Here is a 60,948-nt window from a genome sequence, read left to right as displayed (position 1 = left end):
CCAGATAAAAACTTTATTTTAACACGCTGTTTTTAATATCCCGTTTACTATATCTAATTGAAGCTTATGCATTAGGAACTTCTCTGTCGTCCACCAAAAATTTCACATGTTGCACAAACCACAAATTCATGGAAACTATCTACCTTAGTTTTTTTTAAAGGTAGTTTAGCTGAATTGTCTTTGGGAGACGGTAAAAAAATGCAGACTGTCGATAATACATAAAATCAGCTGTTACCTTAAAAAACCATACTGAAAACAGTTTTTGATTTTAAAAAAGCAATTTTACCAAAAAAAAACATTAACTTTTTTTCAAGCGGGAGATCCACATATTTTGGAGATTATTTTAGCTTTCAATAAGTAGTTTGACACACAAGATGATACAAAAGAAAGTAATGTTTTGGGCATTTTTCTTTGGAAATAGATGCTAATTTAAAAATAGAAAAAAGTGAAACAAATAAGAAGAACCTTAGTTTGCCTTTAAAAAAACGTCCCCTAGATATATTCAGCAAAGTAATGACGGAAATTCTGCCCAATTCAGCACATCAATTATCTTAAAGGCATTCCACACCCGGGGCTAAACGAAAACCAGAAGTCCTCCAATAAATAAGGGAGAAGTAATAGGGGAAAAATTGACGAAGGAGCTTTATGAAAGGGTGTAGAGTAAAGCTCTGAGCTGTGCGAGAAGTAGCAACTGTAGCTGCACTTGCCTCAGACGGTGCTTTGATAGTATAGTCTGTAGTAGCTGCTTATCAAACATCATAGAATTCACTTACCACCCTGCAAATGATTTTATATGGTAAGACAGTAAGTAAGAAAGTTCTGAATAATATATCAGAAAAAAACATTATGACCCTCTGTTAAAAACATGCTAAATGGATGTATCCACGTGAATTGGATGCCTCCACATGAATTTGTGTTTTCGCGCTGGATCTGTTCAAAGAAAGTATGTTTTTGCTGCCATCCTCCTCTAATCCATCTCCTGTTGAACTTGATAAAGAGCCTTAGTTCAATTTTGCCTTTCAATCAGAGAAGAACTTGATGGACAAGTCCACTTTTTGATGAACAAATAGTTTTTTTTTACATAGATAGGAAGTAAATATGAGTTCAACTCTCATCCTATGAAAACAGGCCCTAAGATGGCTAGGCAGCACAGTATAAATGTAAATATAACATTAAAAATTCCTATGCTATTCGCTGAAGATTTTGGGATTCATCAGTCTTATACGAAGACTGATCAGTCTTAAAAATCACCTCAATGGGGAAAATTTCAGAAGAACAGTAAAACTTTTAACAAGCACATGATAAATTGGGAGAAAAGTTCAAAAATCTGGAATAAACACGGGAAATTTCCCAAAGTTCTACAACGAAAATTGCCGAGTTTTGACCCGATTTAGACCAGTGGCTGATCCAGGAGGGGGGTGTGCCCCTCTAACACACTCTAAAGTAGAGTAATTGACTTAATCAACGCATATTTGCGTTAATTTAACTTGCTCCTAACGCAAATTTATCAGATCAACCTATTTTGTCCTCCCCCCTGAAAAAATTCTGGATCCGCCACAGATTTGGACCTTCATAGTCTCACACCTTTCTTCATGATTCCACCTTTTTTATTATTCTTATTACAGGCATTGTAATATGAATAATGAAACAATTGACCATTGCCTATTTGAATGTAATATGCTGACGTCTGCACAACATACCTTGCTTTGTAAACTGTTAAAATACTTCAAACACCCCAAAATCCCACTATCAGCCAAGAGCCTAGCCAACTATACCTGCACACAGAGCATAGAAATCGACATCTATCATCTTATATTTGAACTCCTAGAGTCGAAAAATCTGCTGAAAGATATTCACCCCTTACTTCCCTTTTCACCCCAGTGACAATTCACCCCTTACTTCCCTTTTCAACTTTCTAAAGTGATATTTTGAGAAACCATTGAATGAGGACCTAAGTGACATTTACTGTCAAGAAAGGTCCGAAATCCTGCTGCTGCTGAAAGATATCTGAATATATGTAATAAATATGAGGCAATCAAGCCAGTAGCTCTGTAGCCCACAGAGTGAAGCAAAAGGAAAAGGGCTAAATAGTTTTACTGAAAAGCCCACTTGCTGTTAAATAGAAGAAGAAGAAGAACCTTTTTTATTATTTACGCTATGGTACGAAAGCTCATAATCAACAACAACAGCAACCTTATAAGAAAATCGAAATATATTTTCTTGTGATTATTATCTCTTCTAATCAGCAGTTGTACCAAGCCAATTCTGCTCAAGTCATCCTCAGGGCTATACTGTGGTGTCTATCCTCCCCATAGTATAGTGCAGACGGTTTGATATCATCTATTTTCCCTTCTTGTTTTTAGTTTTATTTTTGTGTTTTAAAGCTTTTTCCAATAGGCAATGATTATAAGTCCTCCAAAAAAAAAAATCCCCCCAGATCCCAAATCAAATTCCAGTGACAGAGTCATAGTGAAAGATACCCATTCTAGCTGGTCAAGCACCCTTCCTCAAAGTTCTAATGATAGCTCCAATTCGGCAAATAGGACAATGATAAGTGTAGGGGCTAATGTAACCATAAACGATGATAATGGGTTTCAAGAGGTCCTCTCTAGAAGTTCTAAAAAAAGGAAAAAAATCTCCCCAATTAAAAGCATTTCCCCTCTCCCTGCCCAAGATTCTCCCTCCAAAAACTTAGTAATTTACCTTAAAATCACTCCCACTACCCCCTTTGAAATGAAAATGATCACTGCAATAAGAGTTGCAACTTTTAAATTGCTAAAATCAAAGTTCTCTCTTAACATTAACCGTGATGGATCTCTGCTAATAGCTGTAGAAGAGCAGAAATCAGCAGATACAATAATTAACCTTAAATCCCTTCTGAATACCCCAATTATTGCATCTAATTGGAACCCAAAACAATCACCAACAAAAATAGTAATTCATCATGGTCCCCCCAGAGATATCTACTCAGGAGTTAAAAAAAGGCCTCTCAGATAGGGCTGGAAACACAATCCAAGTTGAGGATGTTAACCAACTTGGTAAACCTAACTAATGGCATAGAAATAGCAGCTTCTTCTTAGTCACCCTAATGGATAAAACTGACATCCCAGAAAAATTAATCCTATTTGGGCAAATCAAACCACACAAGGAATACAAACCTAAGCCTATTCAGTGTCAGAAGTGTTTCAAACTGGGACACATGACAAACAAATGCAATGAAATTCTCCAAGAGTGTAGTAATTGTAAATCTTTCCATCCTATAGAGCTGACAACTTGCAACAACACTCAGCCTACATGCATCAATTGCAAAGGCCCACATGAATCTACAAATAAATCATTATGCCCTGCATACAAGAAAAGAGCTCTAACACTCCAAATATCAATAGAAAAGGCCATCCCATACCCCTTTGCAGCAATGGAAGCAAATGCTGCCCAACGATAGCAAATAAAGCCTGCAATGAAACCAACTAAAACCTCCAAGTCAAACGCCCCCAATGCATCAAGCACCCCATATAAAACGCCATCTTCTAAGCCCCCTAGCTCAAATCCCTATCAGAAGGAATCACCAAGCCAACAAGCCTCCTTGTCCGGTGAGATGAGGCCAGCCTGGCCCTCCCTCCCAAGAAGAAACAAACCAGAAACACTACCAGGAATCAGTCCCTTAACCAACAAACAGGATGCACTACCAAAAATGCAATCCCCAAATATATGCTTATTCATTCTAAACTGTAATGCAGTTCAGCCCATTAACATACATCAACTACAGAAAACAAAAATTATTGCAGAATTGGCAAAAATCTACATCCCAGATGATATGCTCATTCAAGCAAAAAAAGATCTTGCTTTACTTTTAACAAAGCTGAACATTGATACACAGTCATATGAAGAATAAATCAACAACACAACATTTATCAATACTCCAATGGAATGTAAGATCACTCACAGAAAATAAGCTAAATGAACTAATATCATTTATGAATAATAATTCCATTAATATTGCTTGCCTCCAGGAAACTCATTTAACCCAAAATCAACAAATTAAGTCTCTGGGATATACTATCCTGAGAAAGGATAGATCTTCAGAGAGAAAAGGAGGAGGTGTAGCTTTATTAGTTAATAATAATATAAAATTTTGTGGCATCAATTTTCCAGATTTTGAAAATGATGTTGATGTAATTGGTATAAGTGTTTGGCTGAATAATTTAAAAACATACATAATAAGCTTTTATAACCCTAATGGCCAAACTACAGATGCCAAGGATTTCTTTAATTATATAAATAATTCTAATATGTTAAAAAATATTATTATTTGTGGTGATTTCAATGCCCACAGCCTTTTGTGGGGGAATAAACCAGCAAATAAAGCTGGTAAATTTATTGAGCATATGACTTCAAATAAAAATGAATTAGCAGTTGCTACCCCTCCAAACCTGAATACATATTTCAACCCCAAAAGTGGCAAATTCTCCACAATTGACCTACAAATTGTGTCATTAAATTTTTTGAACAAAATCTACATAAATAAAATTGATAGTCTATGTACAGACAACTTTGCTATAGTTTGCTCCCTAAATGAACCTGCTGAAACTTCATCTCATACCTCCAAATATATTAACGCTAAAGAAAGTTGGTCTATGTTCCAAAATAAGCTAAATGATGAAATTACGAGTTTCACCCAAAGTTCATGCATTTCTAACACAACAGTTGACACACATGCTGAAGCATTGACATCTTTACTAATAAATACAGCTAATCATGCTATCCCCAGGACAACACCTAAGAAAACATTCCCTAAACAAATTCCTAAAGTATGGTGGACAAATGAGTGCCTAAATAAATGGAGGATAAAAAAGGCAGCTAGGACAGAATTCATAAAAAAACCAACACCTACTACATATTTAAAAAAATTACAAGAAGAATCTAATCTAAAAAGGACTATAATAGATGCTAAATATAAATACTGGAATAATTTTGCAAATAATCTCTCCAGAGAAACGCATGAGCCAATTATACAAAAAGTCATAAGCCACATATGTGGGAAAAGACTTCTCCCAACCCACTCCTGTAAGAGCTTATACATAATAATACCCATTATGTCAATGATATTGAAAAGGCTAACCTATTTGCAACTCTTTTTGTTAATAAGCTAACATCAAATTATCAAAGCAAACTGTCCACAATTTCTATGAACCCAAGCTACCAACCACGTCCAGGATCCAAGTACATAACTAATCCATTTTCAATCCAGGGATTGAATAATGCAATACATCATATTAGGTCCAAAACTAGCAGCAGCTATGACAATATACACCCTGCATGGATAAAGAATCTCACACCTTCATACAAACAAGAATTTCTAAATTGTTATAATCACGCTTGGGCATCTTCTAGGCTCCCCAATATATGGAAATGTTCGTCCCTCCTACCAATCCTAAAGAAAAATAAACCAAAAGATAACCCTGAATCTTATAGGCCCATAATGATTACACCTGTGATGGGGAAAATAATGGAGAAAATGATTTATCACAGACTCCTCTGGTTTGTTGAGAAAAATAATATGATCCCACACACTCAAACTGGATTCAGGAAATACCACTCCTCAACAGATGCTTTTATTTTGCTAACAAATGCAATAAATGAATATTTCTCAAAAAATAATATCCTAGTGGCAGCTTTACTAGATTTTGAAGGAGCATATGACAATGTGAACCACCAAATCTTTTTAAATAAACTTGCAAACCTTGGAGTACCTCCTAAGCTAATATCCTTTATTAAATCCTTCATAGAAGTGCGAAGTTTCATTGTTCGTGTTGGTACAGCCTCTTCACCCCAAAAGACAATATCCAAAGGCCTACCTCAGGGAGCAGTCCTCAGTTGCCTCCTATTTGCCCTATATCTCTGGGACATGAACCTACCCCACACGAATCTACAATATGCTGATGATCTGGTTCTATGGTCATCTGACAAAACCTTCCAGATAGCACAGTCAAATCTGCAAAAGTCACTTTTCCAGTTTGAAAAATATTCTCAACATTCAGATTTACCCATTGCACCCACCAAGTCAAAAATAATCCAATTCCACTGGAAGCGAAACCTTGTTAATGCAAAACTAACTCTAAATAAAACAACTATTCCAGAAGATAATTATGATAATTACCTAGGTCTCATGCTTGACCAAAAACTTAATTTCCACCTCCACATTTCAAACACAATAAAAAAATGCTATAGAAAAGCAAATATACTAAAAAGACTTCTTTCCACACCCTGGGGTTGTAAGGAGAAAACCTTACTCCAGTTTTATAAATCACATATAAGACCCCATATTGACTATGGACTCATTGTCTATGGTGCATGTGCAAAGACCCAGATGCAAAAAATTGAAACAACACAAAATGATATAATACGTCTGATATTTGGTCTTAGGAAACCCACAAGCACCAAGTTTCTGCTTATGGAGAGTGGGTTAACAACAATAAGGGAGAGACGTAGCTTTCCCTTGATAAAACATTTTACAAAAATGGAATCAAATTGCTCACACACATTACATAATTGGTTAAGAAATCCAGCCATGTATAGAGGCATTGCAGATGAGTATGCCAATATTCAAAAGAAGTTCCCTGTACCAGCAAAGTCTATTGCACCTACTTTCCCCCAATCCCCTCCATGGAATTGGTCATTTCCCATAATAAATACTTAATTTTCAAAATGGAATAAAGATTTAACCCCCATTGCTTTTGTCCAGAAAAAATTTGCAGAACTTAATACAATTACCTATAATAATCCATTCCAAATATTTGTTGATGGGTCAAAAATGAATGAGAAGGTTGCAAGTGGTGTTTTCCTTCCTCACCTGAAAATTGCAATGGGTAAGAGATTATTTAATAGTTTATCTATAATGTCTGCTGAGTTAAATGCCATAATCATGGCATTAGAACACCTTAAGCAAAACCAATCTTTGATTGAAAATTCGAATAATATTATCATCTAGTCCGACTCTTTATCAAGCCTTGAGCTGCTGGCCTCAGCTCCTCAATATAAGTTGGACATTGATACTTATCATTGTCTCAGTATAATTGATAATCTTGCTTCAAATGGCATAAAAATTTACGTTCAGGACATTCCTAGCCACTGTGGCATAAGTGGTAATCATCAGCCTGATGAAATAGCAAAAAATGCTATAAATATTGACCAGCCAAGTGGGAGACCACTCCCAATTAGAGATATTTACAGATGGAGGCTATCAGATATTAATTTTAATAAGATTAATCCTATCCTTTCCCCCTTTCCCAATAAGTATCTTTCTAAAATTTATCATAGAATTCGTTCTGGAACAAATGGACTAAATTTCCTTGCATTCTCATATAAGCTTTCTAATTCAAGTGGCTCAATTCCCCTGTCCCCTCTTTGCAGGCATTGTAATATGAATAATGAAACAATTGACCATTGCCTATTTGAATGTAATATGCTGACGTCTGCACAACATACCTTGCTTCCTAAACTGTTAAAATACTTCAAACACCACAAAATCCCATTATCAGCCAAGAGCCTAGCCAACTATACCTGCACACAGAGCATAGAAATCGACATCTATCATCTTATATTTGAACTCCTAGAGTCAAAAGATCTGCTGAAAGATATCTGAATATATCTAATAAATATGAGGCAATCAAGCCAGTAGCTCTGTAGCCCACAGAGTGAAGCAAAAGGAAAAGGGCTAAATAGTTTTACTGAAAAGCCCACCTGCTGTTAAATAGAAGAAGTATGGTAGCAACTGAAGCTATTGCTTCATGTAAAGGGAAACTTCCCTTTCTTCGCGTTTTTCATGTGGTCCATTTCTGAACCAAATTTTCGTTACTACCAAATTATACTGTGATTAGGGAGCATCGAAGTTAAGCAATATTTTTAAAAGCCCAAACACATGAAAAATGTCCACCTCACACTTGTTTTTAAAATCCGGTTTTCTTCATTCAACTCTTGGTAATGGAATTGGAAGATATGTTTGTCAACTCCAGAGGTTAACTTTCAAGTTTTGTAAAAGCACTGGACCAAGTAAAGGAGTAAGGTGGGTAAAAAGTCTAGCAATAGGCTAGCCTATTAGTTTACTCTTCATGTAAAGACCAAAAATGGGTCTATGTTAGGCATGTGCAGAATATAGACAAATAATATTGGATAAGAAAAGCAGAGATAAAAAAAAACAATGGTAAAGTAAAATTAAAACAAAACCATAAGTTAGTTGGTGACTAACAAACATAAATATAAAACATACAAATTTGCAAAATGGGCATTAAAATTAATAACTATGAGGTAAAGAGTGAGTGAGGGGGGCGGGGCAGCAGAGATTCAGTGGTTGAACATGTCAACTATGTAAGGGATAAAAGTTCTTCTATATCTTTCAGTGCAAACTCTTATTGGGGCAAGAAGGGGTATTTTTGTTGATGGGCTAATAATGGGATATATTAGCTAGACTGTATCAGTCAAAGGTTCTACCTTTGATTACCTTTCCAACAGTGATTTTGAAAACTTTTCCATCTTCTACTTCATCTCAAATTAAAGTTGTGTATTTTAGATATCTTAAATTTCTACTAGTTTTTATGCTAAGTGCTCATAATACTTCTTTAAAATATATGTATGGAATAAAGGACCCGCTTGATGTAATAAAGATTAAGTGTGAGTTTTTAGTTCAAAAGGCTTGAAATTATCTTGAATATTGAAGTTTGTTCCCATTTTTTGAAAAAATCTAATTGATGTTTGCCAATTTACATAGATAGTTGTATCAATTGGTAGTTCTGGTCTTGTTAATTGCAAGTTGTGTCTTTATATTTTATATTTATTGAATGTACTCCTCATAGTCTTGAGGGAAAATAAAAATATTATTATTATTATTTGTTTCAGGTACTCTTCATATGTCATTTCTTTTAGTCCAGGGAGTTGTTTGGTGGCATGTCTCTGCACCTTTTCAATTTTGATAGTGTTGCTAATGTGTGAGGGGCCCCAGGCTATGTTTCCATACTCAATGGTTGGTTGCACAAGGGCTTTGTAGAGTCTGGTGAAGGTTTTAGTGTCTAAATGCCTGAAAGACCACCTGATTAGACCAACCAGCCTGCTTGCCTTATTTGCAATGAGATCTGTGTGCTGGTGGAATTTTAGCCCTGAGTCTATAAAAATCCCCATGTCTCTTTTACAATCAGTGTGTGATATGACTGAGACAGTGTTTGTTCTTGCTGATGTGAGGGTGTCATCAATTTTTTTTTGACTTGGGTCCAATCCATAATGTCTTGCATTTTTTAGCATTGAAGCTTAATCCTAGGCTCTCAAGATTCCAATTCAACATATTAATGTTGCTCTGCAGGATGGTTATGTCTTCTTGTTTTGCCACTTGCCTGAAAAGCTTTGTGTCATCTGCAAAGAGCTTGACATGGCTGGTGATACCCTCAGTTCTGATGTTTATGTGGAGGATGAAGAGTAGTGGCACTATTACGCTCCCCTGGACAATACCACTTGGTACACTAGCTTTTGATGACAATGTGTCTTCCACATTAACAATCTGGCTATGGTCAAGTAGAAAGGAAGATATCCACAAAATCATATACTGAAGCTACAAAGTCATGAGAGTAGGGTGCTATGTGGGACTTTGTCAAAAGCCTTTTCAACATCAAACAGAACTACCAGAATACTCAGGCCACTTTCCAGGGCTGTTGTCCACTCGTTTAAAACTTCAGGGAGCTGATTTGTGCAGTTATTTCTTGGCATGAAGCCATACTGTTCTGCACTAATCAGTTGGATTTCAGGTACAAAATTTATAATCTTGTCATGGACTAATTTTCCATAATCTTGGAGAACTGGGAAGTTAGGCTTATTGGCTCTCAGTTGGAGGCAACTCATTTGTCCCCCTTCTTTTGTATGGGCACAACAGTAGCTTGTTTCCATTTAGCTAGAACTATACCATGCTGTAGGGATGTATCAAACAGGTGAGTAAGTGGCTCTGCAAGTGCCTTAGCAGCAATCTTCAGCCACCTGGCTGAGTATTTTGAGTACATCACCTTGCCAAACCTTGGTTTCCTTCATCTGGGGTTGATTTGATGGACTTCTAGGGCTGTCAGTAGTATTGCTGGCTTCTGGGGATTTGGTAGGTATACTGAGCTGATGAACTGGCTCAGTACTTCTGCTTTTTCAGCTGGGGTGGTGGCTTTATTGACATTTTCTTGCTTCAGGTCAGGGATTCTAGTTCTACTAGTGAGCTTTTTGTTGATGTGTTTCCAAAACATTTTTGGGTTGGTTTTTGCCTTGCCAGCAACATACTGTTCCTGCTCCTTTTCAACTTTTCTGGATTCACTGTAGACTTTATTGCTAGCTTGCTGGTATTCTTTTTTGTTCTCCTTGGTCCTGAATTTTCTTAATTTCTTAAACTTCCTTTGTTTAATGTTAATCAGTTGCTTCATATTGGGGTCTAACTTTGGTAGAGTTTTGGGGACTGTTTTCTCACTAGTGACTGAGCAGCAAGCAACTGCTGTTTTGATGATGTCAGTGACTAGTTGTAGCTGATTGTTTACATCATCTTTGAGCCTTATGCATTCCCAGTCTACACTTTGGATCATGCTCTTGTACTTAGCTGCATCTAACCTGGTCTTTGTATATTTGTTTGGCTTTGCGGAGTTTAGTCTAATCTCTGCTGATATGCTGCAGTGGTCACTTCTCCCCAGGGGTGCTGTGACTACTATTTCAATAATTGTCTTAGGCTGGCTGATTAGGAACAAATCAAGAATATTTTCTTTTTGGCCATCTCTGAAATTCGTGTTGGCTCTTGGATTATTTGGGACAGGTGGCACTCATTTAGCACATCTTTAAAAAGATGGGTGTCTACATCTCCAGCAGTCCATGTTAATTCTGGCACATTAAAGTCACCCACAATGTACACTGCTTGTTCCGGGATTTCCGCTTGCCTGGTCAATTCTGCTCTTATTTCCTCAATGGCAAGTTTCTTTCTGTCAGCCCTTCTAGATGGTGAGCAGTAGACACAACACACTGTGAAACTGTCACTTCCTGTTGGTATATTTACAGTAACTAATTCAGCACTGGATATAGTTTGATGGTGTACTGCGCATGATTCCACTAAGAGATATTTGGCTGTGTATATGACAACACCGGTTGCTTTGGGATTACTTATCAGGTTGTAGCTGTCTATCTGGATCTCACATTGCTCAATTTATGGGCTATTTTTGGGGTTCAAAATTCTGGAAACTAAGAAAGTTCCGGAAACTAATTTAAAACATTCTAAAATGCTTACTTTGGGTAAAATACCCAGTACATAGAAATCTAATCTGCACATCAATAGTTAAATTGCAACAAAATGTCTAGCATAACACCTAAAACATATATTGTTTCATCATTGGACTTGCTAACACTTTCCAAATAAGTATATGATTAGCTTGACTATTTCAACTGTGAACAACATTCAAAATTTCAAATGTACTGATAGCCAACAGTGGAGTCTAGTCTTAGACATATTTTAAGCTTAAGCCTGAAAAATACTGTCTAACCTTGGGCACATGATCTAAAGTTAATCTTAAAGAAGAAAGTACCATATCTAAATCACAGACAAACTCAATCTCAGACTGATTTAATTTTTGACAAACGTTTTGAATCAGACTAATTATATTTAAATAGGCTAGACTATGAAGATAACTTTTGTCTAAATTTAAATGTAAAAAAATATTTTCCTAGATTGCACTCAGCCAATTCCAACTAGTCTAGTGTTAACAATTAACCAATCACAACTACCTGAACCCATATACATCATGTCCATGTTTGGGAGCCTGTTGTCTGTGTTTAGGAAAGACGCATTTTTTTTATCAAGATGTTTGAAGATTAGGTGCTGTCTTAGTACTGGGGCCTTCCCCTGAATAATTTCTAAATGTGCTTTGTTTTATCCCTCCCCTACTCTATGAATATATAGCCCAAATTATATATAGTCTACTCAGTTAATGGTCAATAGGACAACTTGTTTCTTCTTATTAATTTACAAGTATGGAAGTGGGAGGAAGAAAAGAGTCATTCTATTGAAAATTTATTGCGTATAGACTATACGGTTGTCCATTAGGGGGGAGGGGATAAGTTTCATTGTCTTCATTTAGGGATTACATAAGTAAGTATTTTAGGATATTTTATAGTTTCCAGAATGTTGTAGTATTTCCAAGTGGAAAGTAAAACCACTAAATATTTGCCAAAAGGCTATTTGAAAACATTTAAAAAAGTGGATGACAATGTAAAGAAACGTAATAATTCAATTAATAGAAACAACCTGCATAATATAGGCTTAAGTAGAAATTTTATTGTCTTGAAGTTTTTTATGTATTCCTAGGACTATATCTGGGACTGTCAGGGGGTGGGGTGCTTTTTCAGAACAGTGACTATGATATTTGGTTATAGCATAAAAACTGTGAACCTTGATCCTGTTCAGTATGTTTCCCTTGCAAATGGCCAACCACTAAATATTTGGCCTAGGGCTATATTCAGTCCCATTAGGAAATTTTTTAGAATAAGAATTCAAATTTTGTCTTAGAATCCAACTCACATTCTAGTAATGAACTTCTCAAGGCTTACATTTCAAAAGAAGTAGGCTATAAAGCTATTCAGTTTTACTATTATTTGTAACTTAGTTTACTTACATACCTCTCACTCTACCAACTTTTTTACCAATAGAAAGCAGGTGGTAAGGGTATTTGGAGACAACCAATCAATCTTCTTCTTGGAATCAGCATATTCAAAAAGGTGGAGTACATCAAGGAATGGTTTTGAGCCCAACTTTATTTAATATTTTCATCAACAGTGCACCTTCAATCATAGAGAATAAAATTTTCTTGTATACACATGATTCCAAAATAATTGGTCCAGTCCATAACCCTCAAAGTGCCTAAGCCATCCAGGCTGATCTTGATACATTGTCAAAGTGCCCAAAATCCTGGCAGCTTGAATTTAATATCCAGAAATGCAGAATGCTTAATTTTGGAGCAAATAACTGTCTGTACCAGTATTCTATGGAATCCAGCAATGGTTCTAAACAGCCACTCATATGTAGTCATGGTGAAAACAATCTTGGAGTCTTGGTTGATGATAACCTCAAGTTTAATTTTCATGCACAGCCTGTAGTTGCCAGTGCCAATCAAACTCTTGGTTTCGTAAAAAGAACATTCTGCAGCAGATCTCCAGGTGTGATCACCAAGCTCTTAAAGTGCCTAGTCAGACCAAAATCAGAATTTGGGATGTGTGTTGTTACTCCAGTTAATAAGGGTGATATATCAACTCTAGAATTGGTGCAGTAACATGCAACTAAATGCATAAAGGGATTTCAACATCATCTTACATTTCCTACCCAATTACATAAATTCAAACTACCATCACTAACATATAGACATAGGTAAGGACATGTAATAATGACATACAAGTTAGTATATGACCAGAGTGTGATACCCACTCTGTTCCAGATAGTCAGTTCACCAAGTACTAGAGGCCACCCCTTGAAGCTTTATCAAAAATGTGCTAACACCAGGCTGCAAAACAAATTCTATTCTAACTGTGTAGTCAGTCTATGGAACTCCCTTAGACAGAATGCTATTATTTTGCCCAATGTTGAAGCCTTCACGTCTGCAGTTAACAAAAACTGGTGCAAGAAACCTTGGCTCACAATATGGGATGCACCTAACGAGTTGAGTTATCATCACCAGTCACTGGCATTCACAGGGCTTGTCCTTATTGGTGGCAAGTGTAATTTAAGTTAAGTTAGTAATGTAAGCTAGTTGGTATCTAAATGATTAGATTGCACAAAACAGTAAAAATTAAATAACATTACCTGCCTGGCAGCAAGGGAAGTCAAAAGATGCATTGGGTGTGATAAAAATTACTAGAAAAAAAAATGGGAAGAAGACATGATGCAATTTAACATATCAGGTCAAAAAATCAAAATGTCACAATAAAACATCAATGGTAAACTCGGATAAACTAGGCAAAGTAAAACAGTTGATAACCATAATAAGAAAGTTTGGGGCAATATGAAACTAAGATATTTTGGAACCAGTATTTAATGCAAATTATAAAATTTAAAGAGACAATCATATAAACTAAGCCTAGGTTGTTAACACAACCCATGATATGGTAAGATAAATTTCAGACTAGAGAGCATACCAGCATTACATACTACCTTATGCTCCATATTACCTATGTAAGTTTTAAATGGCAGATATCTGTCTTGGTACCTAGACAACATTTTTAGGCATACCAAGTACTATCAACTTAATTAATAGCCTACTATGACAGTAAATAAAATTAAACCAAAACCTGGTGCATTTCTATTTATGAAATAAAACTAGAAATAAGTTGCATATCATTGGTTACATGCATGCTCGTGTTAGGTGACATGGGTTAATAAAGACAGAAAATATATCCATGCCAATCTGTGAAGCAGAACAGAAAAAAAGAAGGTTTTGTAATTTACTGATTTTCAGTCTGTAGTTAAGTTTAATGTCTTTGTCGACTTTTGTTGATAGAAGAGCACCACCAAGAGCAGAAAACCATGTTATGACCAAGATGGGCCCAGGATTGCACAAAGCCTCCATTCATGGAGGTCCCAGGGACTTCTTGCTGTCCGGTTCTAAGCCGACTTAAGCACTTCGGTGTAGACTTGAGAAGATATGTGATCCCCGTCCTGCACTGGTATCCGGGATCATTGCTTTTCCCGAGGCGAAAATAATTTCAATGATCTAAAGAACATGAAAATTGGAACTTGGAATTTTACGACATTAAAAAATGACTATTGTATCGACATTTTGACTGACGAATTCAGACAATTCAAATTGGACTTATTGGGAGTTTCAGAAACTCATTTGTCAGGGATAGGAAGCATGAAATTATGTGATATAGAATTTGTTTACTCAGGCAGGAAGGATGCAGTACATACACAGGGAGTAGGGCTCATGATAAATGAGGAAGCTGCTAAGTCTTGTTTAGGCTGGGAAGGTATTAATAATAGGATACTAATTGCTCATTTTATGACTAAAAAGTTCAGGGTATCAGTTAAAGTAGTATATGCCCCCTGTAGAACCGACTGACAGAGATACTAGTGACTCATATGAATTTTGACTTACAGTTACAGGAGCAAATAGACAGGATCCGAGGTAGAAATATGATGCTATTACTAGGAGATTTTAACGCCCAAGTCGGTAGAAATAGAGATAGATGGTATCCTAGCCTAGATAAATTTGGTGTAGGAAATGAAAACAGTAAGGGTTACAGACTTTTGCAGTTCTATAGGCACAACAATCTAGTCACAAATACAGTATTTGATCATAAAATGACCCATACGTTAACATGATATTCACGTGATGGTAAGACAGCAAACCTTATTGATTATATTATTGTAAACCAAAGACTGGCAGGATCAATACAAGATACTAGGGTATATCTGAGTGCTGTTATTGATGTTAAAAGTAAAGATCACCATCTAGTAGTGTCAAGGGTTAATTTAAACCTGGAATATTGGGAAGGCTAACTACCTCCCGGGAAGTTATGATGTTGGTAGACTCCAGGATGAGAATTTGAGAGAAACTTTCCAGGAACAGTTGAATACTAAACTTCAGAGTTTAAAATTTAATAATGTGGATGATGGTTGGAATAATTTTGGAAAAATAATTTGTCAAGTTGCTGAAGGTGTCTTAGGGAAGGAAGCTAGAACTGCGGCTAAGAATATTAGTGAAAAAGCTTTATGTTTAATAGAAAGGAAAAAGGACTTGTGCAAGAATTATCTGAGTGGTAGATCATATGAAAACAAAAGGAATCTACAAAAAGTGGAGAAAGCATTAAAATAGGAACTAAGGAGGTGTGAAGTGAAGGCCATAGATAAAACTTCCAAGGATCTGGAAGTTGCAGCTAGACGACATAATAGTAGAATATTGTACTGGCATGTTAACAAATTGAGAGGGAGTAGTCAATCCGGACTTGGCCTGGTTAAAGATAGGAATAGGGCCGCAATTAGCGATAAGGAAAAAACTAAAGAGAGATGGGCCAAACATTTTGAGAATTTGCTGAACCAAGATAGAGTTGCAGGAAAAGATATAGAGGAAAATAAAAAAGTTTGTGATACCTTGGATGTGAAGGAAGATTTTTGTGAGGAGGAATTAGCAACAGTACTAAAAGGATTAAAAAATAGTAAGACTCCAGGTGCTGATAGGGTGGTAATGAGTTTCTTAAATATGGTGACTGAGGTTAGAAATAAGCTACTGAATATTATGAATATGATTTTTGAAAAAGGGGAAGTACCGGTACCTAATGATTTTAGGAAAACCTTAATTAAGCCACTTTATTAGAAAGGTGATAAAAGTGAGTGTGGTAATTATCGAGGCATTAGTCTGGTCTCTGTAGGTAGTAAATCACTTAGTAGTATGATACTTTTTAGACTGAGAGATGCCGTAGACAAAGTTTTAAGAGAATAACAGTACGGTTTTAGAAAAGATAGAGGATGTATTGATCAAATTTTCACTCTTAGGCTAATAATTGAGAAGTGCCTGAGTTTTCAAACACCTTTGGTCCTCAGTTTTATAGATTATGAGTAAGCGTCCTAGATGAAAGTGTGAGCAAAATGAATGAGGTTTTGCGAGTTCAGGGTGCTAGAATAGGTTTGAAAATTAATGTTAAAAAGGCTAAGTCACTAAGGCTAGGAATAAGTGAAGATGAAAAGGTGGCGTTGGGTGATGAAGAGATTGATCAGATGGGCAGCTTCACTTACCTTGGTAGTATTACTAGTAAAGATGGTGGGAGCAGTGAAGATGTAAAAAGTAGAATAGCCAAAGCTCAGGGTGTATTTTTACAGTTAAAAAAAGTTTGGAAAAACAGGAAGATAAGTCTGAAAACCAAGATTAGACTATTAGAAGCTACTGTGATGACAGTGGTCAAATATGGCTCTGAAGCATGGACGCTCCAAAAAGCGGATGAAGATTTGCTAGATGTTTTCCAGAGAAATTGCTTAAGGATGGTTATGGGTACCCGGCTGACTGACAGTATTTCAAATAATAGGCTATACGAAAAATGTGGTTCGATACCGCTCTCTAGGGCTATAATGAAAGAAAGGTCGAGGTGGCTAGGGAACGTTTTGCGGGTTAAAGATGATCGATTGCCGAATTTTGTTGTTTTCTTCCAACCGTCTAGGGCTAAACGAAAAGCAGGTCGTCCTCGTCTGGGGTGGGAGGACGTCATAGAGAAAGATTTAAAGTAAATGGGAGCTTCGTGGGCGGGTGTAAAAAGGGAGGTTTTGAATAGATTGGGGTGGAGGAGGAGCGTGCGTAGCTGTGTTTGCGTCAGGCGGCTCGGTGCTGTGGTGAGTTGTTATTAGTAGTAGTAGTAGTCTTTGTCGAAAAAGTTGTTAAGGCAACCAAACCTTTCTAGCCCAAAGACAGTATGTAAAAGAGAAAATAACTGCATTACTGCACACTGACCCTCACAAATGGCACTACTCGTTCAAAACCCTTGCAGGGAAATCAATGCCAAATGACCTGAGACTACTCAAAGATGACGGCACACTGACATCAGCTACTGAAGTGAACAATTTTTTCTCCGGCATATGCACCACATACCCATCACTCACAAACTCAGAAATTGAGAGTATCATTGCTGACACCAGGACTGATGAGATATGTGAAGTATTTGAATATGCCGTCTTTAAGAAACTTCAGAAACTGAAAATAAACTGTGCGTCTTACCCTGGTGAACTCCCTGTCAAGTTGTTACGCGAATTCTCCATCTTTCTCGCAAAGCCACTCAGCTCTATTATTAACCAGTGTTTTCGCGAACAAGTGTTCCCCAGTGTTTGGAAGAGAGCTTATGTGCGTGTCATTCCAAAAGTGAAAAACCCGAAATCTTGCGACCAACTCCGCCCAATTTCGATAGTTTCGAACCTCTCTAAGGTAGCGGAATCATTTATATATCGTGAACTTATGTCACAAGTCCAGGGCTCTCTTGATCCATACCAATACGGGTGCTTGAAAGGTAGTAGTACAACTGTTTATCTTGTGCGTCTGCATCACCTTATTGTTGATTGGCTTGACCAAGGAGGCACAACTATAGATCTCCTCCTAGCCGACTATAGAAAAGCCTTTGACTTGATACGCCATTATACTGCAGTGAACAATCTGAAGGTTATGGGATCTTGCAGACATATTCTCTTATTAATAATAGATTTCTTATGCAACCGACTACAGAGTGTATATGGTCTCTACCCGGGTGATACTGATTTGGAATGGTCTGAGCTTACGTGTGGTGCCCCACAAGGCACTAGACTTGCTGCCTTGTTGTTCTTGGCAGTAATCAACTTCGTCCTTGCCGATTTTGACGAACGGTTCAAATTCGTAGATGACCTTTCCACCCTCTTAAAATACCTCATTGAGAAGTCTCAAACCGTTCCCCAGTTCAGTGAATCATTTATCGACAACTTTAGAGACCAGTGTTCTGAAAACAGCCTCCAAATCAACGAAACGAAAACCAAAATTCTTCGATTTAACCCTCTCAAAAGGGATTTTCAGTGCCCCCCTCCACCATACCAAAGCGTATCATCGGCAGTTATTCTCGGTGTTACGTTCAGCGTTGACTGTTCGTTTAGCTTCCACGTCCAAGAGGTAGTGAAAAAGGCGAACTGTGCCATGCGTACCCTTTTACTGATGCAAAGATTTGGTTTTTCAGTGCCGCAATTGAAAACAGCCTACCTGACATATATTCACCCGATATTAGAGTATGCGTGCCCTGTATGGGGTCCACAAGTTCAGAACACTGCCTATATGAGCGAAGTACTCGAATCAGTCCAGAAAAGAGCGGTGAAGGCCATACTGTCTGATCAGTACACCGATTACGAATCAGCACTGTCTCAACTAAATTTGCCGTCACTCCACGATCGCCGTTTTCAACTTATCTGTAAATTTGACCAGTTTCTTCTGACAAGTGATAAACATAGAAATATATTACCCCCAATGCTCACAAAAAAACTAACTATAAGATCAAAAGCAACAAAGCTAGCCCAGCCCAAGTGTCGCACTAATTGCTTCAGCCATTCGTTTGTGCCTTTTTATGTTTCTGTCTACAATATGGGTAATAATTTTTGTGTGTCTTTGTTCACTTTGTAAATAATAGCGCGATTTAGTTGGGATTTAAACCCTGACTATGAAAGCTTTTATGTTAATAAATGATTCTGATTTTGATTCTTATCAGGACTTCACTAAATGTTCTTTTGTAGGTGCCTCAATTTCATTTATGATTCGTTAAATTATTTGAAACTTTGTTGTATTCTCTATCCATTTTCTCCAGCAATCCCCCAAATTTTTTAACAAAAGCAGCAGAAATTGCTTGCACCAATTAGTTAAATGCAAGACATGAATAAAAAAGTGAATTTTGACACCAATTTAGCCAATTAACAAAGAGAGGATTCAAAGTAGCTTTACAGCAACGTTTGGTAGAGTAGGTTAATAATAAGAGGAAGTTGTTAGCTTGTTATATAAATATATTAAAGAAAGCAGTTAAACTTAACAATTACCAACTACAATGATAGTATTCAGATTTATGTGTTTGCTTGTTAGCTCAAAGTGTGAAAATCTGGAATATAATGTATTGAATGGTGAAGAAGATTACAATTATACCAAAAATCATTTTGATGCTTGGAACAGACTACCTAAAACTTTTGATGGTAGAAAAAAACCTGCCTTAGGTATACTTTAACTGCATGCAGTTTTCAATTTTACTCATGCAAATTTTTCAAAGGAAAAAAAAGTAATCAAGTTTTTAGTCAATGAATCTCTCAAGCAATTGAAAAAGTTAACAAAATCCTTGTTGAGCAAAAAAAGGGGTACTCTTCTATTAAACGGACTCTTTTATCTAGTGCTAGTTTGGTTAATGCTAATGAAATAAAATAGGATGAATATATAATAGGGCACTCTCTATTAAACGGACTCTTTTATATACGGCAATGCATACCAGTCACGAAATAGACTGAGACGCGTGATGAAAACAGGTTTACACTACCTTCTGAGATATAAACAAAGGCAAGAATTGTATTTAAACTTTTGTTTTTTTGAGGTTTAGGGGGGAAGGCACCTAGGTTAGGTTAGGTATTTAATATATGGTATGTTTTGCCCACCCCCTAATGTGCAAATATATAGCCTAAATTTGTTTCTAAACTATTATATATTCATCCTATTTTATTTTAGTTCATTAGCATTAACCAAACTAGCACTATATAAAAGAGTCCGTTTAATAGAAGAGTACCAAAAATGTTCATCAAGACTACTTTATTGGCAACATTAGAGTTGAACTAAAGCTCTGAAAATATTGACATGCCAGTCTTAGAGCTTAAAATGACCTTACTACTTAAGTTGGAGCTGTAAATCCCTTTATGAAAGTTTTGTTGACTTAGCTTAATAATTTTCTCACTTTGCATCTTGCAAAAAAGGCAATTGATTCCAATTTTCCCAGGAAAGTTTCAAGTACTTGTTTGAGTTACCAAATATTAAACATTGAATTATGCTAAAAGTTTGATTATGTGCTACTTTCTAGGTCTGTAATGAAAGAAATGTTTAGATAGTTGGTTCATGTTTCACAAACGAAGAATGATAAAGTTGCCAAGAAAATGAGTGTTTTTTGGCAATTCATCCAGGGTCAAATGGAAAGTAGGAAATCCTCAAATGGGGTTAAAAGAGGTTATAAAAAAGAAGAAAACTTGAAGTTGATGGCTGGGGGTTCAAGAGTAAATTTGTGAGTTGATTTAGGTGGTGGAGGAGCTTGTGCAGCTGTGTTGGCCTCAGATGACTTGGAGCTGCAATGAAACATTAGTTGTAGTAGGAGTATATGCTGTTAAAACTTGAGCTAGATACTCACAAGGGCAATAATTATTTTTTTTTTTTTAGGGTTTATGTTCACTATGCAAGTTTTCAATGTGTTATTTTTCTACCACCCTATGGTTTTAATGTCAACTTTGGACAACAATTTTCCTAAACTTTGACAGCTGAGATTCAGTTTTATCCATCTGCTAAATTACATGTTTGTTAAATTTTCTTTCCCATTTTTAATTGAAAATAAATTAAAAAAAAAATAAGGGAAGCTAGGTGCAATTCGTGGCTTTAAGCCTGTTACAAAACTGTGTGTTTCAGAGGAGCATAAACTTTAAGGCTTCGAAATTTCCTTCTAGAAAGCACAGTGGAAATGGTTGTATATGTTATTTGCTTAGTATTTGAAAATACTTCTAGCTCCCCCCAAAAATATTCTTCCTTTTTTTTTATTATGAATTCTGCTAAAGACACCTCCTTTTTAATGAATTGTTAGAATCTTCCTACTTTTACTTTTTTAGGGATTTTATTCAGAGTGACCTACTTGACTATGCAAAAAACAACCCAGGTGTTGTCGTATACTTAAAGCCAAGGAGACATCGCAGCCCTCGTGTCATTGCTGAGTATTGTAAGTTTAATTTCACTTCCAATTAAATTCACTAATTGTATATCTTCCGATGTGGGTAACTATGTATAATGCTATTCTGGATAGGCCTTCAGAGAGAGAGAGAGAGATGATACTTCATCTCCTTGTGTTTTGCTAAGCCTTGCTTAATTAACATCCCTGACTTGAACAATGCAGCTTTTACTGCTAAGGCCCTGTCAAAAGGTACCGATTTTCACATGCCCTTATAGAAAGCTTCCAGAGAATTTTCTTTCTTCTCTGGTTCGGGCCATGGGTTTTTGAGTTCACACTAATAACAACCTAATAACACCACTAACAACCTAATAACAACCTAATAACAACCAATAAACAACAAATAAGATCTTGCTCCTGTTCATCTATGCTTCCCATTTTAATTGTTTTTTTTTCTTGTATTCCTTTTCTATCTCATCTTTTGCTACTTGTGTATCTTTTTTTGTATATATATTATGTATTTAAATTTGTTTTCGCTGCTATTTGTCTTCTGACTTGACGTTAAAATTCGTCATCCACCTTATTGTTGCTTTTGATCATCAGTTAGGAATAAGCATTATTTTATCTTATTATTTAAACTGAATATTTGTCAAAACTCAATACATTCAATAACTGTTATTTAGGTATTTTTCATAAAGGATTGCCCTGCAAATTCTTTAAAAATAAATTCACTTGCAGTTATTCGTTTTTTGTCTTATTTGGTGCTATATGATGTGAAGGGTGGTATTGTTAGTTGAGTTTAATGTTTCGTCTATAGATTTGGGCTTGCCTGATATCAAGCTCTACTCTCTAGAGCTGACACTGTTCAAAAATTAGTTTTAGTGTTCTTTTAATGGAACAAGATAAAAATATATTTTTTAGAAACAAAGCATATGAATAAAAGAGATAAGATAATAAAACAGTTGCTGATACCAAACAACATGGCTTTCACTTTAAATCAATTAAGACTGTTTGACTTGTACTAAGGGGGTTGAATACCTTAAAGGATCACCCTATAATTCTTGTCTGTTATGAGCATTTTTAGTGTATATGGCCAAACTCTTAAGATTTGATTGTGTGATCTTGCAGTAACTTGTAGTGCTTGGATAATGGATCCAAACAAATGGCAGAAAAATAAAAACCAGCACATACTTTCTCAGAAGTCTTAGAAAAAACATTTAGCTTCTCTCGTTTTGTTCCGGAGATAGAGATACTCAGTTTTGATCAAACTTGTATCATTTGAAATTTTTTTTTTAATAAAACTTGCATCATAAGAAAGTGGGATTCTTTTTTATTAAACAGAGCAGATTTTTTTTTTAAGTTCAGGAAAGGGCAGTCCCTAAAAATGTTTTAGGATAATGGCTAGGCAAACTATAAAGATCAGCCAAAAGAAATGTCATTTGATCAGTTTTGCAGCTTCGAGAATTCCCTGCAGTGCTTCTTACTTTTGTTGAAAACCTTGCTGACACAGTTTCAATATGTTTTCAGTTAAATTTTATGGTCAAATCAAAAATTTTCAACTGCTTTCAATGATAACTAGTCCCCAGATAGAATTCGCTAACAGACCCTTTGTCTTTGAGACGATCAGCTGTCTTTGAGACGTGGAGGCTCGCAAAATAATTTTTAAGGTATCTAATTCTCTAAATACTAGTTTATAGATTCAATAAATATATACTGCTGTAAAGTTAGTATGCCAAGAAGCTTGAAAATTTACAACTTATATCAAACGCAATTGCCATCTAATTTGTAAATTTGTAAATTGGTGACATTTTCTAAGACTGATGAAGAAATATCTTATGACTTGCTAAGCATTTTTTTCATTAGGGTTTTCTTTTTCGCTGTTGTAAAATTTAGTTAAAAATGGCTGTGTATTTTCGTTGGCAATATTTTCAGCGATAAAGTATGCCACCAGGCATGTGCGCTGGTTTGCGACATTTATTTATGTATGTGTTGTAAATAAAAATATTCTACTACTACTACTAAATTCCTGAAAGCAGGTGTTCTTAATACAATACCTCCCAGCTATGGCAGCAACCACTAATAACTACCAATAACTCATTGTAATTTACTGATAACTGATGATAGGACACGCCAATAAGTGAAATGGTAGCTCATTAATAACAGTTACATTATCTTATGACGTTAAATTTTTCATATAAAGTATATCATTTTGTCATATGATCATTGTTGAAAATTATTGACATAAGAATTCGGCTTGAAAATTCAATTTCAGTTCTATAATTAGCCTATCTGTTGGGCAATAAGATGTAATTCTTGTTCGGCAATAAGATTGATGAGACACTTCTACTATAATCTAATATCCTAGTTTTATTAAAATTCGAAGACTTTTTGGAGACAGAGAAAAACCGGCTTCCAGACGTAGAATAGACTTAGAATAAAACTTAGTTACATGACGTGCAGTGCCATCTATTTATTTAGTTTCATTTTTGCTGACACATTAGGGCTGTTTTTTTACTCATCATTGTGCTAAGATCTTATATCTTTTGACAAAGAACGCCTGAAAGTGAAATCTTAGCCCTAAGATCTTTTAGCGTTCTTTTGCAAACGTCTTTCATCATTCTGTTCTGATCAGCGGTCTAAGAACCATGATGAGTATATCATCAAAGTTCTCATCATCGCTCTATATGGCAGAAAGATGGTGTCCTTCACACTTTTTGCTAACATCAGTGAGCTGTAAGATCTTAGAACAAAGATGAGTTAAAAGAACAGAAATCTTTGCAGAAAGATGTGAGATCTTAGGTGTAAGATCTTTGTGCAAAAGAACGGGCCTATTAGCACTGATGAAAAGGACAAATTAAAGTTTTGAAAACTTTTAGAAGACACACAGAACTCTCTGGTTCCAGACATACAATAGACATTAATTAGATCAGAGTAGAATAAAGCTTGGATTATCTTTATTTACTTTTTGGCTAGGAGATTAGAAGAGCCATCTGATGCTCAAATAATATGAAGAGGAAGATTAGTTTCTGTTTATAAGAGATGGGATTATAATAATCATCACCTTCTCTTTTAAGGACATTTTTTTTGGTGTTATAACTTTATTTTAATTGCTATTCCATTTTAATTTCTGTTTCAGAATTGTAAATTATTAAATTTTGGGATTTTGTTTTAATCTGTTTTGATTAATGTTTTAATGTTGCTTATGTATGAAATTCTTAATAGTTTAATTTTTCTGTTGATAAACTTCTTCCTCAAGTTTGAATCGTTTTAATTGTGAGCTATTTTGAATTTTGATTCTTAATTTGTTAACATGGCACTCACTTTTGGTAGTTTTTCTTGGTATCAGGCATCTATGCATGGTGTTCCTGCAAGCAGTCAGTACTCACCTCTCTTCCTGAAATCAGTATTCCCTTCAATCCCCCTGAAAAGGGTCGTATAATTTCCTGTTGGCATATTATAAACAAGTAATTTATATCCATATGATAATATATTATATTTCAATTTTCTATTTAGTAAATGGTCATAGAGAGCTGATTTCGTTGGATGATTTTTCAAAAGAGGATGTTTATAGATGGTCAGAATATTTGAGAATGAGGGAAGGTAAGTTTTCCTTTTACCTCCACTCATTTGGTAAAGCATGAAAAGGGTCCCGTCACAATCTCTGTGGATAAAAGTTTTAAATTTGAGTTTTAGGATCCTCCCTCTCGTATACTCTCCTCCCTCTCTCTCCCTTGTATACTCTCCCTCCCTCTTGTATACTTTCCTTTCCTCTTGTATACCCTCCTTCTCTCTTGTATACTCTCGCTCCCTCTTGTATAATCTCCTTTCCTCTTGTATACACTCCTTCTCTTGTTTACTCTCCTTTCCTCTTGTATACACTCCTTCTCTCTTGTATACTCTCGCTCCCTCTTGTATACTCTCCTTTCCTCTTGTATAACCTCCTTCCCTCTTGTATACTCTCCCTCTCTCATTTATACTCTCTTTTATACTATCCCTTTTCAAAGAAATTTTTTTATCTCATATGGTATGAATGCTTCTTCTATTTGAGCCTGTAAAGGCAAACGGTGGAAGTGGGGTTGAAAATGGTTATAATGGACAGAGACATGATGTAAGCAGTATAGACAATTAGCAAGACTTGGGACTCCAGGTATTTATTATTCAAGAAAGTTCTCTATAATAATAATAATTTATTTATAACCCACAAATCAGCAGGTTCAGCATCTGATAAAGAACAATATAAAGAATCTAATAGAAAGTTAAAAAGTCTTTTAAGAAAAGCAAAAATGAATTACTATGCACAGAAATTTAAAGATTATGAAGGAAACCCCGGCTAAAATTTGGCAACTGATTAAGTCGGAAATAAGCCCAAATAGTGAACCAATAACTCCTAGTAATTTGCCGTGGGAGTCGGATAGTGGTGTAGCCAATAACTTGTGTACCCGCTTTTCAGTAGTAGGGCTAAAAATATCGACATCTGTGGAATGTATAAATGGTGATGGTACATACCAGAATTTTCTTCCTGAAGCAAGTGATACAACCATTTATCTTCAACCAATGAGATCGCGTGAACTTGAGGATATCTTAAAAAGTATGAAAAAATAGGCAGCTGGAATGGACTTTATAACCTTTCAAATTGTTCTAAAAATTTACCCAATTATATGTAGTCATCTGTTGTACCTTTTTAATCAATGTTTTGAATTTGAAGTGTACCCTAATTGCTTGAAAAGTGCTTTGGTTATTCCTCTGTATAAAGGAGGTGATAAGGAAGATACGAACAACTACCGTTCGATACCTCTATTTCCAGTGATTTCTCGTATTTTTGAGAAATTGATTTATAGACGACTGATGGATTATTTTGAAAAAAAATTTTTTTCACTCTAGTCAATTTGGCTTTAGAAAAAAATATATCTACAGAGCATGCTTTATTATTTTTGACAACATTTGTTAACGATTGCCTAGATTCATGTTTAAAGGTGGGTTAAATTTTTCTAGATATTATGAAGGCTTTTGACTGTGTTGATCATAAGATTTTATTGGCTAAGCTTGAAAATAGTGGAATTCGTTTTAAAAGTCTGAAATTGATTGCTTCATTTCTTGAAGGAAGAACGCAAAGAGTACGGCTGGGTACCGTCCTGTCAGAAGAGATGGTAGTAAAGTGCGGTGTTCCACAGGGGTCTGTGTTTGTGTCCCCTATTGTTTCTTGTGTACATTAATGATCTAAATGGATGCCTCAAACAACTGTCAACTCCAGGGTACACTGATGGCCCGGTGCGAGCAATACTTCCAAGTTTTGCTGATGATATTCAATTTACAATGGCTGCAAAAACAGAAGCGAATTTGAAAAATGGCATGAAACAGGGAATGGTGATAATCGAGAGGTGGATGCGAGTGAACAAACTGCATGTTAATCAGAAGAAAACAAAGTTCTTGTTATATGGCAGAATTGCAAATTACTATCCATGGATTGGAAAAATTAAGTTAGAAAATGAAGTATAAAACCGACAATTATTGCTAGGTCTCTTGCTGTGATGATAGATGAATGCTCAAGTTTCAAAGGTCATGTTGCATTCACAGGTACTAAATTAGCGAAAAATGTTGGAACTCTGCGGAAACTGAAATTTGTTTTCCCAAAAAGGTTATTAGAATGTTATATTTTTCTCTTATTCATCCATATTTGCTGTACTGTGTTACAGTTTGGTCGTCGACGTTCACTAGCCATTTGTATCCGCTCCGTGTGTTACAAAATAAAGCTGTAAGAGTTTTGACCAATGACTTGTCCCAGAATTCTGTAAGATCGACGTATCACCAATTAAAAATTTTACCATTCTTTGGTTTGGTTAAATTTTATGTAAATTTGTTTATGTATAAATTTTTTTCTAATTTGTTACCTGCATGTTTTTCGGAACTTTTTAATGAAAGGGAACATAGCTATGAAACTAGAAATGTTGAATTAGTTAGAACGCCGGTTCCGGTTACTACCAGATCTAAATTTTCTATTAGGTATATTGGTCCTGAAGTATGGAACAGGCTTCCGGTGGATGTAAAAGGTAAGAAGGCTCTTGAGGAATTTCGTGCTTCTTTGCGATGTATTTGTTTTAACCAGTATTGTCGACACGGATTATGTGATTGATCTGGGAGTGAGTATATGCTTGTGAATGTTAAAAGATAAAAATTTTCTTGTGTGTTGATTGAGGTAATTGTCGGTATATGAAAGGAAGCTTGATGAATCATAGATTATGAATGTGGGATTCCTTTAAGTTCCCTGTAAAAAAAAAAAAAAATATTATCCTTAGAATGTGGATTAATTTTTTATTCATGGTGGGGGAGGGGAGGGGGAGTCAGAGAGTCCTATTTCCCCGAGGAAGTGTATTACTGTATAAGTAGTTGAAGTGTTCCTTTTTTTGGGTCATCCCAAACACGCTAATATGCGTCGGGACCTATTTTGATATTGTTGGTGTTATATGTAGTTTTGTTTTGTTAGCATTATATGGAGATTTGTATGTTGTTGTTTTTTTGTGACCCACTTGTTAATAAATAAAAAAATGAACACTAGAATGACACTGCGGAGTTAATACAAAAGAAAAAAAAATAACAACATCAATACGAAAAAAAAACAAAAACAACAAAATATAATTTAACCGATATTATGATGAAAAAAGCAACCTAGGGGTCGGTGACAGAAACAACATTTCAAGTATTCTTGATCACATTAGAAGCCAGACTTACCAGCTGCGCGCAAGTATCAATGACACCATAACGGGATACAATATTTCTATTTCTGAAACGGCTGAGTAAATACATCAGATATTTACAGTATCTAAAGTAACCACTTCTAAATCTCCATAAATCTTTTTTTCTCAGCAGGTGGTGGAATCCAGATAGGAAATTTACTCCTGGAGAGCAAAAACTATTATAAAGCCGAGCTAGACCCTTACGGTTATAACGCCCTCTATTTGGAGATATCTTACCATACGACACACGAATATTTTTTAATGCATTAGTAACCAACTCGGAGCAAGTTTCAGAAATAGACGGGCAAAACGATATACCAAGCCACTTAATATTATCCAAACAAGGTAATGAAATCGAACCAAGTTTTAGTGGAGATACAGAGGTTCAACTATTAAAGCACATAAATTCACGCTTTTCCATATTAACAGATAGGGCAATATCACTAAGTAGAAAAGATAACTTTCGGAAATTCTGAGCCAACCCTCGACGAGAAAAACTAACTAAAAGGACATCGTCGGCATATGCAATATAACTTAAACCGATATCACGAAAAAAAACAGTAGGAGATAGATGTTTTAAACAAGTAGCGAGGACACATTTAAATATATAAGGAGATAAAACACCGCCCTTTCTACCGCCTTTTCCCAACAGCTACTGAATCAGAAATATGTGACATCCACTTAATACGCACATAAGAATTATCATACCAATATCGCAATATAGAAATTACTGAATAATTAACTCCGGAACAGGCAAGGTAAAACAAGGCCTGGGCGTGAACAACATTGTCAAAGGCCCCGGAAATGTCAAGTTTGCAGCAATACAATGACCGCTTTTGAGCAAATGCTTCCTTTAACAACCGGCTGAGCACATCATGTGCTTGGGGGGGCAGCCAACCCCTCTTCTAAATCCTAATTGAAAAGACGAAAAATCGCACTTAGAAATTATTTCAGGCAAAAGAATGTACTCAAAAATCTTACTCATAAAGCAAGATACAGTAATCGGTCTGTAATTCGAGCATGATTCTGGATCTTTACCTCGTTTAAGTATAGGCGTGACACTACTGGAAAGAAAACTATCAGGAGCCAGAGATTGAGCTATACAAATCTGAAATAATAACTGCAGGTGTTCCAACAATAATGGGCAATCATAAGCAAAAATTCCTAAAACATAGGGCATCACAATCAGGAGAATCTGATCTTTTAACTTTCTTCAGCGCCCGATATAAATCACTCATCCTTATCGCAAGAACTCAGTGATGACAAGAGACACTGACAGGACCAAACTAAGTAGATTAGAAAAATGTTTCTGAACATACTGGTTGAATACGGAAAATATGTCAATATAATGGTGCACAAAATTTAAAAGGTTTAACTTTGACTGAGCTAGGGGAGTCCACTTACTGCTATTGATAACTTTATTCCAGGTCATTTTACTATTTGGAGCGTCCCACGTGTTGAGCCTTGCATTACGTAAACAGGATTTGTATTCTTTCTTCGTTTTTTGCTTGACTGTAAACACAGCACCGGAAGAAGGTCGATCGCAAGCGTTCCGCAGTTGCAACCAAAACTTTGCGCGGTTCTTTACTCTTTTAACTTCCGGATGTATATTCCACAGACCGTCTTAAACTGGTCGTATTAGCTTTAGAAAGTAGATGCTCCTGTAAGAATACAACATCAAAATTTAGCAGCTCGTCAATTAGCAGATCCTTATCTTTAGTACCAATAAAGTTCAGAGAACTAAAACTTAAGGCTGAAGGAGAAGTCATCATAATGTCTTGGCAAGCGCATTTCTCAATACCGAGCATTTTAAACTAAAAGAAACATGATTTCCTCCGCAATTGGCGCACTTAGGAGCAGCTGAGCAAGGGTTCTCTGCCGTGTTTTCGTGAGCCCTAGGACAGCGAGAGCATTTTGGTAAATCAGGAGAGCGTGGTCATCTAGCAACAGGGTGATCTACCCCTTGGCACCGGAAACAGCGACGTGGTAATTCTTGATAGACTTCAACACGAAAAAGCTCATACCCAAGTCGGAGATCATGGTTAATTGCATTTTTGAGTGTCCTATTTTTATGGCACGAGCTAATCCCTGTATACTTTCCATTAGAGATGATTCTGTTACGTTTTCAGGGATATCCCAAGCAATACCGAGTGTTTTGTTGTCAAGGACCTTGGTTTGAACACATTAGGTAGGCTCTTAGAGGCCGAGGCGGCAAGGCATACAGCTGAATGCCTATCTCGAATAACTACGATCCATTTTTTATTCTGAACGTCAGGTTTTAGACTAAGAATCCCTTCACGACCTTCAAGCGTATCCAATTTATTTTTTCGCAAACCAGGATCACTTAAATTGGTAGGAACGTTTTTCACAGTTACTGCATACGTAGGTTTATCTTTAACTGAAGGGGCAGCAGTGGAGGGGAAAGGCAGCTGGGTTTGAAGCTTTTCTGACAAAGTGCGTAATTAATTAAAACAGGCGCTTACCTTACTACTAAGCATGGAATATGCCGAAGCAGGAATAATCGGGATTTCACTCGCGTTCCTTATCACAAAATCCAGCACATCTGTATCTTCAGAGTCGCATCTTTCAAACGCTGCAATAATATCGGCAATACCATTTGGTTGGACATTGAAGCCAACTCGCCTAGGCGGAACTTCCCTCGGAAGCACTTTCTGGGGGAAAAGCTTTCTCGCATCCAATACATCAGTAGCCGAAAAAAAATCCAAAGCATGTTCTTTAATCAAATCGCGGGAAATCCCTTACTCTAGATTTTTCTGTATGAAATTCAACACTGGATTATAAAAATGTTTATCTTTCGCCCAAATTCCAAAATCAGCCATTTTCACTTACAATCTAAATAATCGCATCCAATCTCGTTTAATAATCATGATTCTGAGTTTAATCACTTGAACTCTTATGGAACAATTTCTGTGACACTTAAAAAAATATTAAAACTTAATAAAATTATTTTTATAATAAAAACTAATATATTATTACAAAAAATATTATAATTTAAGTATTAAAAAAAAAATAAACCAACTAAAACTTGTTTAATTCAAATGAAACCTGAATTCATCACCCCAACCTAAACACCACAGTATAAATATACAAACAGTAGCAAAAATTTGCTTCAGAAATGAGACCCACCATAGCGCGCAGATAGGGAAGTTTCCCTTTGCGCTACATCAATAGCTTCGTTTCCTACCACAGAATAAATATTAAGGAAGGCGGAGTAATGAAGAAAGGTGTGCAACTGATGTGTCCCAAAAATCTTTAACGGAAGTACAGGAATTTTCGCTACTGTTTATATATTTATACTGTGCTAGACACAAGAAAGACTGGACATGTTTGTCAGTCCATTCTTGAAAAATGTTTACACAAGAAGTCTGAATAATGTCAAACAGTGCCAAAACCTCTAAATAGGCAAGTTACCCTTTCAGTGTTCCTTGGAGAGGATCTTACTTGTATTTTAGTTGTTTGTTTTTTTTTTTTTTTTGCAGTTAGTTTTTTATTTATTTTAGTATTTGTTTTTTTTAAGGTACTTTTATTATTTTTGCACTTGAGGTCGGCCGAGTCGAGGTCTCCGCCGAAATATTTGCATTGCATTTTCACAGGCCGTAAAAATTCTCGTATTTCTTCTTTTCAATTTTTTTCTTATCTTAACAAGTAAATTATACAAAAAAGATAGAAACATTTAGGAAATTGATAAAACTCTCACTTTGGAGGGGGACTTGGGGGCTGAACCTTGTCTATATGCTCGATTAGGTGTATCATCTGAAGGAACTAAATGCTTCTTAAATACAGGAATTGAATTTGTGATTTAAAAAAAGGGTTGGTGTTTTTGACTTCCTTGGTCAGTTTTCATGTGAATACTAGGTGGCCATGCTAAAGACAGCTTCTTTCAACATTTGCTGTTTAAGATTTTCGACTCCTATGGGCCATGGTTTTCTGACTTGAACCACAGTAGTGTACTGTTTTATTATAGGTTATGAAACTTTTCCCCTGAAAATATATAAAGGTATAAATGCAAATTTATTATAAAGTACAAAGTATTCGGCTGTTATGAATTATTACAAATGAATCGTAAGTTGAGGCATTAACTGTATTACTTTATAATTGTACTTCACAGAATTGTACCCCTAAAAAAAATAAGCTATTGAATTTCTATAAATCAAGATATTGTTGTATATGAGTTATACATTAAGGTGTTAGTGCTAAAAGATTATTAATTTATTTATTACTTTATAAACTTTATGCTGGAATTTGTGGTGCAAGAAAATAATAATAAGATATCTCATAAGCAGTCGCACCAGTAAATTGCTCTTTGCTGATTGTATGTTTTCTTTTTTTCTTCTTTTTTTTGTTTTGGTTGTATTTGTTTCTTTTTTTATAATTTATATTCTTTTGACTCCTCCATCAGTGCTGTATTTCTGCATTTATGGTGGGCAGTAAATCTATACCTACATATGTTAAGTTGACACTGCAGAACAGGAATCTTTAACGCGTAATTATTTCCGGAATGGTGCTGACATATTTGATTTTCATTTTAGCACTACGAGATAGGAACGTGTTCTCTCTGAAATTTCCAAATAGACGCAACCCTTGAAAGAAACTCTAGGGAAAAGGAATTGCAGGAACTTAATTTTCACAAGGCGGGAGTTAATGTGCATGAGGGGTAAACTTGTAATTTGCATGTAAATGATGGGGGGAGTAAGCTTCATGATAGAGGCATGTTTCTAGTACTAAGCTGCATTTCATTCAGGCTTTTTGAGTCAGTGTTTTTGAGAAACTCAAAAAATGTGCTTTTTTTGTTTTTGTCGATTTTTTACTGGGGAATTAGGGTTTCATCTGAATTAATTAGTTTTCTTGGCTGTTTAAGTTTAAACCTCTGTCACCTTTATGTTGGTCTGTGACTCCTTATGGTATTCATCTGGGCCTGGCTTTGACAAAGAAGTCTCCATTTCGGAAATTTTCTTTATCCACCAATAATCCATATACTAGTTTGCCACCAAGAATTTATATACTAATTTGTGTTGATATTGATATCGATATTTAATTTTCTCTATATACCAAGTTGTACCGATATTAGCCGCCATAGCAACAATAGTGCTATCCTGCTCTTGGCGATGGAGAGAGAAATATAGTAAATCATCAAATATAAACGAAACGGTTTATCCTGAGATAGGCTGTTGAAGATGAAAATGTGAAAATGCTTGCAAAAAATGAAAAAATCCTGAAATTTATTCAATAATAACAAATAAAAGCAAAGAATTCATACGTTAATGTATATTTGGATCGAAGCTCACCAAATTTTAATCATACTCTTTGCTAAAGGTTTGGAAAGAAAAATTCCACTATGTTATCCCTGGGCCCTGGGTGGGGAGAAGGGGTGCCTCTCTGAAATTGGTTTGGTACCCCCCCCCCCCACCTCTTTCCATCAAAAAACTAAAGATAATGGACTGTGACATTTTTTCTTTTTTTTTACCATCGGTTTTGTAATAGGGCTTGGAATTAGGATAGATTTTTAAAGGTGCTTAAGGATTTAAAATATACAGATTATTATCATTTATGGATATCATCGTGATCCTCCGGCTGTTTTCTATAGGTGTTGTGTTGGCTGTTTATTTTTCTATTCTTTAATTTTCAAGGAATGCCACCAATGAGGTTCATCAAGCCACAGAGGACAGACAATCCTTCAATTCAAGGTCCATGGACACCATTTACTCATGAGGCTCCTGAGATGAATCTTGCCAAAATTCCAAGCGTAAGGAAGTATTTTTGGGTGAAATATGGTCTTGTCTTGAGTTTTTGAGATAGTCTTTCCTCTGTACAAGGGGTAAAATAGAGGATGGTAACGGGTTGATGCCTCACATCTTCTCCTTTACCCCGCTAGGATTGTTGAATATTCAAAAAATTCCAATAGTAATTAGTGGAAAACGATATTTTTTTCAGATGAGGGCCATATTTTTCCAGAATTTGACCAAAATGTGAGCTTTTTTTGTAATTGAAATTATGTGGCACAATTTGTTTTTCTAGCACGATAAGAAAAAATATTGGAAGCATGTGCTTTCTTAACCTACTCAAAAATAAAATGAACCAAATCCAAAACATTAATCACTACGCTGTAAATAATAAAAGGAAAAAGTCATAATAAAGAAATATATTCAACCTGAAAAGTGTAATAACATGATAACTAAATAAATTTCTTAGCAATAAGTTATGGATAAAAATTATCCTGTGAAAATCAACCACTAGACGTTTCACGGTGTCAAATAAATAACAGCTTTTTGCTGCAACTGGAAATATATTTCATGTTCTTGAAGATACATGTAAGTGGGTTTGGTGGGTCAAGTTCGAGTTGGAAAAACAGTTTCATAACCATAAACAGGGTTAATGTTTAAAAACAAGGTTACACCAATAGCTGCAACCTAGTAAGGACTGAACCAAAGGCCTTTGTAGCTTAAAATTTAAACTTGTTTTAGAAAATAACTGTCTACTGAGAAAATATTCCACTTTAAGGTGATTCAAAAATGGTGACTATTGTAAAGGTTTATTTTAAATGCAAAAGCTTATTGCGGAAACAAACTTTGGGGAATTTCAAAGGAAATATTGAAACCTCTCAGAGGTTGCGGTCGATCGAAATGAAAAATGCACCATCTTCCATTTCTTTTTTTTGTTTTCCCACACTAGCAGGCTAGCAGGAAACTGAAAGATTGCAGAGAGCTGTTTGATGACTAATTTGAAACCTTTTCGTCATATTTACGCGCTTTTTATTAATTTTTTCTTGATAATGATATTGCAAAAAGCTATATAGCCCCTTTTCAATGATATTTTTGGGTTTGAAAGACAGTAAAGTATTAACAAGTGTACGATTCCATGGTTTAAAGCCTTTCGTCGTTAGTTTACAATCCTGCCTCTTGTATAATCTCCGACCATTTTTTTTTCTAATAAATAAAAACTAAAAAACAGATTTCGAAAAAAAAAATCTTTTAAAATTTTATTCGGGAATAACAGTTGTTATTTATGTTTATTTTAATAGTAAAAACTAATTACAAATATTTTTTTTCGAGAATTTCGGAAAAGAGCTTGAAACACTGATAGCTCTTTTTCCTCTTTTTCCCCAGTACTAGTGGGGCACTGAAATGTCGTAAGGAGCTGTTAAAAAAGCTTATTTGAAGGCTAATGCTTACATTTATGGGCTTACTATAAATTCGTCTTGGCAACGCCATCGTAAAGTGGCATCTGTTACTCTGAGTCATTGGACGCATTTGGAACGGATTGAGCGGAGAGGTTTGGAAGCATAAATATTGTACCATTGAAATCTCCATGTTTGAAAATCTTTAAACGGATGCTTAAGAGTCTCCCTTTGAATATTTCCTTTCCCAGTCCCCCAGTAAGTGAAAAAAGGGGGTTTGAAAAAAAAACTACCTAGCGAGAAAGCGTTTTCAATCAAATTCAAAGCTGACAGAGTCAACGCTACTCTGTCTGTCACCGCGACAGACAATGCTACTGGGATCACGTGGCAGCAGATATGGAAAAGCTGCTTCTCATTCAGATACCAGAAAGCTTTACCAACTACTAAAAGAAGCAAATGGGAAAAGTAAAAAGATCTCAACTGGAGTTAGAGGCGAAGATAGAACGCTACTGTCAAGAAAATATGACATAATAGCTAGATGGCAATACCACTTCCAAAAGCTGCTGAACTCCCGTTACAACATCTCTTCCACTCAAACGCCTCCTAATAATAGCGCCACTGCACTTCAGCCAAGCAACCCTAACCTTAACTCAGTACCATTGAGTCAACAAGGCCCGTACAGTAACGTAAATGTTAACCCCTCCCCCCTCAATACAAGAGATCAAGAAGCTGAGGAATCACAAGGCGCAAAGCACAGGTTCTATCCTAAAAGAAGTCTACAAAGCTGCTCTTATTCTCGCTGAGAAACTAAAGAAGCTCTTCTGATCAATCTGGTTTCGGGGACGGTTTTGCTAGGAATGGTAAAGTTCAATAATATTGCATGTCATCCAGAAAGACGACTACACAGAATGCAAAAATTGCAGAGGGATCTCACTAATGAGCATTACGTCACAGATCTTTGCAATGATTCTTCTTAACCGATTCTGCAAAGCCCACAACGAAAGAACCCGCCCCAACCAATCTGATTTCCGAGCCGGCATGGGCTGTATTGACCAGCTCTTCACCTTGAAACAGATTTTTGAACATAAGAGTCAAGCATCAACTAATCACTGTCGCTGTCTTCTTTGACTTCATTACGGCCTTCGATTCAGTCATCTGGGGAAGAATTTGGATGGCAATGGAAGAGGACTGTGTCCCACCTAAGATCATACGGCTCATTCAGGCTTACTATCAACACAGACGAGCCTGCATCAAGGTCAACGGAGAACTTTCTCCGCTATTCGACATCAACTTCGGTGTGAGGCAAGGGTGTGTACTCTCTCCCGAACTATTCGATTTTGTCGTCGACTGGGTAATGAAAAAACCAATGCTAAACTTCGAAGGAGTCAAGGTTAGCCCTGATTTCAGTACCACCGACCTGGATCATGCCGATGATGTTGCTCTTCTTGGCAAATCCGTTGGCGAAGCCCAGAAAATGCTTCTGAAAGTCTCCGAAGTTGCTGCCCCAGTGGGGCTCAAGATTAATATTGACAAGACTAAAGCTATGTCTGATGCCCCTGATATAAACTCTACCCCTATAACCCTGAACCAAAGGCAGATCGAAGTTGTCAATAAGTTCAAGTATCTCGGATCATACATTGACATCAACGGCGGATGTAGCGAAGAAATCCAATGCCGCATTGCACCAGCTTCCGCTGTCTTTGCACAGCTTTGGAAACCGCTATGGAAAAGGAAGGAAATCCATCGAAAACAAAAATACGTATTTTCGATGCCTTTGTCCCATCGGTCTTTCTGTACGGCTGTGAGACGTGGCCCTTAAAAGTCACCGAGGCACACACCCTCAACACTTTTGAACACAGATGCCTGAGGAGCATATTGGGGTTACGACTCAGCGACCGAATCCCAAATACGATCATCCGCCAACTATGTGCCCAGAAGTACGACATCACATCTATCATTCGACGCCGCCGCCTGTCCTGGTTTAGCCATGTGTGCCGAAGACCGGCCGAGACTTTTACAAATCAAAGCCTACGATGCAGACAAGCAGCTGATTGCAGGAAGCAACATGGAGGACAAGCCAAAACTTGGCTCAACACCGTCAAATCTGACCTCGACTCGATTGGCGAATTCCGGAGACATGGTCGCAGATGGGACCCTTCATGGCTCGAAATTATCACCCCATTAACCCAAGACCGTAACCTGTGGAATTCAACTGTCGCCAGGGAGAGCTACATAACTTGTGTCCTGATCCAAGTACCAGTACAATTAAGTCCATTCAGTAAAAGTTAATTAAGAGAATATTTATTATTGGTAATTCTAGAAATTAAATTGAAGCGCTGGTGTGTCGTATTTTTTTCCTTATTTTTTCTTATTTTTCTCCTGCACTATTGGGGCACTGGCACATCCTAGGTATGTCAGAATGAGTGACCTAGCACATTTTTCGCAATCAGGGGTTTATATTACTTCCTTCACCCCGTCAACTCGTCCATGAATTGGTCACTGGGTTTTACGTCAAATACACATTTGGCATTTGGGGGCAAGAGAATCGCACTTGCTCCCCTGAATTTTTCAGAATTCTAATAACATAGGGAAATATCACGAGTCAGTTTCTTTGAGCTAGTTTCATACATATATGTTGTGTTGACTTTAAAGCAATAAGTCCTGTTCGTTTTTCAATTTCAATTTCATTCTTTACTTCCATCAAAACAGCTTAGTTAAAAAAAAAAGTTACTTTCAAAAGCGTTGGTTCCCCATTAAAGTTACGGTACCCATTAGGGTACCATTTGGTACCCCATAATATATATATATATATATATATATATATATATATATATATATATATATATATATATATATATATATATATATTTGTTTTATAACTGAACTTGTTGTACATTAAGAAGTACCACAATTGTTGAAAATATTTACTTTTAGGAAGAACTTGGTCGGGCTCACAATTTATCTCCCACTGCAACAGAAATCATTTTGGAGATGCAAGAATATGCCAAGCAAATTGATTCAAATCCAAGTGAAACTAGTCATTAAATTATTCATCTTTGTGCTCAGCAAAATAAATTTCTTTAGTTTTTTTCTTTTTGTTTTGATTATAAGTTGAGATTGATTGATAGATAAAAAAATTTTAAACATGCGGATTAAATAAAAAATGAATTAATAACGAAAAAAATTTAAGTATCAAGAAGACCAATAGCGAAATTAAATTCTTTGAGTTGGTTAAGTGGAAATTTACACAACCGTATACCAATGGCGTAATTTATTCAAAATCCTAGGGGAGGGGGCAAAGTTGAAGACAATTTTCCTTAATAAAATGAAAATAACATTGAAAACTGAAAAATGAGCCATATAGTACCATAAAGGGAAAAATTTACTAAAGAAAATTGACCCGTTTCGGTGAACTCTAGAATTATGCAGGCTTATCTTAATTTTGATCCGATTTTTGAAGAGTCCAGATTTCAGCTGAGGGGGGGGGGAACGGGGGCTTGAGGGCGTTTTCCCCCTCCCCGTCCCATAACCCATTGCGCCCGTGCCATATACGTCTTAAAATTAGGAAAAACCAGAAAATTCAATTTTTAATAAAAAAGATCTCTAATTTTTAATTCATTTCTGTACATTGACGGGTGCTAAGTTTAAAAATGTAGAACGTGTGTGAAAAATAAGCAGATAATGAGCGAAAAAATAAATAATCATGAATTTCTAGAAAGTGTAACTTTTCTGATTGCTATAGAAGAAGAAAACAACCAATAACTGACAGCAAAGTTGGTAAGAATCCAGTGATGGGATTGGTAAAATTGTTTAAAAATATAAGCCAACTCTAACATCGTTATAGCATATAGGAAGCAGAAAGAAGTGAAAGAATGAATCTATCATGGGATAGCTAAAACTCTAAGTTACTATATTGTATTTATTGACTCTAAGTATGTATATATAGCATATTGTATTTAACGCTTCAAATTGACAGTGTCTTTTTGGAAAAGCCAATTATCCTATTTTCCTATGTTTTTTCCTTCCAAAATGTATATTACAAAAACAGATATTAAATTGAATGTTTGACTTCAGAAAACAAGAAAAAAAAAATTCAGACATGACACGTTCAAGTGTAACGAAGATTTATATAGAAATTTTACCCTAACCTGTTTAGCTAGTGCTAGATAGTATGATAAGCGATTAAACTAGCCTATGGAGGATTACTATAAAATATTGCGTAATGGAAAACTCAAGACGTGGATTTAAGCGATTTATTCCCAGGGTTCTGCAATATCTATGAGTCTATTAATGCGTTAACGAATTTACCTAATTAATTTTGCAAGTTGTTTTTCACGGTTTAATTTGGAAACAACAGTGAAAATTTTCACGCCCGACTTCTTACTTTTGCAACAACCAAAAGAAAAATCTTAGAAAATCCCGGTTTTTCGGTATGGATGGTACTTAGTACTCGAAAGAAAGACGACAGGTTAGAGAAAACAAGATGGAGGAAGCCGGGCAAATAAACACCTGGTCCTTTTGCAAGCAAGGAAATTAAAAAGTAACAAAAAATACTTAAGATTTTGCTTAAGCAGACTTCGACATCTTTTTCATCTTTGTGATGAAAACGAAGAAACAAACAAGTTGATATTTTAGAGCAGTGATTTCAAAAATTTTAAGATACTGAGCGACCTTACAGCCTTAGTATGAGCTAAGGTAGTCAAAATCCTGAGCGGGGGGGGGTAAATTTGGAGCTAATTCTCCCAAATAAAATGAAAATAGCATTGAAAACTAAACAATGAGCCACATATTTCCCTGTAAGGCAAAAATGTCTAAAGAAAACTGACCCGTTTCTGTGGATGCTTTAATTATGCAAGCATATCTGAGTTTCGACAAGATTTCTGAAGAAACCAAGTTTCAGCTGTCGGGGGGGTGCAAACTAGCGTATGAGGGGGGCAGTTATAGAAATTGGCAATTATAGGAAAACAACCTCCAGTTGTTTTACCTTTAAATACACATTTCTAGGGAGCTGGTGCCTTCCCCCTCGGAAAATTTCCCTTGACAGAAGTGTCAACTAACGTTTTCAAGTAGGGTTTTTGGTCAAATTGGAGGCCTATGGATTTTAGTGACTTTGAAACCATTCAAAATTTTAAAAATACATGGTGCACAACAATGTTTTGTTTGGCTAAAGATCGGTAATTAATTTTTACCACGGACCCCCCCCCCTCTCATAGAAAATTCCTCAAAGCACAGAATTAAGCGGTCACATGAAAAATTAAAAATAGATACATCAAAATGTCAAAGAGATTTCCTAAGGGGTAATAAAACAAAAAGGACAAAATGTTCAAAACAGTTCGTGGACAGGGGCCGCCTGATTTTCATACCACTTTCGATTTAAAGTAAATACTTTATAAAGAAAAAAAAATTGAAAAACAATATTTTACAAATGGACTGAAAGCGGAAAATAATTCTTTCGGTTCTAAAGAATACTTTTGATATATATACTTCAAAATTTTCTGAATATTAAAAATGTTGTGAACTCTTCACTCAAACTTGTAAAAATTTTCAAAAAATTTGGACGTGGTGCACATTTTAAATAGTTAGATATCAATAGATATTTGACTGAAAATGCGTACCACGTTTAAAATTCTTGAAAATTTTCACAAGTTTGAGTAAAACAGTTCACAACATTCAAAATATTTCGTTTTTTTCGAGAGTAAATTGCCGTAATCACCTTTGACGCCTGAGCGATTCACTCCTAATTGATTTTAGGAGCTGATATATCTTCCTGGTGTCAGACCTAGAGGCAGCGGCTTCCAGACCTAGAGGCAGTCTTCGGTGATTTTCTCCCAGTGCTCGTTCTTATCATTCTTAGCTGTCTGGTGGCATTCTCTTCTCAGGCGCTTGAACATGTTCCGATTTTATGTCAGAAATCTATTGCTTACGTTCAGCCAGCTGGACTTTGCGCGTTGACATGCACTCTTTGGACAGTCTTGCGGGAGCCTATCATAGCCTCTGTGGCCTGGTGGACTGTATTGCGTATGATCACCTACTCTTTATACAAGCTGTGGGTCGTTTGCACTTGGAGAGCTCCAAAGCGATTAGAGATCTTTAAGCTGAATGCCTGTCGTATATTTGGATCATCGAAGCGATTGATATCAAATCTTCGTTGAATTTTCGTCTTGATGCGTGCTGGTAGTCGCAACTTTAGATCTAGCTTGACCAGACTAGAAGATGATCCGATCCATGAGGATGTAATCAATCTGGCTTTTCGTTCTACTGTCTCTTGAATGCCACGTGGCTCTATGGCTGGGCTTTAGCTTAAATAGGATATTGGTAATGATCAAATCATTCGTCATCGCAAACTGAAGAAGCTTCGGTCCTCTGCTACATCTGCTTCGAAGACTAAATTGGCCAATGGCAAACTCAGCATAGGATACTTTTTTACCGACTCTGACGTTATAGTTGCCTCCATTTCAAACATCTTGAATAAAATGGCTTTTTAAGATTTTTATCAGTGTAAAGGGGTGCATCTAAAAGGGTAAGAGAAGGGGGCCTGGTTGCCTTTCGTCCTCTTTTCAACTTCCCTCTCAGCATAATTATATGCTGAATGGACATATATATATATATATATATATATATATATATATATATATATATATATATATATATATATATATATATATATATATATATATATATATATATATATATATATATATATATATATATATATATATATATATATATATATATATATATATATATATATATATATATATATATATATATATATATATATATATATATATATATATATATATATCCATTCCTTACATTCGGTATTGCTAAGAACTTTTGTCATTAAGACTAATTGGAATAATAATTGCTATTCCTGATTCAGCTTCAAATGGCGATTCTTTGTCACTTGACAATAATCTTTCAACGTATATTTTCAATTTTTGGTTAGGCCTACTATGGGCTTGCATTCACTCTATACTAGTTCGCCCCTATTGACAAGGAGAGCTAGGGATAAGGAGAGCTTCACCTTTTCATTCTTTTAAGTCAAACTTTGACAAGAACTTTCATGAAAGTATATATATATATATATATATATATATATATATATATATATATATATATATATATATATATATATATATATATATATATATATATATATATATATATATATATATATATATATATATATATATATATATATATATATATATATATATATATATATATATATATATATATATATATATATATATATATTTGCCGCCGGTCCCCAGTACGGCTAACCGACAGGCTCTTATATATTGGTTCTCATTGTCGTTTGTCTTATAATCGAGGCTGTTGTCCCAGCGAATCAGCAGATTGGTTTACATCATCCTCCATTTCTCACATTTTCATGTAAACTAAAATATAGTCGTTTATGTCTTGCAATATCTCTTCCAAGAGATCCATTATGTTGCAAGAGATTCTATATCTTAAAAGGATATGCAAGGTGTTCTTCAACAGATTCCATTGGGATCCAGAAAGTACATTTGGTCATATGAAGGTAGCTACTTTTACGCTGAAAACATTATGACAATAGATGGTTCAATCATCGCTTGCGTGGACTGAAGATAAAGCAAAATACGAGTTCAAGTTTCGGATTTGTTTGTGGAATTCTTTATAAAGCAAGTGACTTCCTATCAAAGGCCAGATCAATTTATTTAGAAATTATGGAAGTGACAATGCAATTTGACCAAGCAAGTAGCAACCTTCAAATGAATTACCTTTATTAGTTACTCTTTCCTCGGAAAAATAGAGGACTCTACAGTAAATAAATATAACGTTGAAGGGTGCCAATGACATGTTATAAACACTTGCGTAGTTTAATGCATATTTGTAATTTTGTACTGGATTTTTTGCCATAGTTTGCAGGCGTCGATGACTGCGAGAGCGTTGATCTTCTAACGAAAGATATCTTTCTTCTTCTCTTGCATTTTTGAATCGTTCCTATTCTCACTTTCGCTTATCTTGTAACAGTGCAATTTCGTTCTTCACTTTTATTTTTCACACATTTTGATATTCACTTTTGCGTGTCTACTAACCGCAATTTTTTTTTTTATCTTTACTTTCTTTTTTGACACGTTCAGATTCTCGTTATAGCTTATAATTCTCGCTGTCACTTATCGTCTGACCGTATTTTTCTTTGTCCTCTCTGTCATATATCTTCTAACCACATATTTCTTTGCTCTTCATTTTCTTTTTTGACTCGTTGTTATTCTCGCTGCTGCTTATTTTTTAACCGTATATTTCTTTGTTCTTCAATTTCTTTTTTGACTCACTGAAATTTTCATTTTGCAAGTATTCTAACCACATATTTCTGTGTTCTTTATTTTCGTCAGGACATTTTTCAATGCCCTTTTCCTTGGCTGTTCAGATTGGTCTCGTCACATTTGACTGTCCAGGTTGTTCTTTTTCAGCCATTGTGTATTTACCTTTCTCAGGTCGTCCTCTGTATCTTTTCTCATTTGATGGACCAGTTTGTTCATTTTGAGAAATTGTTAATCTAGTTTTTGTCCTCTATGTATCATCAAACTATTCGGCTGTGGCAAACCAAAAGGCAGTAAATGACATGTTCTCGAAAAATTGAGTTTTATACCTATCCCCACTAAACAGAACACGCTCGATCGATTGGTCTATTCAGAATGTGCGTATCTTCTTTCGTTCCCGAGATATTCGAAGCTTTGTGATCCCTTAAAAAGGCGTTATGTGCATTTCTCGGGCTGTCTTGCAGGCCAAAAGGAGTTAAGTTCACCGACGGGTAAGTCCTGCACTTATCTCCTTTTGGGCTGCCGTGGATACCAGTAAAACAAGTTTTCAAGTTGTCACTTATCGCCCTTTTGGTCGTCCACGCCGGGATTTTTTCGTCCCTTCCATTACTGTCTGAAGAAAAAACTTTCGCGAGTGGAAAAACGAAAAGTCCTCCAAAAAGAAGAAAGATAACCAACCGGTGCTGCTACAGAAAGTAGTTGAAGTTGTGTTCAAAAAAGGTGAATCCTCTATGTTTTATCGTGAGGATTTTGAGCAGGAGCTTGTCTCTTACGATTTCTTTACAGTTGCAGCGAAGAAAGAACTTGTTAAAGGATTGCCAAAGTCTCTGAAACAACCGAGGGGAATAAATGCCTCGAAAAAAGGTGAGATCATGACAAAGTTGGTACCACACATGAGAGACCAGAGATCCAGAGAATTCTGGAAAAGGATAGCAACGGAAGACAAAGCATCTGACCTCACTTTTGAGGGTTGTGAAGAACAAGATGGACTATAATGATGTTTGCTTTTTTGAGTTCCTAAAAGTTTAATTGAAGTCGAATGTTGTTCCTGTTTTCTGGTCAGTTTCCAAATACCCGAACAATTCTTTTATACGTTCTTTTACATTAAAATAGTTGGTTATGGCTCTGAGAATGCGATACATAGGAGAAGTTTCTGCGTGATTTTGACCCCTGCTTTCTGCCTTTCACAGGCTTGGGTGGCATCAGAGGGTAGTTTTCAACATGATCTATTCAGTGAGTAAGAAAAAAAATGTCGTTAAAAAAGTTTAATAGCTGAAAACATTGTCAAAAGTTAAATTTTTTTGAATTTAAATTAAAACGGCAAAATGGCACATGCCTCCTTTTGGTCTGCCGAAAAACGTGAATAAAGGAGATAAGTGACCAAAGTGCCAAAAGTAAATGGAAAGTCGGATTTTTGAAAGCACCAAGTGATTCAGTACAAAAAATTACGCCTGGTCATGTTCAGAAATGATTCCCAGCAATTTATTTTCCTAGTTTTAAATTGAGTTATTTGTTTAAAACGTTTTTCGCGTCTCCTGCAAAATTTACAAAGTGTCACTTATCTCCTTTTGGTTTTCCACAGCCGTATTGAAAACGCCTTGCGTAAGTAGACTCATTGCACTTGGTATTTTATGCCTAGCTATGTTTGTTTTTCTATAATTTTACATGCGTCATAGATACTAGAAACGATACAACCACCCTCGAGTCGAAATGAAGTATTTATCCTCTTGAAATGGTATGGCTACGCAGGACGCTTGTATATATTGATTCTCCTTGTCACTTTTCTTCTAGCAGTATAGGGGTTTTCGGCACTAGCAGGCCCATAAGGGGTGTATTAGAGCCAGTTGGTGTTGCTAACCCCACAAGACGTTTTCAGGTATGTGTTTTCTCAAGATCTATTCCTCAAGATGTTTCTCAAGTCATTTCTAAAGACGTATTTCCTAGCCTATATGCTCCGATCAGGCCCATAGAGGGTGTACTATTGCTGAAAATGCTCTTACTATCCCCTCAAGGTTGTAAGGCTTCCGGTGGTCTCTGTAGGGGTGTACTTTTCGTAAAAATGCTCTTAATAACCACCTTCCCCCCCCCCCAAAAGTTGTAAGTCTTCCTGTGGTCCAGGTAGGGGATGTACTAATGGCCAAAATGGTCTTAGTACCCCCTAAAGTTCGTAGCAAATACGATGATCTAGGTAAGGGGTGCACTATTGGCATTTTTTCAAACCCCTTTGGTTCCGTCTGTTCAAACCCATTTTCTTTAGTCAATGGTCATAATGACTTTTGAAGCTGGATATCCTTTGTTATTACTCGACTGGTTCTATTGGATATAGCTTGAGGCATTTCAGGTCTCCACGATACAATGCATTTTTTTAAAATCCCTTTTTGGTTATATCTGTCCAAACCGGGCTCTCTCTCTCTCTCTCTCTCTCTCTCTCTCTCTCTATCTCTCTCTCTCTCTCTCTCTCTCTCTCTCTCTCTCTCTCTCTCTATCTCTCTCTCTCTCTCTCTCTCTCTCTCTCTCCCTCTCTCTTTCTCTCTCTCTCTCTCTCTCTCTCTCTCTCTCTCTCTCTCTCTCTCTATCTATTTCTCTCTGTCTCTCTCTCAAACTCTCTCTCTCTCTGTTTCCTTCTCTATATGTGAAGATGTTTTGCTTGTTTTGAGTTTGACACGGTTTTCTATGTTCCGGTTCGTTTCGGGATGTCGTCTATTTATTGACGGTGGTTTTTGGTAATTTTACGCTTGGTAAATCATTTGAATTTATTTCTGTTCATTTTTTGTTTAATCGAGCGACTCACTTTTCTTCAAAAAAATATTTTGAGGGAAAAGTTTGTAAAATTAATATCCCAATAAAATAATCGAAATCAAATTTTACATTAAGGAAGCACACATAATTTATAAAGACATAAATTTGGAACAAATTTTGGCTCTATCGATTGGTAACTCCCGAAAAAGGGACCTATAAATTTTGTCGATTCTGATTAGCTTGAAACTTGCAGCGCATGTTGGCAGCACCGGCTAGACCTCAATAAACACAAAGCCGTTTAAAGCTTGTTTTCTAAAGGGTGGCAAACGTGGTCAACAAGTGTCACGGTTATTTTCAAAAAAAACAGGGCACACAGGTATAACTATTTTGAACAAATACACTTGTGAACCGTTAATACGCATGTGCAGTCTTGCGAGTATTTGAAATTCTACCTGAAGGGCACAATTCAAACTTAGAGGACCGTCAGATGGGCTTTTCATGCCCATGGGTGCGATGAAAGTGATCACGTAGCACAGCTTTCAACTTATCGGTGGTCTAGATTCCCAATTAGTGTTACAGTACAATAGTTACTATGATTATTAGTGGAAGATGCATGAATGACTACGACTAATGACTAGAGGACTGCATGAATGAAAGGGGGACTAGACTTGGGATCAAGATTTTTTTTTCAATGATCAATAAAGATTATATATTTACACAAAATGCTATACACACTTCATAAAAGATTATGCAAAAATTCTACAGTAATTCACCATCATAGACTACTATTAAAAGCACTTCTTGTTATTATCAACCGCTTCAACACTTTCATATAACGTTCATGGACCTCATATGTATAATTATACCCGTTCTATGGAGGTGTATTTAGGTATTTAGTGATTTCCAATCCAATCTACTGCTCATTCCGTCTATCTCCAATCACATCCACTCTACACTGATTTGCCATCATAGACTACTATTAAAAGCACCTCTTGTTATTATCAACCGCTTCAACACTTTCATATAACGTTCATGGCTCTCCAACGTATATTTACATCCGTTCCATTGATGTGTATTTAGGTATTTAGTGATTCCCAACCCAATCTCCTGCTCATTCCGTCTATCTCCAATCACATCCAATCTACGCTGATTCACCATCATAGACTACTATTAAAAGCACCTCTTGTTATTATCAACCGCTTCAACACTTTCATGTCGCGTTCATGGACCTCCAACGTATAATTACACCCGTTCTATGGAAGTGTATTTAGGTATTTAGTCACATCCACTCTACACTGATTCGCCATCATAGACTACTATTAAAATCACCTTTTGTTATTATCAACCGCTTGTGTATTTAGGTATTTAGTGATTTCCAATCCAATCTACTGCTCATTCCGTCTATCTCCAACCACATCCACTCTACACTGATTCGCCATCATAGACTACTATTAAAAGCACTTCTTGTTATTATCAACCGCTTCAACACTGTCATATAACCTTCATGGCTCTCCAACGTATATTTACATCCGTTCCATTGATGTGTATTTAGGTATTTAGTGATTCCCAATTCAATCTACTGCTCATTCCGTATATCTCCAATCACATCCACTCTACACTGATTCTCCATCATAGACTACTATTAAAAGCACCTCTTGTTATTATCAACCGCTTCAACACTTTCATGTCGCGTTCATGGACCTCCAACGTATAATTACACCCGTTCTATGGAAGTGTATTTAGGTATTTAGTCACATCCACTCTACACTGATTCGCCATCATAGACTACTATTAAAATCACCTTTTGTTATTATCAACCGCTTCAACACTGTCATATAACCTTCATGGCTCTCCAACGTATATTTACATCCGTTCCATTGAGGTGTATTTAGGTATTTAGTGATTCCCAATTCAATCTACTGCTCATTCCGTATATCTCCAATCACATCCACTCTACACTGATTCTCCATCATAGACTACTACTAAAATCACCTCTTGTTATTATCAACCGCTTCGACACTGTCATATAACATTCACGGACCTCCAACGTATAATTACACCCGTTCTATGGAGGTGTATTTAGGTATTTAGTGATTTCCAATCCAATCTACTGCTCATTCCGTCTACATCCAACCACATCCACTCTACACTGATTTGCCATCATAGACTACTATTAAAAGCACTTCTTGTTATTATCAACCGCTTCAACACTTTCATATAACGTTCATGGACCTCGTACGTATAATTACACCCGTTCTATGGAGGTGTATTTAGGTATTTAGTGATTCCCAATCCAATCTACTGCTCATTCCGTCTATCTCCAGTCACATCCACTCTAAACTAATTCGCCATCATAGACTACTATTAAAATCACCTCTTGTTATTATCAACCGTTTCAACACTTTCACATAACGTTCATGGACCTCCAACGTATAATTACACCCGTTCTATGGAGGTGTATTTAGGTATTTAGTAATTCCCAATTCAATCTACTGCTCATTCCGTATATATCCAATCACATCCACTCTACACTGATTCGCCATCATAGACTACTATTAAAAGCACCTCTTGTTATTATCAACCGCTTCAACACTTTCATATAACATTCATGGCTCACCAACGTATATTTATATCCGTTCCATTGAAGTGTATTTAGGTATTCCCAATCCAATCTACTGCTCATTCCGTATATCTCCAATCACATCCATTAACGATATGAACTTCTAAAAAAAACTAGATAATTCAGAAAGTGTTAAACATTTTGAAAAATATTAAGGAAAAAAAACACGGTACATATTAAAAACAACAGATTATAAAGTTCACTTTTTAACAGTCAAAAGAGATCCGAGGGCAACTAGCCCCCCCCCCCACGCCTTCTTTTTCCAAATCCTATGCGATGAAAATTTTGAGATAGATATTGTGTTAAAAAAATTGTTCAAAGGTCGGATAAAAAAAAACTCCGGTGTCAATACACCCCCCCAGGGCCCGATAGAAGGTGTTCTAAATTATGCCTTAAAGGCATGAATGGTTCTTATGAAAGGGATGCTCTCATACACTTCATAGAGGGATCATTTGATTAGAAATTGAAAGTTCTAGTTCACTTTTTAAGAGTCAAGAGATTTAAGCGCAACTAGCCCCCCCCCCATGCCCTTTTTTAGATAACAAAAACTCCGGTGTCAACACGACCCCCCAGGTTTCAGGGGGTAGGCGTTGTAAGTGTTTTCCTGGGGGTGTGTATGGCTCGTATAGAAAAAAAGCTGGAATAAGCTTAAGAGAGGGCTGATTGGACTGGAAACTGAGATTTATGTTCTTCTTTTAAAGAGTCAATAGGGATCCGAGATCCACTTGCCCCCCCCCCATAACCACCCTTTTTTCTCCTAGCCTTTCCGATAAAAATTTTAAAATAGCCTTTTCATTACTACTACTACTACTAACAACTCATCGCAGCACCAAGCCGCCTGAGGCCAACACAGCTACGCACGCTCCTTTCCACCCCAATCTATTCAAAGCCTCTCTTTTTACACCCGCCCACGAAGTTCCCATTTCCTTTAAATCTTTCTTTATGACGTCCTCCCACCCCAGACGGGGACGACCTGCTTTCCGTTTAGCCCTAGATGGTTGGCCGAAAAGAACAATCTTCGACAATCTGTCATCCTTCGTCCGCACAACATGCCCTAACCACCTCAACCTTTCTTTCATTATAGACCTAGAAAGCGGTATTGAACCCCATTTTTCGTATAGCCTATTGTTTGAAATATGGTCAGTCTGCCGGGTACCCAGAACAATCCTTAAGCATTTTCTCTGGAAAACATCTAGCAAATCTTCATCCGCTTTTCGGAGCGTCCATACTTCAGAGCCATATTTGACCACTGTCATCACTGTAGCTTCTAATATTCTAATCTTGGTTTGCAGATTTATCTTCCTATTCTTCCAGACTTTTTTTAACTGTGAAAAAACACCCTGAGCCTTGGCTATTCTATTTTTAACATCTTCACTGCTCCCACCATCTTTACTAATAATACTACCAAGGTAAGTGAAGCTGCCCACCTGCTCAATCTTTTCATTACCCAACATCACCTTTTCATCTTCACTTATTCCTAGCCTTAGTGACTTAGTCTTCCTAACATTAATTTTCAAACCAATACTAGCACCCTGAACTCGCAAAACCTCTAAAACTTCATTCATTTTGCTCACACTTTCATCTAGGATGCTTAAATCATCAGCATAATCGAAGTCCATGAGGCTTTTTTCTCCCCATTTGATTCCGTGGTCTCCCATTGCCTTTCCTGTGCTCCTTAAGACAAAGTCCATCAAAATAATCCATATAAAGGGGAATAGAACAAAGCAGTGCTTAACTCCTGATTAAATACAAAACCAGCTGCTAACCTCATTTCCTACCTTAACCGCAGCAGTGTTATTCTCGTACATAGAACTAACCACTTTAATGTATTGGTCTGGTATACCATACAAGGGTAAAACATTTACTAAAGCTCTTCTATCAACAGAATCGAACGCTTGCTCATAATCTATAAAACTGAGGACCAAAGGTGTTTGAAAACTTAGGCACTTCTCAATTATTAGCCTAAGAGTGAACATTTGGTCAACACATCCTCTACCTTTTCTAAAACCGCACTGCTCTTCTCTTAAAACTTTGTCTACGGCATCTCTCAGTCTAAAAAGTATCATATTACTAAGTAATATGCTACCTAGAGAGACCAGCCTAGTGCTTCGATAATTTCCACATTCGCTCTTATCCCCTTTCCTATACAGTGGCTGAATTGAGGTTTTCCAAAAATCGTTAGGTACTTCCCTTTTTTCAAAAATCATATTCATAATCTTCAGTAACTTATTTCTAACCTCAGAGCCACCATATTTAAGAAACTCATTTACCACCCTATCAGCACCTGGAGCCTTATTATTTTTTAATCCTTTTAGTACTGTTGCTAATTCTTCCTCACAAAACAAACCTTCTTTTACATCCAAGGTATCATAAACTTTTTGATTTTCCTCTATATTTTTTCCTGAAACTCTATCTTGGTTAAGCAAATTCTCAAAATGTTCGGCCCATCTCGCTTTAGCTTTTTCCTTATTGCTAATTGCCACCCCAGTCTTATCTTTAACTGGGACAAGTCCGGATTGACTATTACTTCTTAATTTGTTAACATGTCAGTATAATATTTTACTATTAGGCTGTTTAGCTGCATCTTCTAAATCCTCGGCAATTTTATCCAAGGCCTCCACTTCACACCTCCTTAGTTCATATTTCAATGCTTTCTCCACTTTCTTTACATTTCTTTTGTTTTCATGCGATCTATCAGTCGGATAATTCTTGTATAGGTCCTTTCTACTTTCTATTAAACATAAAGCTTTTTCAATAATATTATTAGCTTAAGTTCTAGCTTTCTTCAATAATGCACATTCAGCAAATTCACAAATTATTTTTATAAAATTATTCAAACCATCTTCCACATTATCAAATTTTAAACTATCAAGTTTAGTATTCAACTGTTCCTGGAAAGTTTCTCTCAAATTCTCATCCTGGAGTCTACTAACATCATAACTTCCCGGGAGGTAGTTACCCTCCCGATATTTCAGTTTTAAATTAACCCTTGACACTACTAGATGGTGATCTTTACTTGTAACATCAATAACAGCACTCCTATATACCCTGACTTGTATTAACCCTGCCAGTCTTCAATTTACTATCACATAATGAATAAGGTTTGCTGTCTTACCATCACGTGAATACCATGTTAGCTTATGAGCAATTTTATGACCAAACACCGTATTGGTTATAACTAGATTGTTATACCTACAAAATTGTAAAAGTCTGTATCCATTACTGTTTTCTTTTCCTACACCAAATTTACCTAAGCTGGGATACCATCTATCCTTATTTCTACCAACCTGGGCGTTAAAATCTCCCAGTAATAACATCATATTTCTACCTGGGACCTTGTCTATTTGCTCCTGTGACTATAAGTAAAATTCATCTGAGTCACTAGTATCTCCGTCAGTCGGTTCTACAGGAGCATATACTACTATAACTGATACCCGGAACTTTTTAGTCATATAAAGAGCAATTAGTGTTCTATTATTTAAACCTTCCCAGCTTAAACAAGACTCAGCAGCTTCATTATTCATCATAAGCCCTACTCCCTGTCTACGTACCCCAGCCTTCCTGCCTGAGCAAACAAATTTTATATCATCTAATTTCATGCTCCTTACCACTGGGATATAAGTTTCTGAAACTCCTAGTAAATCCGGCTCAAATCGTCTGAATTTGTCAGTCAAAATGTTGATACAATAGTCATTTTTTAATGTCGCAACATTCCAAGTTCCAATCTTCATGTTCTTTAAATCATTTAAATTATTTTCTCCTCAGGAAAAGCAATGATCCCGGATGCCAGAGCAGGACGGGGATCACATATCTTCTTAAGTCTACACCGAAGTACTTAAGCCGGCTTAGAACCGGACAGCAAGAAGTCCCTGGGACGTCCAAGAATGGAGGTTTTGTGCAATCCTAGGTCCTTCTTGCTCACAACATGGTTTTCAGCCCTTGGCGATGCTCTTCTATCAACAAGAGTCGAAATCCTGCACAGACAATCTCAAGCCTATTACCTCCGACTCATTATATATTCATGCCTACAAATATTATGCTACCACGGGGAGGCAACCCGTAATAGATAAATTAGCTAGGAAGAGGCTTTTAAGCCCAAAGACGCCCATCAAAACATACCAAGCCCAGAAAAATTGTCCATTAGTCAGAATCCCGTGCAAATGCTCTGTCGTTTACTAGGCTATAATTTCCTCGAGGGGCGCCACTCCTCAAGTGGGAATAGAGTTGACCGCAAGGTCCCCAGTCTTGCAGGTACCCCAAAAAGGTCGAGGCAGCCCTTTGCACAGGTCGTTGTCCATAGATCTGGATCTTACGCCCTGCCGCAGTTGTCCTCCTATAGAGGAACCTCCCGCAACGATGTTCTGCATCACCGTGCAATTTAACCCATTACTGGGAGAAGGTTTGCAACTCATGGGACTTTTGGACAAACCAATGGGCCCTTTTGAGTTTACGTTTGAGGGGCCTTCTTCCTCCTCAGCCTGTATTTATGACCCCTGGCGAGGGTGCCCCAGCTTTTATTATGGACCCCCAGGGACAAGGTCCCCCCTTTGTCCGTGCCTCCTATGGAGGTAGCCTACATATATGTAGAGCGTTCCCCTATCGCCACCTGGAGACTCGGGGGTTATATTGGAGGATCTGTCCATGAAGGAAGTTTTCATGGTGGAAGGAAAATTGCCATGAAGGGGGTGCCGGACTTGCCAGCATTATTTATTGGTTATTGGGAAGTATACAGACATTTTCAGGAAGGATTTTTTTCTGGAGGGGGGGGGTCTGGAAGAGGGGGTTACTCGGGAGAATCTTTCCGTGGAGGATGTTTCTTTGGGGTAAGGGACATGTCTATGAAGGGGGCGCCAGATTTCCAAGCATTATTTAAAAAACGATCAGAAATTAAATTAAAAAAACAAGTTTTTTCAACTGAAAATAAGAAGCAACATTAGAACTCAAAACGAACAAAAATTATAACGTATATATATATATATATATATATATATATATATATATATATATATATATATATATATATATATATATATATATATATATATATATATATATATATATATATATATATATATATATATATATATATATATATATATATATATATATATTAAGTTTTTTCTGGGGAGAAGTTATTAGTCAAATAGTTGGAAAAACCAACCAAAAACTCCAAAAATGAGACAAAAACATTCCTCCAGAAAAGAAACAGACAGACAAATGAAGGAACATACACAATTTGGACATCCACCACATGGCTAATATGGGAGTAAATGTCATTTGTGATGCAAATGGATGTTATGTTTAGATTGAGGATGTAATTCTAGGTAAATATTTGCACATTAGGAGGGTGGGGATATATATACTGTGAATATATAGGTTCTAGAAAATCCATGAATTTCCTAGAAAAACTTGAAAAACAACCAGGGGTCAAGATGCAATCTGCCACAGAAGCAATTATTGTATCATGAAATAGCATGAAAAAGGGCATCAAATGATTTCTTCACCCTCATCCTAGCTAAATTATTGGGTCACCTAGGAATTTACCCCAAAAGGCATCACATGATGTGTTCACTCTCATTTTAGCCAAATTATGAGAAAACTGTACATCTTCATAATGTTGCTTCTCTGCAATTAAATCTATTTGAAGAAAAGTGACCTCTGGAAAAATGCATGAAAAATATACAATTTGAGCTAGCCTATAGCCTATTTTTGCAATTCAGTGGAAGGGGGGTAAGTAACTTGAAGTAATTTTAAGAATAATACAAGTATATCAAAAATATTGAAAGTTGTTTTCAGAGTTTTGGATGATTTCCTTTTGAGGACAAAGAACTGTAAATTAGGACAAACACTTTTTGCCTAGCTCATTTTAATAACATAGGCCTACCCTTTTGGTCTCAACAACATACCATTTCATTAAAAATAATTCAAACGTCAGATAAGAAAAACTACTGTGTCGACGCAACCCCCCATGGCCTGGAGGCAGGTGTTGTAAGTAATGCTCTGGGAGCATATGTCGTTTTTATGGAAGAGATGCTTGTATAAACTTCGGAGAGGGTTCATTTGATTGAAAATTGAAAGTTCTCGTTCAATTTTTAAGAATCAAAAGAGAATGGAGGGCAACTAGCCCCCTCCCTCCACGCCCTAAATGCATTAGATAGAAATTTTAAGATATAGATTTTTTTAAAAATAGGTCAAAGTTCTGTTAACAAAAACTCCGGTGTTAACACAGCCCCCCAGGACCCAGGAGTTGGCGTTGTAAGTTATGCCCTCAGGGCATATCTGGTTGTTATCGGAGGGATGTTCGTATAAACTTCATAAAGGGCTCATTTGATTGGATATTGAAAGTTGAAATTAGTAGAATGCTAATATTGAATTTGCCGAGACATGTTGGAATTATCATGCTATTTGCAGAGACGTATAGGAAAAATATTTCCAGAGCATGTACTTATGGATTTGCTTGCCTTATGTTCCTTGGTGTCTTTCCAGAGCATGCACTTATGGATTTGGGTGGATTATGTTCCCTCCCATGCTATTATATGGGCATACGTTCCCTCCCATGTCATTATAAGGGTTTATATTCCCTCCTATGCCATTTTAAGGGCTTATGTTCCCTTCCATACTATTAAAGGGGTTTATATTCCCTTCCATGCTATTCTATAGCACTATGCTCCTTCCAAAGTTATTCTATGGGACCTCTACACGTGATTAAACACGTTATGAAACTACGTGCTATTTGCTTATGCCCCGTTGGTACCATTCCTAACGAGCGGGGATTCCCCTCCGGTTCCTAAACATTGCAAAAAAGATAGCAGTATGAACGGGGATTCCTCAACATAAGTTTGTTTCAACTCCAAGTTTTTCAACCAGACTGGTTTTTGAGCCAACATCTGTTTTCTAGGGGGCCAATCAGAGACAACGGAGGTATTTACTCCTCTCCTCTCTCTCAGACAATTTTTTGTTGTTGCTAGCTCAGTTTCATTGTGGCAGTGAGAGTGTCAACACATGAAAAAATGTTCCATACATGTCCGCTATGTATGTACACACTGGGCAGCTGGTCATCATCTGAGAATTGCACAATGATTGATGAGTATGATGAAAAGTGTAGATTATGCAAACCGTGTAAATTGCATAGAGGATATGCTGTACAAATTAAAGGTTGTAATTCCTGTCTTGAAGAGGTGTGTGACTCTCATCCTAGAGGGCGCCTATGCTCCAATTGTCACTATGATATATATAATCAGTGTGAGAATACATATCCCGGTGTGATTGGAAAGAATCCTAAGCGTGGTTTTAGTTTATTGCTACAAGATTGGTATCGTCGTTGTTTTAGATTTTTCTGAGAGGAAGATCCGGGGCAGAGATTCAACTGTTGGAACAACAAAAGAATTCGGTTTCTACGTCATTGCTATGAAGACAATGGGTGTTTTGATTATAAGCCCACTGATTTTCATTTGGCCGTGACAGAATGTGATTCGACACTTGAGGACACTGTTTGTGAGATTGCTTCAAATAAGCCAATTGAAACATGTGAATTCTATAGAATGAATGAGAATAGTATCATTGACTATACAAAGAGATATGACAGGAGTGAAGTTACACTCTACTGTAGAAAATGTGACCCTGACATTGCAGTACATCAGGATCAGTACACTGTGAATTCGGATAATCTAACTGCATTAGTTGTTGTCGACAAATACCTATACCTAGTAGAAGCTGAAATCTAAAGAGTAGAAAAGTCGTTTTTATCATATATATATATTTTTTTCATTTATTAATAAACAATTTCACTTACATTTTTAGAACATTTTATTCGTAGGGCACTAAAATCAATATTAAATACGCTTGTAAGTATATTTTCCAGTAGAAAGTCGTTCAATCGAGGTATTTCAACGTAGATGTCAAGAAGCCGCCAGTAGGTATAGGCACGATATTTGAAAATGGAAAAAAGTATTGGGTATAAGCCATATATCCTAGTCGTTGAATCCTTTACTTTCTATTAATTTTCAATAATGGTTTTCCCACTGCTTTCAATAAAGTTGCTGATGTATGGTGTATAGAATTTATACGATAGGCCAAGAGGATCAAAAATTCAATATTCTTCGCTGTTTGAAAGATGCATAGCCAATGACCGGTCTTCTAAGTCGATGGACCGCTATTAACAATGATCAGGATATTGTTAAAACATTGAATTTTTTTAATGAAGTCCGATGTTAGGAAATATGAGATTTACCGAAACCTTAATGAATCCAAAATACATACACTGACTAGATTGTTTTTGTTCAAGTTGATAAGTATATTAGAAAACTGGCATCGGGTGCAATCTACCAAAAGGTTTTAAATTGAGTTAATGATATTAGCGTGATACTCTCAGTCAGACCATCGGCAAATGTACACCCTAAACGTACATTCCCAGTTCGTACTATGCTCATATCCTGAGTCTCCGACAAGTCCAAAACAATTACCCCATGATTTTTTGAAAACATTGAATCGGTTATTCCATCTTAAAATAGTTGTGAGTCATGATCTAGGGATTGCATGGTCAACTCGTACAGAGTTCTATAGGATTTTTTGTCAAAAGATAGAGTGTACAGTGGAATACCATTCACTTTGCACACAAGGCTAGATAAACCAAAAAAATTAAAATCATGGGGGGATTCAGTCCAGGAGCCAACGGCACTACCACTCTTCACAAAGGCCAAAGCCAATTTTGATGGGATATCTCTATTGATAAATGATGAATCTCTATAGCTACGAGAGCCGGTGGCAATGTGACGTTGATTGTTGATCGTATGGGGGACAAGAAGTTTAATGCTGTTGCCATTGGCTCTTAGCTTTTCCACTGCCAATGCAAAAGAGCTCCTAACCTGTTGTTTTCGGACGTGGAGAATTGCAGATGTGATAATGACATTTGCATCGGGTGCTGCTGGAAGTGTTTTTCTCGAAATGAAATTTGATGGGTCCAGCTGTAACCTTATGTCAATCTTGACATTGGGGGGGGTAACTATTGAGATATATTGAATATCCCATGATTTAATTTTCCAACCAGATGATACTCCTGGCTCACTGCAGTAGTCAACTCACCATCAGTATCAACACCTGATTGATATTCATAGCCCAATGATTGTCCTCTCAATTCCTTGTACGCCTTTGGTGTCATCATCATAAATTGTATGTAGCTTGCAAAGTCTAATAAATTGTTACTAGCGCTCACCAATTTTTTATTAATAAATACATTAATTTGTTCGAAAATGATGTGTAGAATACACTTGTCGTAGGAGAGACCGTCACCAGTATTTGGAGTCGTATTATCGGACTTTTTCTTTGCAGCGAAATATAAATCAATACATGTTTATGACGTGTCAATGAAATAGTCTTCATTGGAAAATATTTGAAAGTGTATATATTCTGAGAGGGGTTGTTGGGGATGAAATTGTTCATAGTAGCCATACTAGTAGAAAGGTCTTATTGACTCTGATCAGTACATAATTCGGTTATCAAAAGAACGTATCTCCGATCAGTACACCAAATATGGGCATGGAATCCCTAGGGAGAATTATTGCGTATTCGAAGTGGGTCAATGACCTCTTTTTCCCATTTCGATTTATTTGTTGTTGTTGTTGTTTGGGCAAGTGCAGACTCGGGGCGAATGTTGAGATCCAGGAATAGGAAACAGGATCAGGTGTTTCATTCTCATCCAATCAGAGACTCGGATACATCTCCTTCTTGACCAATCGGAGGATCGCGTACATATGATTTTCCAGTTGCATAACAATTTACCCTTGGGATTTCGTATATAATGGGCATGCAATGTGATTAAATTATCAGAAAGTATTGTGACACAATGGATAGAACACTTGAAATTATTGATGAGCTTGAAGCATTGGCAGCCTCAATTTACCATGTAAGTTCTGTTTAGTAAATTTTCTTAGTTTATTTCCAAGTAAAATCATTTTACATGGTCCCCCTCCAATCATATACAAATTCAGGGTATACCCCCCCCAAAAAAAAAAAATTCTTTATACAGTGCTTGAAAATATACTTTTTTTCCATTACGTAAACCTCATCCTGCTTCCTCCCCCTCCCACCATTCATCACCATTTAATTATTTCAATTGAAGTTACTGCTCAAAATTGTCTTTTCTCCTTGATGTGTTTAATATTATAAAAATGAGTTGGCTTTCTTTTGTGGTATAGACAAAACCGTGTGTGAATCTCCAACAAGAGGGGAGATTTCGTAAACAACATTCGCGCGGAAAGAGATTGATGTTAATTAAGCGTGTGAGGATTCAATGCTTTGCGTATTTCTATGATGTCTGAGAGAGGGGAACGAATTGTCTGCAAAATTAAAAGAGATTATTTTAGGACATGAAAATTATGTAAAAGGCAGGGGGGGGTTGATGCTAACAATTCCTTTAGAGTGCATATTATTCCTTTTTCTAGCTTTCTTTTGATAAAGTGTCTTTTATATTCTCAGGGGGAGAGGGGGTGAAAACTATGGTTTTTAACTTTGATAGTACTAGGCTAGAAAGCAAAGTCTTTAGGAGCTGCATGAAGACTATATTATTCGTAAATTGGCTAGCATTTTTTACCTATGATTGCAAAATTTAGGCCTATAGGCTACTTGGTTAACGATCTTTTTTTTTATCTAATTTAAAGCCTATATCTATCAGTTTCGTTTCAGAGTTCAGTGAGGTAACATCAAAATTGAATTGGATATTATTCCTGTCTGGATTTATTTTGGTGAGGTCATAATTTATTCCAAATTAGTTGATGACCTGAGTTAAGAGGATTAACTTTAAGAGGATTATAAAATGGATTATACTGTGTTTTTAGTTTGACCTATATTTCGATATTTATTAACTCAGTATTTTTTCCTGAATTAATATTGAGACTTTTTAATTTTGTGGTGAGTGCGATAGCCATGAAAAGCTCCGACGAAATGCCTGAACTTGTATATTCTCCTGTTCTGAATTTTATTCAAAGCAATTTGCTAAGCGGAATTGAGGAGGGCATTATTAAAAGACATGGTATGGAGTTTTTAGACGTAAATATAGTCAAAGAAGCTAAAAGTTTACTGTGGCAAATAAGTGCACCTGAATTGGATTGCCCAGTACGTAAGGGGAACAATGCACTTTCTAATCATTTTAGTGACATTATTTCTCTGTTAAGATCCCTTGACAGTAGTGACACTTTTGCACCTACGTTTGTGATAAAGCGACCTACAGAGGTGCCATGTCTCCCTGCAAATGCTTATACTTCTTTACTCTCTAAGTTTAATGAGCTACAACAAGTGGTTGTTGAAATATCAGGGAAACTTGACAATTATCAGTTGAATTTTCCTCAACTTCCGAAACCTACCCCAGCAATTGACACTCATACGACAGTTATTGTTTCTAAAGTGCCTTCAGATCTGTCTGATCCTATTAAACGCAAATTTGTTCTCGATCAAATAGCTGGGCATGAATTAGTTTGTAGTGTGAAACCTGTTAAAGACAGATGGTATGTCAATATTGATAAATCTGCAACTGAAGATTTTTGTACATCGGTTCAGAACTTTATTACCGGAGCAACAGTTAAAGTACGATCCACGCGCTTTTTTGGGATTCTCAGAGGTTTCCCAGTTGATGTTGACCTTTCAGTTATTAAAAGACTGCAAGGTATAATAAGTGCAAATCGACTGGGCCAGACTATGTCAGTCAAGCTGGAATTTGAAGACTCCTTCACTCAGTCTGCTTATTTCAAAGAAGGAATTAAAGTGGGATATGAATTTTTTCGAATTCATGTATTTAAAGAAATACCTAAATGCTGCTTCAAATTGCCGATCATACGATCACTGTCAAAGTGCTTGCACCAGCAATGTCCCGAAATGTGCCAGATGTGCTGGGCCACATATTTCTACTAAGGATAGTCCTTGTAGTGCTGCTCCCAAGTGTGCTAACTGTGGTAAAAATCATACTTCTTATAGCTTGTCCTAACCTATATCTAAGGA

At 36.4% G+C, this 60,948-nt stretch overlaps 2 protein-coding genes across 2 annotated transcripts; both read left to right on the top strand.

The window, feature by feature from the left end:
• The first annotated feature begins 7,838 nt into the window (after window positions 1–7,838).
• mRpL43 (mitochondrial ribosomal protein L43) lies at window positions 7,839–38,380 on the top strand. Its single transcript, XM_089088069.1, has 5 exons — window positions 7,839–8,062; window positions 21,371–21,477; window positions 24,940–25,026; window positions 33,806–33,921; window positions 38,227–38,380. Exons 1-5 carry the CDS (start codon window positions 7,926–7,928, stop codon window positions 38,335–38,337), a joined length of 558 nt encoding a protein of 185 aa, XP_088944195.1. The 5' UTR covers window positions 7,839–7,925; the 3' UTR covers window positions 38,338–38,380.
• Window positions 13,431–21,025, top strand: LOC148952752 (uncharacterized). Its single transcript, XM_089088530.1, has 3 exons — window positions 13,431–13,761; window positions 17,431–18,948; window positions 20,931–21,025. Exons 1-3 carry the CDS (start codon window positions 13,431–13,433, stop codon window positions 21,023–21,025), a joined length of 1,944 nt encoding a protein of 647 aa, XP_088944656.1.
• Window positions 38,381–60,948: the final 22,568 nt, after the last annotated feature.

Source organism: Artemia sp. Qi Xiang Cuo, chromosome 4 (assembly GCF_049724085.1).
Source record: "Artemia sp. Qi Xiang Cuo chromosome 4, ASM4972408v1, whole genome shotgun sequence".
NCBI classification, from domain to species: Eukaryota; Metazoa; Arthropoda; class Branchiopoda; order Anostraca; family Artemiidae; genus Artemia; species Artemia sp. Qi Xiang Cuo.
The sequence above is the reverse complement of the archived record's forward strand: the minus strand, read 5'-3'. Positions and strand labels throughout refer to the sequence as shown.

Excerpts from the sequence above, each read along its gene's own strand:
- mRpL43 (XM_089088069.1), top strand. The coding sequence starts at position 7,926 with ATGTCCACCTCACACTTGTTTTTAAAATCCGGTTTTCTTCATTCAACT. Across the intron at positions 8,063-21,370 it reads GGACCAAGTAAAGGAGTAAG|GGATTTTATTCAGAGTGACC; the intron begins GTGGGTAAAAAG and ends TTACTTTTTTAG. Across the intron at positions 33,922-38,226 it reads ATCTTGCCAAAATTCCAAGC|GAAGAACTTGGTCGGGCTCA; the intron begins GTAAGGAAGTAT and ends ATTTACTTTTAG.
- LOC148952752 (XM_089088530.1), top strand. The coding sequence starts at position 13,431 with ATGACATACAAGTTAGTATATGACCAGAGTGTGATACCCACTCTGTTC. Across the intron at positions 13,762-17,430 it reads TGTCCTTATTGGTGGCAAGT|CCCAAAGACAGTATGTAAAA; the intron begins GTAATTTAAGTT and ends AAACCTTTCTAG. Across the intron at positions 18,949-20,930 it reads TCGCCGTTTTCAACTTATCT|GGTTTATGTTCACTATGCAA; the intron begins GTAAATTTGACC and ends TTTTTTTTTTAG.